Genomic DNA, 66,962 nt, shown 5'->3' with positions numbered 1-66,962 from the left:
CTCTGAATCATTCTTATGTTGAATTCTGTGTAGTTATGGTGTATACTTCAGTACATTGTGGCATTTGCTATGTTTCATTGGGAAGTTTTGCATTTCTACTTGTAGCAGAAATTGCAGTGTTGTATTATGTTTTAATGTGTTATCAGGATAATGCTGGTCTCAGAGCATTGAGTTACAAGGTGTTCCTTTTGCATTTTGTTTTTGTGTTTTAATGCGCTTCAAGTTCCCAGAAATTCTCTTCCTGATCCTTCAGCAAAATAAATTGGACAACAGAATGTTTGGAGAATCTTTTGCTCTCTACCCGCCTCTCAGTTCACAGGAGTTGTGATAGCAGTATGCAGGTAAAGCCAAAGTTCCACATACTTTAATGAGTTCCTAATACATTCTTAAGGTTATTATGAAAAATGTTTTAGGTCAAATGGACGTGGCTTTTGAGTAGATGGGAGATGATATTTATATTTTCCCAGACAAAAGGGAAATGTTTAGAATGGGTGTGTGCATATTTGTGTTGTGTGGGGGTGGAGAGGGCAGTGGTTAAGAGTGGTGCATTGCACAAACTGATGCAGTCATAATGCAGTATAACAGCAATGAAAATCAGTATTTACCTCCCAGATGTAAAAAAGTGTGCTACAGGTGTGAAATACTATCTCAAATGTGGTTTTTACTTGTACTTATTTCCTTTACAATCACTTTTGTTTGGCAAGCTTTCATGGATATCTTGGTACATCTTTAGGAAAAAAGTTTTAAAATCCTTTATTAGAAATCAAGTTGTTTTCTAATAGTTCATTAAATAGTCTAGATATTATCCCATATCAGATGTACGGTTTGCAAATTCCCCTCCTTTTCTGTAGATTATTGCTTCACCCTGTTCAAGTGCAATCTGTATTCTGACTTACACAATTACTGCCTAGAACTGCTTTGGTGTCATGCTTTAAATTTTGCTGTTATTTCCATTTTTGCATGTCTTGATCTATTTCTTTGATCTGTTGACTGTTTTGGAGCATGTTAATTTCCACAAATTTATGAACTTTTTGAAATTCTCCCTACTTCTATTTTTTACCAGTGTGGTTCGAAAAGATAGTTGGCAAGCTCTGTTAACTTGAGACTGTATTGGGACTTAGCATATGAACTGTGCTAGATGTTTCATATGACCTTGAGAATACGTATTCTGTTGGGTGGAATGTTCTGTACATACCTGTTATAGCCTACTCGTTCTAATGTATAGTTGAAGTCCAACTGATTTTTTTCTCTTCTGTTCATTGCTTAAAGCAAAGTAGTGAAGTTCACTACCATTTCCCTGTTGCAGCCTCTGTAGTCGTGTAGTTGTATATAGATGTTCTGGTGGCAGGTAAATACACAGTTCTACCCCTTTTATATAATGACTGTCTCATTGTAGGCTTTTTGTTGTTGTTGCTTTTTTAAGTCTGTCTTACCTGATGCTATTCTTGCTGGGTTGCTTTCCACTGCATGGATATCTTTTTCTTCATGTTCAAACCTGTGCGTATCCTTAAAGGTAACATGAGTCTCCCCTAGGCAGCATGTAATTAGCTGGGTCTTCATTTATTAATCTGTTCAGCCATTCCTTGTTAACTAAACAGTTCAATTCATTTACATTTAAGGAAACTGTTGACAACGACTGCAGTCATTCTGTTTTTCTCTGTTATGTTTGTTTTGCTGTCTTCTTCTGTAATGGTACAGTTTAGTTCCTTTTGTCCATGTACTATTGGTTTTTTGTAATTGCCATTAGATTTGCTTAAAATGTAACAAAAAGGGCCCAGCGTAGCAGCCTTTGCACATACCAGAATCTCATGTGGGTGCTGTTTCATGACCTGGCTGCTCCACTTCCCATCCAGCTCCCTGCTTGTGGCCTGGGAAAGCAGTCGAGGACAGTCCAAAGCCTTGGGACCCTGCACCCACGTGGGAGACCATGAAGAAGCTCCTGGCCACATCAGCTCAGCTCTGGCCATAGATACCACTTGGGGAGTGAACCAGCAGATCTCTCTGTATCTCCTCTCGTGGATCTGCCTTTCCAATGAAAATGAAAATAAATCTTAAAAAGAAAAAAAAAGTAACAAAATTTTAAATTACTTTAGCCTTCATCTGATAACTGTACTTGACTTTCATCTTTTGTTTTCAGGGGTTTTGCTTTATGATTTTTGAGAGGCAGAAAGAGACTAACAGATTTCCTGTACAGATTCACTCCCAAATGCCCAAAGCTGAAGCAGGAGCTGGGTATGCTCTCTGGGTCTTCCATGTGTGCAGCAGAAACTCAATTACTTGCGCCATCACTGCTGCCTGCCAGGATCTGTGTTGTTGGAAATCAAAGTGAGGCAGCCTGATGTGGGCTACATGCATCTTACCTGCTAGGCTGAACACGTGATAACCTTATAAATGTCTGAAGTTTTCAGCTGTTACTTTCTCAGAGTTCTCTTGACGCTGTCTCAAATTCTGCAGGATTTCTTCACTCTTGATTATCTTTCTTCTCTGACTATACAATCAGCCTTGCTTCTACAGGTTCTACACTGTGGATTCAACCAACTGTACAGGAACAATAACTGACACAAAAATGGCATCTGTACCGAATTACACTTTTCTTGTCATGTTTTCCTAAATATCAGAGTAACACCTTGGTACATGGTATCTACATTTAACTGTGTAGGTTAAATATCTAAATGACTTGAGTACCTACAGATTTCCATAAATGCAAAGAATCTTGGAACCGATTCTCATGGATTTTAAGGTATAACTATTTTATTTCCCCTCTTGTTTAAAAAATTATTTGAAAAGCAGAGTTACAGATTGAAAAGGAAAGAAGAATCTTCCATCTACTGGTTAACTTCTCAACTGGCAAACAGCTGGTGCTGGACCAGAATGAAGCAAGGAGCTTCTAGGTGCAGGGGCTCAGATACTTGAGCCTTCCCTGTTGCTTTTCCAGGCACATTAGCAGGGAGGTGGATCAGAAGTGGAGCAAGGAGCAAGCACGACTCAAATTGGCACCCGTACTGGATGTTGGCACTGCAAGCAGCAGTTCCAGGTAGGACTGTTTTCAAGTAACTGTCTTCCAATTTACATGCTTTACTTGATCATGTATACTGTTTGACAGCAGTATTGTTTTCACTTCACTATTGTCTAACCAGGAATTCCCTCATTTTTCACTGAATTATTTCTCTTTTCTTGAAGTTTGCTGTTTCCTTAAAATGATTATTCAGTGAAAGTTTCATGTAAATTGTATTCTTTTGATGTTTAATCTTTGCTTGATGTTTGCATATTTGGCGGAGCAATCACCTTTTCTAGAGTTCAGACTAGCTCTGTAGGAAAGAGCCTCCTCTGTGAGGGGGGCAAGAACACAGGGTGGGGGGAGGGTGCAGCGGTGAGGCGGCTAGTCGCTGGTCTTGAAGCAGCTCTGACATCAGTGTGCCTGATGACTGCACACTACTCACCAGGCAGTGCTCCCAGTGTATGCTGTGTCGGCTACAGTCTTCCTGATGTCTTCCACTAAAGCAGCTGTGGGCATCCTTGCAGCAGCTCTGCTGTCTAGTGAACAACCCATGTGCAGAAGCCACGAGCTGAGGCCTGAAACAGCACATCCCGAGGCCTTCAAGATCTAGGATCTAGGGTGTGGCAAACGTGTAGGGTACAGGCATCCCCATAATGAATTGATAATGGCATACAAGGTGTCAGCATTTGTGAGGTAGTCATTAGCTGAGGGTGAAAGCACAAGTGTGACCATGGCTACAGTGGCTCTGGAGAGGTCTCTCTGTGGTGGTTGAATTAGTGTCCAGAGTGCATGCTCCCTGGGGGAAGGATATTCACTTTGGTGTCCTGGGTGGTTGAATTACATGGGAGCTCTCAATGTTGGTGGGATACACTGGGGCTTGCAGTGTAAGCCAGCCTGCTATGATTCTATTGTCCAGGCATGGGTGAGTGCAGTGCACAGAAACCGGGTCTGGATTGGAAGGCTGCGAGCTCAGGAGTCAGGCGAATACACAGGGTTGGGAAAGATGGCCACTGTAGACCTGCAGCAGAGTAACACAGCTGCTTCAAACCACAGGTGGGTGTGCATCCATCTCTGCCTCTGACATCTCAGAGACTAAAGATGCAGTGTTCTTGGGGAGGTCACTGGCTAATGCTGACAGCTACTATATGCTGATTTTACCCACAATTCTTTGGGTGGATGTTGTGTGTTGCTGAAGATTCTCCAATGGGACTTTAAATAAATAGCCTTCGGGAGGGTGTAATTTCTGGACAGCTGTCTATATTTGTGGGTAAATAAAAGACAAGTCTGGTATCTCCTCTGTCATTTAGGTGATGTCACTTTTCCACATACTTCTGAGGGAAGATTAGCTAAACCTTGAGAGCACCTCCTTGACACATCAACATGATGTCTTACTTTGCCAGCTCTCCCACTGGTAAGTCAAAGTCAAAACATAGCTACATTTCTAGTTGGAGGTGGGGGGTGGGGAAGAAGTAATTGATGTGGTTTTATTCTAGGCCAAAGTACAGGAGGAGGACTTGGTTACAAACATTTGTGGGATGTACCCCCCCCAGAATTAAAAAAATTTGCTTTGTTAACTTTCTAAGCATTTGTTACATGCCAGACAGCATTTGCTGTGTCTCTTCCAAAACTCATGTTGAAATGTGCCAGTGTTACTGACCCTGAAGAGGTGTTTTGTCATCTGAATGCTGTGTTGTTGGGAGTAGGTTCCCCTGTTGCTTTCTTTGTCCTTCTGCCATGTAAGGGCATACTGAGAAGGCCTGCCCCAGAGGCTGTCCTTAAGACACCTGCATCGTGAGCCAGTTACTATTCTGTCCAGTGTGATTACCCAGTCTGTGGCATTCTGTTAAAACTTAGGATACTCCTAAGTACCTTCTAGGAACTAACAGTAGAGCAAGCGGATTTAAACCTGAACAGTCTGTCTGCAGGGCCTACCTCCAGAAGAGCATTTTTAATTATATGAAGGATTTAATTATGATAGCATCCATTTATCTTAATATATAACATTTCAGTTGCATCTAAAGACTTGAAAATACCATATTGTACATTTACCAATTTGTAGCTGATTTATCAAAGAAATATTTTTGTAAATATTATTCTCAACAGACTAAAGCAGCAGTTTGAAATGAAAATCCTTGTTAGTGGTTCTGAAATTTTCATGTGCATCAAAAACCTCCAGAATTCAAGAATTCACATTTTTCACAAGGTCCAGATAATGCTACTGATTGTCTGGACAATCACAGTTAAGTGCTAGCCGGACACTACAAAGCTATGGTGTCTTATCTCCCTTATTTTGAGCTTAACAGAATAAAGCAAAACATTCTTTGAAACTCTTATAAGGAGAACAGATTTTATTCTAAAAATAGATCTCAGTAACAATGAAATACCAAAAGCCAATCAATATAATAAAAAGGGGAGAAAAGGTAACAGTTGTTCACTCTGTTAACTTACTAACTCCTATTTTACAGTTTATCCAAATTAGATATACCTGGATTGTTTTACTTCAAGATAAACATTCTTAGGAAAGGCAAACAAAACTGAGCATTTGCGTAAGTAAACATTAGAGAAATTTAAGAAACATGGTCCAAGAAAATGTTTTACATCACCATTTTTGCAGACACGAAAATGTACCATTAAGTACTGGTTATTTTAAAGTTGTAAATGTTCCTACTTAGACATATACAGAGGAAAACAAATAGCTATTTCCAAAGCAGAGGAGACTTTGAAGGCAAATGACAGTATTTAAAACAGTGGTTTCTCTATTTTCAAAGTGCTAAAGAAACAAGTATTTAAAAACTTCAAGCCTGTACACAAAAATCTGAAGACCTAGAAGACCAAGAATACAGGTGACACACAGTTAAAGGCGCTCCCCTTATGAACGAAGTACATGGCAAGTGTATCCTGCACAGAGATGAAAGCAGTTGCAGGACCAGTTAGTAACATACCTCAACCATTAGCCCACATTTCCTCTACAGATCCACTCATATCTATTTCTGTGAGTTGTATTCATCAGATTGATTTACCAAAATTGAGTAGAAATATCAAAATCCTGGATGAGTCATTCTGTGCAAGCCAAAGGTAGATCATGAAAGCTATATGTCTGTTAAATGCATGTCCGTTAGGACATTTTATTTCTTCAAAAGACTTTCAGAAATAGGTGTGATTTAGTTTGGCCCTCTTAAGTAGAAATATTTCAGTATTTACTGTGACTAAATATCTCTATTCTTAAAGTTTGACCCTGAGATTGAGTGCTGGGATATAAACTGAAAACACTTCAAAAAATACATTGGCTAATAATTGGTGTCTGTACAATACTGTGTGATACATCATGTTACTGGAAAGAAAAAAAAGTAACTTCCTTTAAGCATTAGAGTATAAAAAGAGCAGTGTCATATTAAGGAAGCATGAAATTTCCTGTCTAAAAACTTTGTAATACAGATTGTAACAAAATACATTGCTTTTCCCAAATCTGAGTAAAATTGACAGTGTATGAAAATGCAGCATTATCACTTAGGTTGACTGGACCAAGCCTAGCCTCCCAACCCCCGATGCCATAAGCTTGGTGTTCATTCTGACTATACAACCTTTAAAGCATGCTGTTTTGGAAATCATACAAAGGACTGTTTAGAAGTTAGCTATTGAAACCAGCTCTACATTTCTTTAAACATATTTACTTAATATAACATTTAAATTAACAAGTGAATATGAAACAAAAGCTGTTTCCAGTGGTGACAATTTTCTCACAGTAGCAAACAATTTTCCCCTTTTAAACAAGATTTAAAAATAAAAGTGTTATGTTGAAATACTGAAATTTACCTAAATTATACCCCAAAAATGTATCCACTAACAACTGAAAGCTCAAAAGAAACTATATTAATAGAAATACAAGGCTGCCGGTGCTCTAGCATATCTCTAGTAGAGCTAAGCTCGGGTACTCTGGATTTTCTTTTTTTAACATTTTGCATATGTATTTTGTGTCTAAATTAAGCACTGTATAAAATGTCGATGCTTTCCTAAATTGTTTCTTTCGTGGCTGACTCGATCACGTGGCATTAGTACCTAGCAGACATCCTGCTTTGAAAGGCACCCAAATCCTGTGTCAGAACAGACACAATCTTATTTGCATGCCCAGATGCCATCCTGCCCTACAGTGATGCTGCCTGGCATTACTGATCCTGTGTGACTAATGCCACAGAAATGGGGTAAGAATTACTGTGTGCTTACTAAAGGCAAATATCATTGCGTAAGCTACAAGCATTCATGGAAAAAACTCAACCAAGACCTTTTTACCTTTAGTGATATGATGAATCTTCAATACGCATGGCCTGTTTATGCTATTTTCAATATATTATACTAACAAACTAAGACTGACAGTGCTGCATCAGTATTTCTTCTTTCCTTGGTCTTTGATTTCCTTAAATGATGGCATCATGTTCATCACTGTAATACAGCAAAAGTTACAATTATTTTCTATTTGTATCAGTCATCTTCCTATTTAAAACTTTACAAAGTTATTAATTTTTACACCTCTGTAAATTTTCTTAAGTACTAATGCAATGTGGTAGTTAACCTTAACAACTAACAAACTAAAACTATCAGAGTTTTTATCAAAAGAGCTGCTCTCCATGGAGCTGGCACATTGGCTCAACAGGCCTGCTCTCCACCTTGCAGAACCTACACAGGCATCCTACACGGGCACCAGTTCATGTCCCATCAGGCTCCCTGCTTATGGCCTAGGAAAATAACGGATGGGTAATTCGTTGGGCCCCTGCACCTGCAGGAGGCTCCTGACTCCAGTCTGGCCCAGGCCCAACTATTGTGGTCATCAAGGAAGTAAACCAGCAGATCAAAGACCATTGTTTTTCCCTAACTCTTTACTGAGGATGCTATTTTTAGTATTTCCAGCAGATAGGTCAGTAAAGTGTGATGAGACATGAAAAAGGTTGGCTACACTTTAGTCTCTAAAAAGAAAGGTTTGGCACTAGTAAAATGGCAAACATTGCAATTCGTCCATTTTCACTTCTAACAATAATCCTGTTTACAACTATCAATGAAGAGGAACATAATGAGGCTGTAACTTAACATCTATGAATTATTCATCCCAGAGAAGAATATTTGCTCCTGATATTTTGCCACAGATATCCAGATAGCCAATAAAACTTACATGGTTCTATATCGAATGCCTCTTCTTGAATAATACATTTTGCATCCAATGTAAAGAACAGATAAAACTCCCAGTGTTAACACAATACCACCAACAAAGCTGCCAGTGTCAAATTTTGATACTCTACTTGCTTCGGAATGAATCGTTACTGTCACTGGAACGAAAAAAAAAAAAACAGACTTTAATGCTTTTTTAAAGAAAACACTTTTTTATGAACAAAACTCTTTGAATTTATGGATAAGAAAACTGAATTAGGATTTAAGTGACATCTATAGGAAGTTTGTATAATTTTTTGCAGATGGACTAATATCCTGGAAGTGGCTTTTAACAACTATTTTCAGCATAGGACAAATTGGTCGATTTGAATACATACTTGTTGTTGATGTCGAAATGGTTGTCACTGTGCTGTTGTGGGTTGTCGTCACTGTAGATGTTGGCATCTGCAATGTGTTACGTGAAACACTTGCTTTGGTTGTAGACTTTAAGGTGGTGGACGTCATGTTTGAGACCCCTGGTGTGGGTGCCATTTTAGATGTTACAGGTTTCACGGTTGTGACTGTCACATTGCTGGAAGCTGAGGCAGCTGGTTTCACAGTGCTGCTAGAAGTTATGTTTGCATTGCTGAGAGGCACTGTGGTGTTCGCTGTAATGACATTGTTCATTAATGTTAAAAAACAAGCCGTGATGTAGGGAACAGACCTCGCCTTCCTGCAATACACACATACAGCAAGTTTTATCAAATGCAGCAAAATGAAAAGTTTATTAGCGTCTTGTACTGCACAATACCGAGTGGCAACAGAGTATCTCAAACCAGTGAAATACTCAATGAATGAAAGCAGTACTGGGTTTGAATGTCAGGATTTTTGTGAAGATACGACAAAGAGTAAGGTCAAAGTGCAAGTAAGTTACTATTTTAAGGGTAAAACCGACCTCCCATAAACGCATTAGGAAGTAAAATGCCATCACAGAATGTGACCTATCAGAAATTTCAGACTGGTAAATGTTACTCATAATTGCAGCATATTTCCGAAGCTACTTCTGAAACTCTAATCTAAAAGCACATTTTATATCTCAATCATGACGTGATAATTTAAAATTAAACAATGCCTTTGCTCATACCTCTGAAAGTGGGCTTTCTTCAATGGCATCAAACAATATGGATAGTGATCATGCCAATACTCCTTAAATAAATAAAACTTCAAATAATAATCACCTATTTTGTTTTTCATCCTGTAAAGATTTCCTTTCTTATTTTATGGCTTGGTGCAAACGTTTCTGTGGTAACACTGCTATTTATTTCTGGACTCATTTCTTAGCTCTCATTTTGAATTTGGGGCAGCTGGTTTCCTGGATTCTCCCCCGCTGACTCCTGTAACCACTGGGTCAGCCTGCTCCGTGTGCCGGTGAGAGCAGCGCCGGTGCTGCCAGGCTCCTCCAACACCACTGCCTTCACACACCAAAGTGACCACTTATCTATTACCAGCTACACATGGATTTCGGATTTATTCTTCAAAGATTCCAGGGCTGTTTTTTGTTTGTTTGCTTTTAATTTTTCTTTTACTACTCTAATTGTTCTAAATTCTCTCTCAGTTTTGGTCTGTACTCTAGTCTCTTCCACTGAGTATTATCTATTTTTTTTTTAAGATTTATTTTATTTTTATTACAAAGTCAGATATACTGAGAGGAGGAGAGACAGAGAGGAAGTGGAGCTGCTGGGATAAGAACCAGCGGCCATATGGGATCAAGGTGAGGACCTTAGCCACTAGGCCACGCTGCCGAGCCCAGTATTATCTATTTTTAAAGATGGATGAAGAGGGCCTGGTGTGGTAACCTAGTGGCTAAAGTCTGTGCCTTGCACATGCCAGAATCCCATATGGGCACCAGTTTGTGTCCTGGCTGCTCCACTTCCCATCCAGCTCCCTGCTTGTGGCCTGGAAAAGTAGTTGAGGACAGCCCAAAACCTTGGGACCCTGCATGTGCATCGGAGACCTGGAAGAAGCTCCTGGCTCTGGATCAGCTCAGCTCTGGCTGTTGCGGCCACTTGGGGAGTGAATCATTGGAAAGAAGATCTTCCTCTCTGTCTCTCCTCCTCTGTATATCTAACTTTCCAATAAAATAAAATTTAAAATGGATGAGGAAATGAAGACTTTCATACTACATAATGTAATTACCTGAATAGCTCAAGTATTATTATTATGCACTTCTGAGGGCTCAACAGGAATATAAATAATACTTTTAGTACTGTAATAATCATTTTGTTCTGAGCCAGCAAATGAATTCTATTATGAAAGTATCTGAGCAAAGATACAGCATTTAGCATCACATCTTTACAACAGAATGGTAAAACAATAAACACAGTGCTGCTTTTGGACTCAACCCAGAGAGCCCTCCTCCATCTCTCTGCCATAGTTACTCTTTAAGAGCCTGCACGAAGTCACATGGCAAAAACTAAAGCTGTTTCTCCAAATGTGTCGTCTAAGCATTCAGCTACTGACTGACATCTCCAGGGAGCCGTACAATGATCACCACCACAGACACATCAGCAGACAGAGCATCCCTGCAGCACTTGCCAAGTGGGAGCCCCGACTCTCCCACCTCTTCTGGCCTTCGACTGCATATGCTGTGCCTTCCCATGCTGTCCTCTGCCTGTGGGGCACAGGAGAGAGCCACCCCTTTCTTCAAGCTCAGGTGGCTCCCAGGAAACCACCTGAATTCATAGATGGAAAAGCACTTCTTAAGACTTTGGGAAGACACAGAGGCGAGGGCTTTATTCAAGTTAACTCAAACCTAAAAAGTAAATCCAAAATTGGTAAGCTGTCTCTTCCCAGAGCAGAGTTCTTTAGCAGACTACCTGCACTAACAGCAGGTGGTCTTCTCAGGAAACAAATCAGACCCCCACGATCTGACAGTGTCTTGCAAAGCAGAGAACCTGCACAGTCTAAAAGAACAAAGGGTGGGACAAAGAAGGAAACCAACAAAGTCAGGGTCCCCACTAGGGGCTTCTAAACCTAAAGGGCTATGGCTGAAATGTGCTCCACCCCACAACACCCCCAATTCATATGTTGAATACTTAAAAGCCCTGGATCCTCAAAATGGGCCCTTATTTGGAGACAAGATCTTCACAAAGTTCAAGTTTAAATAAGACCTGAGGGTGGTGCTTGTACATTATGCTGTCCTTATAAAAATTTAGACAATGATCTATGTGCACACGTACACACACGGAGACCACCACCTGAAGACCAGCCAAGATCATGCTGCTGCTTCCATAGGCCAAAGAGCATCAAAGACTGCCAGCAAATCATCAGAGCCAGCAGAGACAGTCTCAGTGAGCCCTGGACCTACTCCAGGCTCCTTGTACTGCAGGCATCCCTAAGGGACTGGTCTTGCTATCTGGCTTTTTTCATTTACCACAAGGTGTGTCTCAAAGGTTGGGGAGAGCCAGTTCCTTTTACAGGTGTCTACAACTAAGCACTGCAAGATGGACTAAGTCAGTCTGTATTTGTTAAACCAGTCACACAATTTGTTTTGATAAAACTTGAGATCACAGGGCCCCAGTTCCCATCCAGCTCCGTTTGTGGCCTGAGAAAGCAGTTGAGGACAGCCCAAAGCTTTGGGACCCTGTACCCGCGTGGGGAGACCTGGAAGAGCCTCCAGGCTCCTGGCTTCAGACCAGCTCAGCTCCAGGCGTTGCGGCCGCTTGGGGAGTGAATCATTGGAGAGAAGATCTTCATCTCTGTGTATCTGACTTTCTAATAAAAATAAATCCTTAAAAAAACCCTTGAGATTTAATAGATTTCCTTTAGAAATGCAGGAGCTTCTTGATCCTAACACCTGGTTTCCTCGGACGTAATTGCAGGGAAAATGAAGCAAAGTCTGTGATGACAGTGCCCATGCCTCCTTGCTTCCCAATAACTGCAGTGTCAGGGTAAAGAGGCTGGCACTGTAACTCAGTGGGTTAATCCCACCACTGGGAATGCCAGAACACCACAGCAATGATGGGCATTTCATATGAGAGAACAGACTTGTCACAGCTGCTCCGCTTCTAATCTAACTTTCTATTTATGTGCCTGGAAAGGCAATGGATAATGGCCCAAGTACTTGGGACCCTGAGACCCATGTGAAAGACTCAGAAGAAGAATTCCTGGTTGCAATCATCTGGGGAGACCCCAAAGATAACAGATCTCTCAGTTGCTCTCTCAATTTCATAAATCTAAGAAGGTAAAGAGCATGCATTAGCTATGACATGTTTTCTATGTGCTGTGAAAGTATTAAAATAGTCCAACTCTTCATTTCTGCTCCATGGTAAAACTACTCCTCACACCCAATTTTTCTGTGATAGACTCACAACTTCAATTTACTGAGCTCTACTTAATCAAGCATGGACATGCGTTGCAGTAACAGCAGATGGTGGCTCAAACTGTGCCTCAGTTCAACCACTAACTTGTTGGAGTACCTTAGATAAGTTTCTTAACTTGTCCAAGATTATCCTATTAGTAAGGAAGGTAGAAATCAGCCCACATGAGTGAAAGGCACCTAAGAAAAAAAGCACCAAGAAAAGGAATGTGGTCCCCTCTGGCAGCCCCAGAAGCACACCCTGGAAGCAGCCCAGCATTTTACACGGCAGAGTCCTGCCTGTACCCAGCCATACCCCACACTTCCACCTGTCCCCAAAGGAAAGCATCCCAGGAGAAGCCTCTACTAGTGCCAAGAGGGCTATCCAGCCTTCTAACACTGGGACTAAGGCTTAGAAAGGAATTTTGCCTATCTCACACCCAGCAAACCCTTGGTCAACTTGAATACAGACTGCACATTCAGCTCATTCTTGCGATGTCCAGCTGGCCTGTCAGGTGTATTCTCTCCACTAGACTTTGTGAGCCTGTTTAGCCCAGTCTGGACAGCTGCCATCCTTACTGACAGACGTCCTGACCCATTAAACCTTGCTACACTACTTAACCGCTACTCATGTCTGATTATTTCTTGTGCCAAGACAGAAACCTGTTTTTCAGTGATGTCCACTAATACATCTGCACACATGCATGTCACATGGGGCTGGGAGAACCAATATCATTATGGAACACTTGGCACACTGCCTACCACAGTGGAAGTACACGAGGATTTCAGTTTTGAGTTGCATTACAAAGTTCCCTGTAGGCAGTGAGGACTGGGCACTAAAATCTCTCCACTTCATGGTTACCGTAACTACCAGCTGGAGCACCCTGGAACGCTGCTGGAGGCATTCTCAGTTTACTGATGCAAACAGCCAGAAAGAAGGAAGTGATGAGCAGGCTTTACGCATTACTCCACCCAGTCACAAAGCCAAGCACACTCTGAAGCCCTCTGTTTTGTCCTGCTGCCAACCAAAGCTACTCAAAATCTGCACTGATTCCAACCAACTCTGTAGGCTGAAGTGACTTTCTTCATTCCCATCACCCCTCTCCCTGTGAGCCCCAAAATACCTACACACCATTTTCCACCTTTAACCCAAATATTTCTAAGTTATGGGTAATGATTTGTTTCCATGAGACTTTCCATAAGTACAGTTAAGCCAGAGTTAAAAATAAACAACATAGTTTTTCAAATCTGTTAGTTATGTTAAAATAGGACAGTCGTAGCTTTTCAATTCATTCCTATTATAGGTGTCAAAACTACTGAGCTACTTCAGACAGTGTTATTTTGAGCAGTCTAAGGGTAGTTTGTGGCATGAGTGAATGTAAGTACTCCTCCTTTGGAATCCTGGAAACCTTCAACTTGAAAATATACTTTATAACCTTACCCCATCAACTAAATAACACCGTACTGAGAAAATATTACACAGAAAAATCTTAGAACCAGAGTTAAGATTCACACTAAAATTCAATTATGTGAAGATCAACACTATAGAATAAAAAAATCTAATAAAAAAATGAAGAAAAACTAGGAAAGTCTGAATTCAAAATAAATCTGAAAGTGTGCTTTTAAAAATCTCATCAAACTGGAGAAAGAACCGTATCTACTGCAATTACAGGGAACAAAACAATTCAGGTATCTGAAATAAGTTCCAGTGTATCTGAAGTAAAATTTCCTTCCACATTTCAGTTACACTGTACTTCCCTCTTAATATAGTTTGTTGGCTGCAACAACAACTGAAGAGATGTTTTCCAGGGAAGCCATCACCTGGCCTGGACGAAGAACGAACTCACAAGGAGTCTCAGTGGCAGAACTGCTTGAGGATCCTGGGTCTAAACGGTGGACCTGTCCATGCAAGTGGAGCAGACAGAGCTGTCTGGACACAGTCCAGGCTTCGTTACACCTTTGCCACTTGCCACTGCTACAGTCTTGGCCATTCCACTCCATTAGTGCAGACTCAATCCAAACTCAGTGAGCCCAGCGAGGTCTAAAAAAAGGCAGGAGTCCCAGCCTCAAGGGCATTGTGTGACCCGCTCTGCTCTCCCAATCCCCTTCCAGCTCAGAAGTCTCCCAAGCCTCAGATCTTGCATTTCTCTGTCCCTAAATGCAACAGAATTCACTCCATCTGTTACTTCTCCCTCCCTTCCCAATCCCTAGTGATGCAGCTACTAGAACTATCCTCAGAGACTCTGTAGATGCAATCCTCACCTGCAGGAGTTTGAGACTGACAAAGGAGCCACAGTTTCAATAGGACAGGTCACCAGCCTGTTCGATTTCCACCTCCCTTCCAGGCATCTCCCATATTTTTGGGGGGAGGAAGCATTTATTCTTAAAATTTGTAATTTTTACTTTCATCTTACTTGAAAGGGAAAAGGAGAATGTAGGAGAAATCTTCCATTTACTGGTCTGCTCCCCAAATATCTGCAACAGCCAAGGCTGAGCCAAGCAGAAACCAGAGAACTTAACTTCATCAGCGTCCCAAGTGCAAGGCAGGAACCCAAATACTTGGGCCATCCCTGCTGCCTCCAGGGTATGCCTGAGCAGAAAGTTGGAATCTGAACCCTAAGTCCTAACTGGTATAACCACTGGACTCCACATCTGCCCTCTCCAATTTTTATGGAACCCGCAGTTTTCATTTTTCTAAATGTATGACTACTTAGATAATGTATCACGTGCTGTAACATGGCATTCATTGAGTCTTAGTCCCTGGCTCTTGGCACAGTGTTCCCGCAACTGTGGGATTTCCCTGAGTGACAGGAGCACCTTTTGTTGTTCACAATGAACTCCTCTGATCTTAACTGAAGCGAATGCTAATTAAGTGACTCAGGATAGGGCTCCTCAGTAGAGGCCAAGTGATTAGATGGCTGAACTTACCCTCAACCCACTGATCTCTGGAAAACGGAAGGGGCTCCACAGAAACCCCTGGCACTGGGCTGCTGAGCACATGTAAACCCTGGGAGGGTGGTGCTCCTGCAGAGGATACAGAGGTTCCCTGCAGGTCCCCAGCCTGTGCAGGGGCTTGTGCAGCTCTTCCATCTGGCTGGTCCTGAGTCATAAACTTTATAAGAAACCAGTCAGGCTGGTGGGTGGCATAGTAAGTTAAGCCTCTGCCTTGGTGCCAGCATCCCACAGAGGCACCTGTTTGAGCTCCTGCTAAGGGCCCTGGAAGGTACTGGAGGACGGTTCAAGTTTGCGGGCCCTGGCACCCATGTGGGACCCCAAAAGCATCTCCTGGCTTTGGACGGGTCCAGCTCTGGCCATTGCAGCCAGTAGAGGAGTGAACCAGTGTATGGAAGACCTCTTGTTCTTCTCTCCGTGGAAACTGCCCTTCAAAAGAATTTTTTCAGAAGTTGCTCAACAATTTAAAAAAAAAGCCAGTAAACTTAAAAAGTGTCCTTGAGTTGTGCAAGCCATTCTACCACAAATGACCTAACCCCAGGAGCAGTTTACAACTGATCAGTCCGATCAAAAAGGCTGAATTTGTCACTGGCACCTCAAGTGAGGGCAGTCTTACTGGGCTGAGTCTAACACGATGTAGCCAGGGTCAGATTTAGATCGCAAATCTCTTGCTGGGGTCAGAGAACAGATCAACATGGAAGAACCCCCATAACCAGTGTCAGAGATCTATGAATGTAGAGAAAGTGTTTCCAATGCAATTCGCAGAGCCTCATTTAAAACTTCCATCTTATTCTACTGCAGTGCCAAGTCCGACCATTCTAACACAGGATCCAAAAACTCTGTACGTCCTAGGGCTGGACATGCAAGTGCTGTCTAAACTCCCACGATGAGGCCCATCTGCTGCTGCACTCCCCCTGGCCCCAGCAGCATAATCTACCCACCTTTCACCCAGAATGTCCTGCACTGTTAAATTCCTGTTGCTTTGTTAGGTTACTTTTCCTGTCTGGACTGCTTCCCACCAATTCTCAGCCCGGTGAAATTCTACTCACAATAAAAGCAAGCTCCTTGCTTGTGGCCTGGGAAAGCAGTAGAGGACAGCCCAAAGCCTTGGGACCCTGCATCCACATAGGAGACCCAAAGGAGGCTCCTGGGACTTCGCATTGGCTCAGCTCTGGCTGTTGCGGCCACTTGCCATTTGGGAAGTGAATCAACAGACACAAGATCTTTATCTCCTTCTCTCTGTAGATGTGCCTTTCTAATAAAATACATCTTAAGAAAAGGTAAATGGTCTGAACAGGTCACTTAAGACAATGAGTATCAGACTGAATTAAGAATTACAGGCTGATGGTGTCAGCAAGGTGGTAACAGTCTGCAAATGCCAAATTCCACATGTGTGGCATGGCCCCCAACTTCTTGAGCTGTCACTTCTTACTGCCCAGGCTACACAATCACAAGAGGCTGGGATACAGAGCAGAGCTAGTACTCAATCCCAGGCACTCTCACACCAGATGAGGGCACTGCCAAGTGGCATCTGTCTTAACCACTCAGCCAAATGTCCCTCCCAGAAGACAGTCACAGCTTAAATGCACAGCTGAGAAATAAAAGCAAGATGCACTTTTTGTGGATAGGCTTAGAAAAACACATACCCCTGCCAGGAAGTCATGCAAATGTTTCCAGTTAGGAGCAATGTAAGACCCTTTGAAGGCTGTCTCTCTCTTGAAAGGCAGGCCTACTTTCTTGAGTACCCTTTAAGGCACACGCCTACCCACACCAACAGGAAGAACCGGGGAACACCTTGCTTTGTCAAACTGGGAGAAAGCATCATGAGATGGCTCTTCTAGCTAGGGAAGCTCAATGACAACCTCATACACTCAAGGCCATGGCTATTTTAGTTTTCTTATTCAACTTTTTTAAAATAAAGTACAGACTGACCTAAACTGCATTCATCATTTCAGTACTTGGCTCTTTCATTCCGTTTGTTCACTAAACACAGGGCACCCCCCTACATGGCAGGCACTTAAATACAAAAATGAACACATGCTCCTTGTCCTCAAGTGTACAGCCAACTAAAGAGAGGAAAAACAGAGCATCCCAAGGCAAGCTCTGACTAAACCTGAATTCAGTTAAATTCAGCAATGATTTAATTTTATAAATCTGAAATTTAAATCACGTAACATACAATAAGCACACTTACTGGTTGCTTTATAAGCCATAATGTTAAGTACCGCAAGAGACAAAGACAAAACTAAAAACCTTTCACTACATTACAAATTAGATACATAGCATTTCTACTACTCAAACATAACATTATAGTTTACACAAGGTAGAACAGCTGCAGTTAGAAAAGAAGCAAATTACTAAAGTTTGAAAGGAGTTCAGAGACCGGAGGAAGTGACTTTCCAGCAGGTCAGGGTGGGAAGAGACGTGGATGCCAAGATGAAGGCAGGCTAGAGTTTTGAAAATGGCTGAGACATCCAACTTGCCTGAAGTGTGCTGTGTACATGAATTTAACAACTATTTACTGGAAGCTTACTAGACTCTGAAGACACAATGGAGAACAAGGCTCTCAAGTTCAAGGGCCCACAGTTCTGAAGGGGATGGGGAGAGTTACTGAGAGGCAGGATAGCAGTGTAGCAGGTAATTCTCTCTAAAAAGCCCTAGAGCAGGCCTGGTGTGGTAGCCTAATGGATAAAGTCCTCGCCTTGCACACATTGGGATCCCAAATGGACACCAATTCATGTTCCAGTTCTAATCCCGGCTGCTCCGCTTCCCTTCCAGCTCCCTGCTTGTGGCCTGGGAAGGCAGTCAATGACAACCCAGAGCCTTGGGACCCCACACCCGCGTGTGAGACCTGGGAGAGACTCCTGGCTCCTGATCAAGTCAGCTCCAGTTCAGTCCACTTGGGGAGTGAATCATCAGATAGAAGATCTTCCTGTCTCTCCTCTGTTTATGTAACTTTCCACTAAAGATAAATAAATCTTTAAAATAAAATAAAATATGGTCCTAGAGCCCTAGCCTTAAGCAGGGCTCTGTGTCCAAAGACTACAGAGGTCAGACCTACCTACAAACTGCTTGCCACCTGTGTGGCTAAATCAGTCTTATATCCACCCACTCTTATGCATGCTGCATGTTTTTTTCTGTGCCACAAAGACAAATTTGAGCATAACGCAAACGATATGGCCCCCAAAGGCCGAAACTATTTACTACCTGGCAATTCACAAAGTGGGTGGAGACCTAAGACAGGTTCTTGATCTGTTTAACAAGTGTTAGTAGCTTATAAAGGCCCTGAGAGAGCTACAAACAAAACTACATACCACCGGTATTTTTTCTAGCACAAGAATGTGTGGCTTCATACCATTCAAGGCTTACTGCAGGGACTTTAGTTTGGAAAACACTCTCCCTGGCCATAAATGTTTGATTCTCAGCATCCACAGCACTTGTAGCTTGCAGCAATGCGTAACTCCCTGATATTACTCCAAGTGTTATTAGTCTGTTTTCTGTTACTGCAACAAAATACCGGTGGCAGGGCCTCCCATAAACAAAAAGGTTTTGTGTGATTTAATGGTTGTGTTCCACAGCCAAGGGACCACATCAGGTGATGGCCTTCTGTTTGGAAGAGTACCAAGTTGGCTTAGGGCATCAGGTGGCAAAAGATAAGAGAGTGAGTGTGTGTTTGTCTCAGTCTGTCCATCCTCTTACAAACCCCTCTTACAGAGCTACCAGTACTGAATCATGCGGCTCCACCCTCACGGCCTTAGCAATCCTGAGCACCCCTCAAGGGCCTCACTCCACACCCCAACAACCCAGGTTTCTGCCCTACCAAAACCTCCCAAGAGACTCAACTCCAACATGAGTTTTGCAGAAGACCATCATACTCAAGGAAACCAAACCAGCTGGGGGATTTACCCTAAGGCAGTGGCTCTCAACTCTGGCTATTTGTCTGCCAAACAGGAAGATCTAACAAAATAGCTGTTAGATGCCACCCTCTGATAACCTTATTTATTACTGGCCTGAGGGCAGAGTGGGTGACTCTCATGGCCTGTAACACTTAAGTCCTTCATGAGCCATCTTCTAAATCAGGAAGCAGTGTCCAAAGTGACTACCTTACTGCAAAAGCATATGGCATAGCAGCATTTTGGTCAATGACAGAGCACAGATTCACATAAGATTATAATGCAGCTGAATGGTTCCCATCTCCAGTGACATCACAGCCCTCATAAAGTCACAGCACGATGCATCACCCTGCTAGCTATGGTAAAGAAGAAACACTGGGATTCCACAGCGGTGAGTGACAGTGCATTCGATGTGCACACATGGGACAGAAGAGATGACTGACGGCACGATGGAACAAGACCCACAAGACCCACAGACCCCACCATGTCATTCAGGAAGGCACCCAAGGAAAAACTGATAAATGGTCTGTTTCTGGAATTTCCCACTTCAGACAGTGACTGAATCCAGTGAGGTAACCCTAGGATAAGAGGTGACTACTGTGCCTTTTGACCACTCCACATTAAAACAAAGTGAGGGCATCTACCTAACGGAAGTGCTTATGTCCCTAAGTACCCTAACACAAAGGTACAAAATCATGAATAAACAGAAAGGGGTGGGGTGGCAGAAAACAGAAATAAGGCAAGAGACCTATGTCTGTTTTATTCGATTGCAAACTGGTCTCTGATCCTCAGAAGTCCACACGCAACTGTGGCTCTTGCATTGCAACTGAGAAACATGTGCACGCACACCCACATACCTCAAACAGCTTAGCCATCATCTCCTTCCTAATGAGTCACAGGTAAAAACATCCACATAACTAGAATCATTCTGCATGGTCCCGACAGCATTCCCACAGCTGGCACGGGCAGTTAGCAGCAGCCAAGGAGCAGTAATGGTGTTCACCATCTGACAATTCCTGGGGGAAAACCTTCATTTAAAGAACCAGGTCTATAAGAAATGCACATACACTGTGCATAGAACTGAGACTCTAGGCAGCATAAAGCGCTGCCCTTTAAAAAGTGGGACAAAGGGGCTGGCACCATGGCATCACAAGCTAAGCCTATGCCTGCAGCACTGGCATCCCATATGGGAGCGGTTCCAGTTCCAACTGCTCCACTTTCCATCCAGCTCTCTGCTTTTGGCCTGGGAAAGCAGCAGAGACCCCTGTGCCCACATGGCAGACCCAGAAGCAGCTCCTGGCTCCAGATTGATCCAGCTCCAGCCACTGTGGCCATTTTGGGAGTGAACTAGCAGCTGGAAGATCTGTGCCTCCTTCTCTAGTTCTGCTTTTCGGGAAAGAAAAAAAAAAAAAAGAAAAACTTAAAAAATGAGACACACTGTGGCACAACCCTCACCCATATTGAGAAAATACAAAGGCAACCAAGAGGGAATGTGTGCCTCTACTTGTAGTTAGTTGTGGAGTTGGAACATCCTGCCTGGGAGAACTCTTGGGTATAAGCCTAAAAAGTGGGAGTTCAACATGGGCTCGGTCTAAGAGCAACTGAAGCTCCAGAGCACAGCAGTTTTCCATTGCTGTGAGATCCATCACCAGAAGACGAGATTCAAAACAGTCACGTCCCAGCTCATGGCTGCGTGGGCAGATGAAACTGAGACACACAGAGGTTGTATAACTTGCTCAGGGTCACAGGCTAATAAGGGGAGGAGTCAAGATTTGAACCTGGGTAGTTTGGCTCTGTGGTCCTTTCCCTGAATCCCTCTCAGGCTGCCAGTCACAAAGGGTATGGCTGGGAAGAGGGACCGACTGTCACTGCTTTGTGTTAACCTTTACCATGCTGCTGGCTAAAAGCAAAAGAATTCGGAGCTGGCATTGAGATGCAGTGGGTTAAGTCACTGGCACCCCATATGTAGGGGCAAGTACAGCTGAAACATTTGGAAAGCAGGTTATTACAGCTCCACTTAACCTCCAAAGGCTGTGCAGGTGGCGCTGTGCCCTTGGCTGCACAGATTGATGGTGTCAACATGGAGAATAAGCATGTGTAATGTGCAGCTGCCACATAAGAATGAGCAAGTCATTAGCAAGCTCAATGCACCACAACAAAGAGGTTCAGTCAGCAAAACGCCGCCTGCTCAAGTCAGCACAAAAGAAATGCCTCGAGATGACAAGTGTAGTTTCATGGCCACTAGGAAATTATCTTAATTCGTGTGTAAAGGGACTAGAATGCCTCATGTATTAAATACTGAACACTTTTCTTCTTAGAAGACAAAATGCAAGTGTTGCAATTACTGAAAGCACGCCCTTGTGCAAGCTGAGAAACAGGCCCAGAGTGAACAGAGCAATCATCCCTAAGAGCAGGAAGAGATTACGGAGCACCTGCTGTGTGCCCATCAGCCTGCTCTCTACCTTTCTAATTTTGTAATTTCATGTGCGCGGGCTGGTGCTGTGGTGAGGTGCGTAAAGATGCTGCCTGCAGGGCCAGTCCATGTCCTGGCTGCCCCACCTCTAATCCACCTCTCTGCTTACCACCTGGGAAAGCAGCAGAGGGTGGCTCAAGTCCTTGGGCTCGTGCCTGCACATGGGACCAGGAAGAAGCTCCTGGCTTCACTCCGGCCCAGCTCTGGCAGTGGCACCAGTTTGAGAGGTGAGCCAATGGATCAAAGATCTCCACCACTCCCTCTCTAACTCTTCGTTTCAAATAAAAACACATAAAGCTTAAAAACAAGAATTTCAAGTGATCTCTGTAATGACACTAAGAGGTGAGAACGACCCAGAAGGTTAGGCAACACCCAGAAGATTAAGCACACGCCCCCAAACTGCCACAGGAGGTGAAGCAGCAGACACCTCGGGAACATTCAAGCACAGTGCCCATCACTAGTTCACTTGATGCTTCCCGGTGGAAATCCACCTAACTCCCAGGACCCTCCAGTTACTTATTAACTGTAGGTATTGATCAGGTGCTCATTTCACCACTGTCTGTTGTCTTAGACTCATCATCAGTAAACAAAGCATACAAACACAAACACAAATGTTAAAGGTAAAATAAATGCTGCTCAGAGTTAAGATCTAAAAATCAAGAATCTCTCCTGTTGTCATTATGCAATATTGAAAATATATGGGGAGGGCAGCGGGCAGGAAAAAAATATATACGGAAAGGTGCAAAGAATACAAACATCTGTGTTCTCATCATCCTGATCAAGAAAGCTTGGTCAATTAACAAACATCCAAGGGCCCGTCAGTGGTTAAATCCTCATCTTGTGCCAGTATTCCATGTGAGCACCGGTTCGTGTCCTGGCTGCTCCACTTCCCTTCCAGCTCCCTGACTTATGGCCTAGGAAAGCAGCTGAGGACAGCCCAAAGCCTTGCGACCCTGCACCCATGTGGGGGACCCAGAGGAGGTTCCTGGCTTCCGGCTCCAACCAGCTGTTGGGGTCACTTTGGGAGTGAATCAGCAAACATAAGATCTTTCTGTTAATCTGACTTTCCAATGAAAATAAACAAATCTTACAAAAAAGGCATGGGTCTTCCCCAGTGCATTGCTTAGGTGAGCCATGATCCTGAGTTGACGGTTTAGCATCCCATAAGTTTTCTTTCATAATTCACACTACATTCGAGCAACACAGTAATGTTCTCTACACACTTGACATTTTATGATTGGCATCATGCAAAACGTGCTGTTACTTTTTTTTCACTCACCATTGCATTCATGAATCTCATGCTGACATCTAGTGCTTTGATTTCTACTGAAAATCCTTTATTCTTAGAGCTAGATTTTCATGTGTTGCTGCCATGTCAGCCTACACGCAATGGCTCTGAAAAATTTAAGCAGAACACAACCAAAAGGCAGCAAAGTGTGTTTCTACATATTCAAGGTCTTCTGTTCTAAAAGATCAGTCTTCCTTGGGCCTCCAGAATCCAACACCCCTCACTACTAGAAATACAACTATAAATCCCAGCTCAATTTGCAGAAGGTGAATTGCATTTGCTCACCGTAGCACTGTTGAGAAAAGTAAAAATATCTGCCAGTGTGACCTGGTCAAGGAAATGATGGTATGTTCACGCTGGGGAACCCAGGGCAGACATAAAAACAAAGGAGATGGAGCCACATGTACCTTGGTGGCTTTAAAATAAGCCAACCTTCACAAGGCAAAGGCTGATCCCTCTTCCCCGTGGGTCAGACAGACAATCCCGCAGACTTGAGGGCATGGGTCTGCTGAGGCCAGGTCCGAAGAGGAAGAGCTCCCCCAGTGCTCTGCTTGGGACCACCACCCCTCGGGGAAGCCTGCCACCAGACTGGAAGAACACTGCAGCAGTGGAACGCAGACCCTCCTGTGGGGGGAAGTGCCTCCTGCCAAGAGCCAGTCACACAAGCTGTTAGCCATCCTCACAACGGCTTCTCCATCCTCCAAGCTTTCAGGGGCGAGCTTCTAGCTGATGATTCAACTCCTGACCTACAGGAAGCACGAGAGGATAAGCAGAGTTTTAAACCACTAAGTTCTCATGTTCTGCTGTCTAGCAATGGCTTTAACTAAAAAAATAATCAGTAATTCATAGTTTAATGAAAAAAGCTGTAGTCTATTACGTATGTGGCTCTTTTGTACATTCAAGCCAATAGCGATTATTTCCAGAGTTATGGGGCAAAAAAGAGGAGGAGGAACAGCATACGCTTTGGTTTTTATGTGTTTCACTCCTGGAGAGATTAGCTGCATCTATTAGTAACTTCTACAATTTTAAAGGCCTAAGAAGATTGCAAAAATAAGAAAAAAAACTTTAAACCATGGAAATTGACCCCCCTCCCCAAAATTTTTTCATCTCATAAAAGCAAGCAACAAAGTAACTTTAATTTTAGACACACTGCTAACAAGTCCTATTATGCGGTTTCCTAGTTGACTGCTGATGAAAAGCTGCAAATTAAGGGAGGAATGGGCCATTAAAGGCGGCACAATGCCAACACAAAGACACGACAGAGAGAGAAAGGGGCAAAGCTCAAAAAAGCCAACGGGATGGAACAAAGACCCCAGCACGTGCAGATGCTTCAAACTGCTATAAACAACATTCACAGGCCAGTGGCTCGCTTATCACACGCTACACATGCACACTTCCTCCTACATTTAAGCTTGAGGTAAATCGAAGCTTCTACTGCCATTTCACAGATCTGGGAATAACCTCAGACAGTCAGCAGAGCCAGGGCACAGCAGACCCTGGGTACCATAGTCTAGGAGGTCAAACTCGGTTTCCACAGCTATCGCTGCTCATGTGACACTGAAGAGGCAAGAGGGCCAGAGACTGGACAAGCAGGCCCTGGCCACGACAGGCATGATGAACCTCCCCCCAGCCCTCTCCATGCTGCGGATCGAGTGCTCACCAGGCTCCCAAGTCTTTTATCAGGAGTTTCTCAAAAACACTAGAGGTGGCAGAAAAATCTCAGTGGAAGGATAAGCTGGAAATGAGGGCTACCCTAATTTCCATCAATCTTTAATCTCAAGATGGTAGGATAGACTGTACCGGTTTAATTATCTATCAATCAGTTCTCAACAGGCAGCTGGGTGTATCAGAAAGAACAGAGGCTTTCAAATCTACCTGTCCTGTACAGAAACCGTGACATGATCATTTTCTGGATAATTCTTCCCCATCTCTACAACAGGAAAGACAACACCAATACTAATTCAGGTTATTGTGTGGATGGCAGAAACAGGTAAAATACCTCGGTACCATGTTTGGCAACGGCAGTGTGTTCACTGCCTTACTGTCACCATCAGCGTCACTTCCCATCACAGCAAACATGCACGTCCAGACAAGCACAGACCCAGCTCCCTGCTCCCACCTTGGATCACGGTGTGTGCTCCAGCTGGGTCTGATCTTCCCCTCTCCCCATGAATGGCACAACCACTCCCAATGCTCGCAAGCATTACCTCCTCTAAGATCATCCTACCCGAAGGCAAGCCCTCCCTCAGCCGCCGTGCACTTCCGTTCTCTTTACCTTTATTACTGCACTCAGCATGCTGGCCTTTTATTCAGGATTTATTATTACCTTTCCAACTCCCCCTCAGCACCCTAACAGCGGTATGTGCGTCTCTAGCTCCATCCCTGACACACTGCCCTAGGACATTTCATACCTAAGAAGTGCAAAGGATATTAACAAGCAGAACTGTCACATAATGCCACAGGAAGCAGAGCTGGTGGAGTAGCTTCGCTTTCTACTCTAATTACAAAATCCCACCATATCCGACTGTTCCCAACATTAGGAATGGGCAACGCAAACATGATCAGGTATTCCAGGTGCTGCACCTGTCCGACCTCATTTATTCCCCCTAACTCTCCACAGGAGGACTAGAAGGAGACCAAGGCCTAGAGCGTCAAGGGCCGTATCAACATTGCTTTCCTTCACACAAGGCAATGAAAACTTGGTCAGATTAGCAGACAAGAATTTTATTTTTCATGTAACTGAAAGACAGAAACAGTGAGAGAGAGAAGTTCTCACTGGTTTTACTCATCAAAATGCCTCCTCCAAGAGTGAGGCCACAGCCCAGAGCCTAGAACTGAGTTCAGGAGTGCAGGAACCGGCCTGCTGCCTCCCAGATGCGTTAGCAGAAAGCTGGATCAAACCAGCACTCCGCTTTGGGATGTGGATGTCTCAAGTGACAGCTGACCCTGCGATGCTACAATACGCAGCCCTCCAACGACTATCCAAAGAGCTAACAGCCAAAGAAAACTACTAACCATTGCAATGCATCTCATGCTTCAGAAAGCATATTCCGACGATTCACCTCAACAAATCTTTTCAAAATTCCGATGGCTTGCAAATAGTTGTGTGTGCTTTATTTTCCATTCTCTGCCTTTTCACATTTTAAGATATGAATGTTTACTGCCTCAAGATCAAAGTGGTTTATACTATAATCTTTCGCTGATATGCTGAAGCAGCGTTGATTACCGCCGGCCAGTGTAAGACAAGTAAAATGTCTCCCCGGCTGCAGCCGCGAGGCTGCCACAGGAACTTACTTCGCCCAGGTCCACTGCTTTGCAGCTAACCGGCAGATTCACAAAATGTGTGTAATATTCCTAAAATAAGTGAGAGGTTTAAGAAACGAAAACCCTGAGTGGAAAATATTATCTGAGATCATTACTTTACAATAACCCCTACTCTAAAATACACCAAGATTTATTTGAAAGGCAGCATTACAGAGAGGGAGAAAGAGAACTCCTACCCACTGCTTCAACACGTGGGGCTGGGCCAAGCCGAAGCCAGGAGCCTGGAACTCCATCCCGATCTCCCACAGACTTGAGCCATCCTCTGCTACTTTCCCAGGCCATGAGCAGGGAGCAAGATCGCAAGTGGAGCACTCAGGGTCTGAACTGGTACTCACCTGGAATGCCAGCATTGCAGGCAGGGGCTTAATATACTGGACTGTAACACCAAACCCAATAATTCCTACCTGGGTAAATTTTAGCTCTCTCAATGAAGTTACAAAAATTGTCTGACTTTACAATAATGGAAAAATCCAGAAAGTTTACAATCAACTGAACTAGAGAGATTTCTAGTGTGTCTTCAAGGTTGATGCTTAGTACTGCAAGTAAATATACTTCTTAGTAGAATACAAATATAAAAACTGAATGAGGGAGGCAGGGGGGATTTAATCTCAGGCAGTTGCATATGGGGAACATTGGCACCCCAAGCAGCAGCATAACGCACTATGCCACAATGTCCACCCTTAATATGTTTACTCTTCACAGAATCATTCTTTAAAAAAAAAAAAAACCACGCATTTATTTCAATTTATTTGATAGGCAGAGACACAAAGAGCATGATCTCCTGTCTGCTGGTTCACTCCTGGCTGCTCTTGATAGTGTAGCCTGAAGCTGGGGCAGGGAAAGCAGGTGATAGGGACCTAACTGTGAGCAGGACCTACTGCCTCCACGGGTATCCAACAACAGGAAGCTGGGACTGAGGCTGCGGCTCACACAGGCACTCCAGGATGAGATGCGGGGGACCCGGCAGCACCTTCACCACTATGCCAAATCCTTGTCCCCAAACTCATTCTTCAGTGTTTACTCCAGGTATTTTCATTTTATTTCTTGTGAGAAATTAAATGATCACCTGAACAGTTACTTTAATAAAGCTAACTGAAGGGCCCGGCACAGTGGCCTAGCGGCTAAAGTCCTCGCCTTGAAAGCCCCAGGATCCCATATGGGCGCCGGTTCTAATCCCGGCAGCTCCAATTCCCATCCAGCTCCCTGCTTGTGGCCTGGGAAAGCAGTCGAGGATAGCCCAATGCATTGGGACCCTGCACCTGTATGGGAGAACCTGGAAGAGGTTCCAGGTTCCCAGCTTCGGATCGGCACGCATCGGCCCGTTGCGGCTCACTTGGGGAGTGAATCATTGGACGGAAGATCTTCCTCTCTGTCTCTCCTCCTCTGTGTATATCTGGCTGTAATAAAATGAATAAATCTTTCAAAAAAAAATAAAGCTAACTGAAAAAGATACTCTGACAGATCCTTGGGAAGCAACGCTTCACCAATCCAGCGTGGTGCCCTTGTGCCATAGCTCACAAATGAGTGACCTTCAAGAAGTTCATGGCCCTGCACGGCAGTCTGGCAGCTGGGGTCCTTGCCTTGGGTGTGCTGGGATTCCATGTGGGCGCCAGTTCGTGTCCTAGCTGCTCCACTTCCCTTCCAGCTTCCTGCTTGTGACCTGGCAAAGCAGTCGAGGACAGCCCAAAGCCTTGGATCCCTGTACCTGCACAGGGGACCCTGGGGAGGTCCCTGGGTCCTGGCTTCAGATCAGCTTAGCTCTGGCCATTGCGGCCACTTAAGGAGTAAATCAGCAGAGACAGGATATTCCTCTCTGTCTCTCCTTCTCTCTGTATATCTGACTTTCCAATAAAAATTGTTGGATCTTTAAAAAAAAATTGAATTCTTACAAGAAAAAAGTTGTTCATTGAAAACACATCCTATGAAAAAACTAAGCCTGGATTTCAAAGCCTTCTTGAGCCAAAATACATTCATCTCTTAATTCCACTTTTCCATGAACTTTGTGGAGTCCCTGGCTACTCACAGGACACAACTGCTAGCAGCAGATGTTTCTGCAGGGAAAGCCACGTAGGCGCTACCAGTCATGCACGGTGCCAGGCCACCCCGGCTGCCATGGACCTTGGCTGTGCAGCCACTGCAGCACGCACCCACAACCTCCCTCACCCTACGCTGCTTGGGGAAGTCATGGACAGGCACGCGATTTAAACCAGGCCAATCAGAAGCACCCAGGAACTTGAACAGGGAGTAAAGGACAGCAGGATGGAGAAGAGCCGTGACAGCCTCCTGAGAGGGGCCTGCGTGGCGCCAGCTGCCCTAGGGCTGACTGCTCCGCGTGCCGCCTCAGGCCCCAGGAGTGCCCCTGGAAGGATAATTCCTGTCTCCCCGAGTGACAGTTGGTTTTTGTTGCCTGCCACCAAATAATTTTAAGAAAAGCAAACAAACTCATGGTAATGTCTACTTTCTTTCTGTTTTCTCTGTTATAATGTTTATGGCTGTTCATCAGTTTTAGGTGATTTTTTTTTTCTGCTCTTTCAATAAAGTGTTGTTTTCAGCTTGGGTCAGCAGGAAAGTTACGTGAAACTATTTACTGAACGGCAAACTTTGGTACACAAGCTATGAGTTTCTAAAATTAAACTTTCGCATTTCTCTAGGAATCTTCAACTTCTGCCCCGAGAAAATGCTGCCTTCAAAAGAAAAAACAGAAAAACATGAATGCTTGCTTCTGGGTAAAGCAACGTGACCACACTTAGGCCGAGCCGACGAGACTATTTTTGGTTCAGAAGTAAACTGTTAAAATTACAGCATCCTACCAAGCTAATGTTTCTGGTCTTATTCATAGCACTTCTTACTGTAAAGCACTATGGATCTCAGCTGCAGCCAGACACTGAAGTTTACTGCAATATCTTCTTTCAGGATGCTTTCAATGTCCCAATATGGAAATCACTGGGTTTACTGCAGATTCCCGGAAACTAAGATTTTTTTTTTAAGTAGGTAAAAAGCAACAACAATAACAACAAAAACCCAAACACCTAATTTATCTGGGAGGCAGAGAGGAACAAAGTGGTCTTACATCCCACGGCTCCCTCCCCAGTCAGCCTGGTAGCCTGAGACCAGCCTGGTAAAAGCCAGGAACCAGGAGCTCACTGTAGGTATTCCACGTGGGAGGCAGGAATCCAGCCGCATGAGCATCACCACCCCAGAAGCTGCAGTCGGACTCCAACCCAGCACTCTGACTTGGGAGGCAAATGACTAGGCCAGCACCCTAACCAGGAGCCCAGAACAGCTGCCCCGGGGGCTCCCTTTGCTCTTCTCTGCTTAGCAGGCATGTCTCCTGTCACCCACACAATAGCCATCCAGGGCCAAGTCAGCAATTCTCAGCCCTGGTTACACAGCCGGCTCACTTAGCAATCCTTAACGCTTCCCTCTCTACACCCCTGGATCAAGGTGATCTAAAAGGATCCCAAATCGGCATTTTAAAAATTACAGGCAGTACTTGTGAGGTTCCCAATTAATGATGCTCTAAAACTGCCTTCAGTCTTAAAATTTTACGATTTATAAATTGACATGTGATAATACACTGCGGATATGTGGTGCCACAGGCCAGCCTGTCTCAGTGACACCCGTGTCCTACAGAATGCACAGTTCTACTTCTGATTCAGCTTCCTGTTAATGGACCTCAGAAACTGGGGGATCATGGCCCTAGTTACTGGGGTCCTGCCACCCACATGGGGAACCTGGACAGAGTACCTAGCTTCTGGTTTCAGCCCAGCCGCTGTGGTTATCTGGAGAGTGAACCAGAAGACAGAAACTGGAAATACATCTCTCAACCTAACACCCTCACGCCAACACTCTTTCAGATACATAAATAAACTTTTTAAAATTGTTTTTTGTTTTTTCATCACAAAGTCAGATATACACAGAGGAGGAGAGACAGAGAGGAAGATCTTCCGTCCAATGATTCACTCCCCAAGTGACCACAACGGCTGGTGCTGTGCCGATCCAAAACCAGGAACCAGGAACTTCCAGGTCTCCCACACAGGTGCAGGGTCCCAAGGCTTTGGGCCATCCTTTACTGCTTTACCAGGCTACAAGCAGGGAGCTGGATGGGAAGTGGAGCTGCGGGGCTCCTGGCGCATTCAAGGCGAGGACTTTAGCCGCTAGGCCATGGCGCCGGGCCCGATTCATTTTTTTTTTTAATAGGAAAGTCAGATGTATAGAAAGAAGGAGAGACAGAGAGAAAAATATTCTGTCCAATGGTTTACTCCCCAAGTGGCCACAAAGGCCGGAGCTTAGCCGGTCTGAAGCCAGGAGCTTCTTCCAGGCCTCCCACTCGGGCGCAGGGTCCCAAGGCCTTGGGCTGTGCTCCCCTGCTTTCCCAGGCCACAAGCAGGCCCTACAACCGCACTGGATTCCCTAAGGGAATTCAGCCACCTCCCTCCTCGCCACTCCCACATCAGGCCTCATGGTACACCGTTTCTAGGTTATTTTCCCACCATTCCTTCATGCTCATCCCCCAGTTTTGAAGAGCAGGAGCCAGAGAACAGCGCTGCGGCGTGGGAAGCCTGCGGAGTGGCAGTGTGCATGAGCCAAGGCCCATCCTGGGCTCCTCCCGTTGGACATTCCCTTCCCCACCAATCCAGTGAGCACCAGGACTTCTTCAAAGCAGTCATCTCTGACCATGAAGTGCGGGTGGCTTACTCTGACACATCGCACAGCCACGCCTGGTGGCCAGTGTGCAGACATGCTCACCGGCTTCCTGCTCCTACAGCAGTCACTTACCCAGCATGGTTTCCACAGAACTGTGGGTGACCTAAGCATCTGACAGTCGTGGCATCACAGATAAGAAACCTCACAGCCCTTGAAGCTTAAGGGACAGTTCATGGGCATTCCCCAAAGAATGGGAAGACCAAGCAGACATCGTTATTCAGGCAAAGGTAGCTGGGAGAGGAGTAGCCAAAAGCAGGTGATGCAAAGGCCTGGACCCCACAGCGGGGAGCAACACTGCCTTAGTTGTTAAGTTTGGGGCTGCTGCCTTCCTGCGCTCACATTTATTCCAATCGGCTGGCACGGATATGAAACACTTGCCCAACTCCAATCAACAGCAAAGCAACTACTTTGCTCTTTCCCCTGACATACAACACCCCACATCTGCTATGGTGGGGAAACCACCGACACTAGTGAATCCAATTCATTGTGGGGTGACAAAGTAGTTACCGTGAGTCGCCGCTTTTCAAGTTGCTTTCATGTCACACAGCTGTAACCATATTGAAATGTTTGACAGGAGAGGCTCAGTTCCCATTTTTAGAAACTGTGTTTTTGTGGTTAAATATCTGTTACCCGCCGCTCCACACCCCGTCCCTCCAAACAAAAAACAAGTTTGGTAGAAGGACTCTGTCCTTTAAAGAAAAAAATCCCTATAAACCTGTATGTACTTAAGTTTGCACTGTGAAATGGCTAAGCCAAGCTAATTAATACACAGATCAATTCTTGTACTTTTTTGTGTGTGGCAAGAAGTCAACTTCTACTCTTAGCAATTTTCCAATGTAAAATCTATTAACCATAGACACTAGAACACACAGCAGGTGTCTGTGGGAGTACTCTCTGGAATTAAAATACTTCAGTGCACTTTCTAAAATCTCCACAAAAACTTTATGCCACTTTTATAAAACAAATAAAAAAAGACAATGCACAACAACCTCAATTATTAAAAAAAAAAACAAAACAGGGCCCCGCGCAGTGGCCTAGCAGCTAAAGTCCTCGCCTTGAAAGCCCCGGGATCCCATATGGGCGCCGGTTCTAATCCCGCAGCTCCACTTCCCATCCAGCTCCCTGCTTGTGGCCTGGGAAAGCAGTCGAGGACGGCCCAAGGCTTTGGGACCCTGCACCCGCGTGGGAGACCCGGAAGAGGTTCCTGGTTCCCGGCTTCAGATTGGCACAGCACCGGCCATTGCGGTCACTGAGGGAGTGAATCATCGGACAGAAGATCTTCCTCTCTGTCTCTCCTCCTCTCTATAAATCTGACCTTGTAATAAAGTAAAATAAAATTTGAAAAAAAAAAAAAACCACCATGGTTAAAGGGCTTGTATTCTCTGAGGAAGATGTACCAATAAGCAAATGACCAGTAAGCATGTGAAAGAATGTTCAACACCATTAGTCACCAAAGAAATGCAAATTGAGACCACCAAATATTACTTTGTACACCAGGATAGCTAGATATCCAAGTCGTATAATGAGTTTTGGGGGGATGTGGAGAAATGAGAACCCTCATGCACTGGTGGGGTGTGAGTGCTTGGGGGGCAGTCTTGCAGGTCATTACACACAGACACCCCATCGGACCAGCAGCTTCTCTCTGCGGTGAGCCCAAAAGAAATATAAGTACATGTCGACACAAAACGCCAGGTATGAATAGTTACAGCAGCATTATTCATAATACCAAAAGGTGGAAGCAATCCACGGGCCCACAGACAGGCAAACACATAAACCAAATGTGGCATGTCCACACAGAACACTCACTGTGCATCAAAGGCACCTGCTGAAATGAGGAAAAACACAGCAAATACCAGGTTACGTGGAAGACGCCAGGTCAAAGGGTCACAATCAAGTACAGAATAGCTAAGTGTACAGGGATGGAAAATACCTTCATGGTTGGTTAGCTCTGAGGGATGTGGGGCACAAGGCAATAGGGGTGACAACTGCAAGGCACGCATTTCTTGAGGCAATAAAAGTGTTCTTAAAATTGACTGTGGTAGGGCTGATACACTGTTACAGCAAGTTAAGCCTCCACCAGCGATGCCAGCATCCCCTGCTGGTGTTGGCTCAAGTTCCAGCTGCCCCACTCCCAATGCAGCTCCCTGCTTATGGCCTGATGCTGTGGGCTGTGGAGCTGATTTACATTGCTTTTGCTGAGCACTCAGGAATCAGGCCTAAGGCAGTATCACCTGGCCTTTGCAGACTCATTGATGTCCTATTGTCCTGTTAATGGGCTTGGGGGGAAGAGGAGATAATATGTAACAAAGAGGCTTAGGAGCAGGCCGCTCCCAGCACTTCTACCACCACCATGGTCTCCATGTGTCAGTGCTTTTCACTTGGACATTCGCCGTGCCTACTATGCCGGCTCATCGGAAGAATTCTAATCTGTCCAGGCATTTTCGTTATTGTGAGACAGGCTTTTTACACAATGTGAACTTGGAGGTTAATGTCAATGTCTTACAAAAGGGCCTTCTATTATTCCTACTGTTTTGGGTGTCCCCATTGACCTTATGCTAATCAAGGGACCTGTGTTTAGGGTTTCGTCCTCTCCTTAACCTTTAGGTTCTCCTTTTCTTTGTGATACAAGATTAGGTTGTAGGATAAGGATTGTAGCAGGAATTTCTATTGTTTTTGGATAAAGCAGATGGCATGGTTGTTCTTAGAAACACCCATTTGATCATGACGTAAAAAGTCTGAGCCAGAGTTTAACTGATTCTGTATAAATAAAGCAGACGGCTTTATTGCCGTGTCCACTATCATCATGGAATCCTAGTGGTCCGTCTCTTTCTTTCTGCACCTCGTCCACGCACCCTTCCCGAGTTCCGAAACCCAGGCTGGAGCTGGACTCCGGCAGCCTGAGAAGGCAGCTGAGGCTGGCCTAACTTCTCAGGTCTCTTTTTCACCCATGGCGGTGACCCCAGGAAGCTCCAGGCTTCCAGCTGCAGATTGGCCAGTCTTTTAAGGCCATTTGGGGAGTGAACCAGCAGACAAACACCTCTATGCATCTCTCCTCCCCTCTCGGTAGCTCTGGTTTTCCAATAAAAATAAATCTTTAAAAAAGACTTACTGGGGGCCCAGCACAGTAGCCTAGCACTCAAGATCCTCACCTTGTACGCACTGGGATCCCATATGAGCACCGGTTCTAATCCTGGCAGCCTTGCTTCCCAACCAGTTCCCTCCTTGTGGCCTGGGAAAGCAGTAAATGCCTTGGGACCCTGTACCCATGTGGGAGACCGGAAGAAGCTCCTGGCTTCGGATGGGCTCAGTCACTTGGGAGTGAATCATCGAACAGAAAAATCTTCCTGTCTCTCCTCCTCTTTGTATATCTGACTTTCCAATAATAAGTAAGTAAATAAATAAATAAAATCTTAACAACAACAGGAACCTGTTGTCACAGGCCAGGCCAGAGGTGATGCCCATGACCTCAAACCCACTTTTACAGTACATTTTAAATAAAGATTATCTGTGCAGAGAACACAGACGCACAGCATGATGGGAAGCCAGGCTGCTCACGTACAGGAGCAACGAATCGGCACCTCAGACGGGATCTCCTGGTAAGCACTGTGCACGCCTAGCTGTCTCCCTCCACATGACGGGCTAAGGCATCGCGTTTTGGCTGAAAGGAAGTCGCCAGAGTCAAGAGTGAGCCTGGAAGCTCTCTGTGCAAAACGAGCATCCAACAAGTACAGACAGTGGAAAAGTACCAACTTTTCAAGCCTGGTGGGGCAAGCTCTCCTACCCAAACCAGAAAGCCAACTCCAACTGCTGCCGGCCCGACCCCTCACAGGCCTTACTGAAGATGGCGGAACCAGGCTGACAGCTGACTCTGCCCCAGGTCAACGCTTTGCTTTTTGACCAATTCTTTCTCTTTTTTTTAAGGTTTATTTATTTTTATTTGAAAGGTTGAGTTACAGAGAGAAAGATCTTCCCTCCACTGGTTTACTCCCCAAATAAGAACAACCAGAGCTGAGTTCCAGGTCTCCCACAAAGGCACAGAAGCCCAAGCACTTGGTGCCCATATCGGATGATGGCACTGCAGGTAGAGAATTAGCCTACACCACCACTGTACTGGCCCCATGGTCGATCTCATATGCCATCTTTTGACACAGTGTAAAAGTGTTCCTCTGAACTGTCTTCTCTTAGTCCCTTCACCGAGATCTCTTCCTCCTGCTACCACAAGCCTCCACAGTTCCCTGCATTTTCCCAGAAAGCACACTGCAGAGGGATCACCCGCTCACTTCTCCCACCTTCAACACTAAAGACCAACTATTCCCTTTTGTAGCTCACACCTTGGTGAGGGAGGGCAGCACTTCCTAACTCAGCCGAAAGCACCTCAGGCTCATACAAAGAACAGAAGGAAGGAGGGCAGTTATAGAGCATGGTCAACAAGACTCAGAAGTGCTTCCATATTCAGAATGTCTCAAAATACAGTTCTTGCATCTTACAGGTGATCACCTAACTGCAGCGGAGCCCCACCTGCAGGTGCAGGACACGACACACCACTACTCTACAGTGACTGCACCGGGGCCTGCGATGCTCTCCCCCTGGGGCACTGCAGGGCCGGCTCCTCCCTGTCAGGTGTGACTCAGCTCAGACCAAAGAGGCTTCCCCTGACCAACCCATCTGAACCTTTTCTCTAGTCCTTCACCATTTGGAATATATGTGCTGTATTCTGCGCTGAGAGACACAGAGAGAAACTCCTCCATTTGCTGACTGGCCTCCCCCTGCCAAAAAAATGCTTGCGGCTGCTGGGATTAGGGAGGGCGGGGTTGAAGCCAGAGGCTAGGAACTCAACCCAGGTCTTGCATGGTGTGGAGCTGTTGCCTTGGCCTCCCAGGGTCTCCAACACCACAAAACTGCAGTTAAGAGCTGGAAGCTGAACCCAGGTATTCCAATGCAGGACACACAGGCATCTGAACCAATACCTTCACCACCAGACCACATGTCCTCCCCTTTATTTATTTTTACTGGAAAAACAGATTTATAGAAAAGGAGACAGAAACAATTTGCATTTATTGATTCACTCCCCAAATGACCACAATGGCCAGAGCTGAGCCAATCTGAAGTCAGGAGCATTTTCTGGGTCTCCCATGTGGGTGCAGGGTCCCAAGGCATTGGGCTGTACCTCTACTGCTTTCCCAGGCCACAAGCAGGGAGCTGAATGGGAAGTGGGGCTACTGAGATTAGAACCAGCGCCCATATGGGATCCTGGAGCGTTCAAGGCGAAGACTTTAGCTGCTAGGCCACGCCGCCGGGCCCATCACATAAGACTTGTAAGTGTGTGTTCTCATGAAGTTTATACACATGGATAAATGCAGGTAATAGAGGTAACTGACTAGAGAATATGTTAAGTCATGATTTTAAAAATAGGGGTGGGGCCCAGCATCATAGCTAAGTGTCTAAATCCTTACCTTCCAACCATGTGATCCCATATGGGTGCCGATTTGTGTCCACTTCCCGTCCAGCTCCCTGCTTGTAGCCTGGGAAAGCAGTCGAGGACGGCCCAAAGCCTTGGGACCCTGCACCCGTGTGGGAGACCCAGAGGAAGTTCCTGGTTCCTGGCTTCGGATTGGCGCAGCACTGGCCATTGAGGCTCACTTGGGGAGTGAATCATCAGACAGATCTTCCTCTCTATATCTCCCCCTCTGTGTATATCTGACTTTGTAATAAAAATAAATAAATCTTTAAAAAAAAAGAACAAGTCTTACGTGACATACCATGCCTTGTGCCTAAATTAGCAGCTTGCAGAGTGGACAGTCCAGACACCCGAGCAACGAGTAAGCGTGATTAATCTACCCCACATTTGTTCACACAAACTCTACTGACATTATCGCAATTTTTGAGCATTTACCTCTAGAACATGAGTAGATTATAATTAGCAGCATCCAAGAACCAAAAGAGTTCTGTAAGACAGTTCTTTTATCACGACCAGGGGAGTTGTTCCCTGCATCGCGTCTCTAAAATCCAGTGTCAGTGTTTCTGTCTGTCGTCTACCTAACACCATTTACGGCTACAGCAACCTGGCAGACCGACGGGCTCCTGCCTGAGAACAGCTTACAACCTCATGGTAAAGTTTCATCTAACATTCCCTTCAAATATTTTATCCAAAACAAACAGAAAGCAGGTATGGAATTTGGAATTATGTACCTTGCAAATTTTTTTCCCACTTCAGTTAAGACACATTTCAATTGGAAATAACAAATTAAAAATTATTTGTGGGGCCCGGCGTGGTAGTCTGGGGCTTAAAGTCCTCACCTTGAATGCCCCGGGATCCCATATGGGTGCTGGTTCTAATCCCAGCAGCCCCGCTTCCCATCCAGCTCCCTGCTTGTGGCCTGGGAAAGCAGTCAAGGACAGCCCAAAGCCTAGGGACCCTGCACCTGCACGGGAGACCCGGAAGAGGCTTCTGGTTTTGGATCAGTGCAGTTCCGGCCATTGTGGTCACTTGGGGGGTAAATCAATAGAAGATCTTCCTGTCTCTCTGTCCTCCTCCTGTATCTCTTTGTAATAAAAATAATAAATCTTTAATAAATGAATAAATATTTGTGTAAGTCACTCCCAAATTAACACTATCCTAAGCCCCCGCTGAGTCCAGCTGTTCCATGTTACTACAGTTCCTGCCATGCCATGGATAAAAGCTATTCTTCTAGAATTCACCAAAACCAGGTCCAGGGCAGAGCACCAAGCCAAAGTTAATCACATATGGACGAAACAAAGTTAGAGAATAACCGCTCCCCAGCTGGCTTGGTACAAATTCAGGGAATGAACCAGCAGATGGAAGCTCTCTCTGCCTTCCAAATATACTAATCAAGCCTTTTCTAAAAGATAGAATTGTTATATGTTAATTCAATGGTATACCTGGAGACCAACATTAATCCAGTTCTTTGATTTCAGTATCTTTATTGCCATATTATAAAGACAAATGGCTAGATGGGAGCATAGATTTGTGTATTTCTTTCAGGTATGCACAGATGCTCTTCAATTTACAATTGGATCATATCCCAATAACTCCTTATTAAATTTAAAACTATCCTATAGTGAAAATGCACTTCAGACGGACACTGTGAGACAGTGGGTTAAACCAAAACCTGGAATACCCACATACCACAGTGTGTGGGTCACTCGTTCAAGTCCTGGCTCCTCCACTTCCAGTCTAGTTTCTTGCTAACGAATCTGAGACTAAGTCTTTGGGTCCCTGCCCCGATGTGGAAAACGTGGATGGAGTTCCAGGATTCTGGCTTTGGCATGGCCCAACCCTGGCTGCTGCTGGCATTTGGGCAGTGAACCACCAATCAAGGTATGTGTATGTCTGTTTCTCCCTCCCTCTGTTGCTCTGCTAACCAAATACATAATTGAACAAATCTTAAAAGAAAATGCACTTTACACATCTCGCCCACAGAACACTACCGCTGAGCAGCATGGGACACTACCAAGTCCTGCTGGTCTCCCCCAGGGCCCATGCCTGATCGGCAGCTGTAGCCATAACCCCTGCCCACACGGCAAGAAAGGACTGTGTCTCATGTCGGTAGCTTGTAGACAGAGCAAGTAAAAATCTGGTGTCTAGTTTCTACTGACCGAGAAGCGCTTTGATACCAATGTGAAGCTGGAAAACTTGACATCAGTGCCCACCTGTACAGCAGGGCGTCGGTAAGTTCAGTCAGCTATTGTAAAGCAGGTATCAGGTTCCACAATGCAGCTCAAGCCACAAAAATATATTTTGCATACCTACTACAGATCAGGCATAAAATTAGGTATTAGAATGAATGAGTCCTATATTCCTCTCTTAGGAATCTTGTTGGAGACCAAAAACATAAAACAAAAGGAAAAAAAGAGACAGGAAGTTGGCACAGTGATCAAGATAACACTGGGATGCCTGGCTCCCATGCTGGGTTTAACTTCCTGCTCTACTTCTAATTCCAGCTTCCAGCTAATGCAGACCCTAAGAGGCAACAAGTGACAGCTCAGGCAGTGGTGTCCCTGCCAGCCCAGGTCCCGACTTGAGCTGGGGCCCACCTGTGCCTGCTGCGTCCATCTGGGAAGCAAAGCAGCAGGTGCCACCAAAGGCAGCCAGGCAGTTCTCCAAGTACACCAGGTAGTTCCTACAGCTATGGGATATGCAGCTCCACACACCTGGCCGAAACAGGAGCTGACTATTGGGATCAGTGCCAGATAAACTGCACTGGTCAACAGTATGTTCAAAATCAGGCTTCCACAATTAGAAGGCTCTATAACACAAGAAATAAAACTTATCATGTCCTATACAAATCCAGTGTTTCCTCAGAATTTCTAAGGCTTAGAAGATGTAAAGAAAAAAATGCGTTTTGAGATGATCTGCATACTGAGCTTGAAAAATCGCTCGTAATAGCCATATGATCTGCTTTTTCTAAAAAGCAGACCGTGGTTTTGTTGTTTCCCTGTGAACCATCTGCCCACGCGCATTGCCCCGCATGTGCTGCACTGGCTGGTAAACAGTCCCGGGACACGGCAGCTCTACAGCAGCTGGGCAGAGTCTTGGCCCGGACACCTCTCTTAAAGGTCAGGCCACACAGCGGCTTTAGAAAGTGCGGGCAGAGAGCGTTTGCTTCAGAAGTCAAGAAATGGGCTTCAAGTCCTGAACATGGCACTTAGTGTCACGGGATCTAGCCACGTGTCATCTTAAACACTCTGAATTTCTTTTTTTTTTTTTTTTAAGGTTTACTTATTTTTATCAGAAAGGCAGACTTCCACAGAGCAGAACAGAACAAGATCTTCCATTTGCTGGTTCACTCCCCAGATGGCTGCAATGGCCAGAGCTGAACTGATCCAGCCAGGAGCTTCCTCCAGGCCCCTCATGTGAGTGCAAGATACCAAGGCATTGGGCCATTCTCTACTGCTTTTCTAGGCCACAAGCAGGGAGCTAATAGGAAGTGGAGCAGCTAAGACACAAACCAGCACCGATATGGAATCCCACCACTTGCAAGGGGAGTATTAGACAATTGAGCCATCACATTGGACCCTTAACCAATCTGGATTTAAAATTTCCTGTGTGCAAAACAAAGATGACCCCAATACCTCACCACTGTTAGGCTGGAAAGCCTAAAAAGTGCTTGTAGAAACTGCAGATACACAGTCAATGGTGGCTATTGGTACTACTACTGTTATCTGTGCTGCTTCTGCTTGGCTTATCCAAAGTCAAAAGGCAACACAGAACTGGGTTCCATAAAAGCCATTAGGAAATGATATATAACAATCCCTTGGGCCCAGCGGCGTGGCCTAGCGGCTAAAGTCCTCGCCTTGAAAGCCCCGGGATCCCATATGGGCGCCGGTTCTAATCCCGGCAGCTCCACTTCCCATCCAGCTCCCTGCTTGTAGCCTGGGAAAGCAGTCGAGGACAGCCCAAAGCTTTGGGACCCTGCACCCGCGTGGGAGACCTGGAAGAGGTTCCTGGTTCCCAGGTTCGGATCGGCACGCACCGGCCCGTTGCAGCTCACTTGGGGAGTGAAACATTGGATGGAAGAACTTCCTCTCTGTCTCCTCCTCTCTGTATATCCGGCTTTCCAATAACAATAAAATCTTTAAAAAAAACAAAACAAAACAAAACAATCTATTACGCCGTGTTTTTTAAAAGTCCAGCCACTACCACCCAATGATACCTGCTGTTACAAAATTTGGGGGGTAATCAAGCCAACCTTTTTTTTTAAAGATTTATTTATTTGTATTGCAAAATCAGATACATATAGAGAGGAGGAGAGAGAGAGAAAGATCTTTTTTCTGATTTACTCCCTAAGTGACCACAACGGCCAGAGCTGAGCTGATCCAAGTCAGGAACTCAGAGACTCTTCCAGGTATCCCACACCGGTGCAGGATCCTAAGGCTTTGGGTCATGCTCGGCTGCTTTCCCAGGCATGAAGCTGGATGGGAAGCAGGGCTGCTGGGATTAGAACTGGCACCCATATGGGATCCCAGTGTATTCAAGATGAGGACTTTAGCTGCTAGGCAATCTCGCTAGGCCAATGTTTCTAGTGAAACTTTTTATAGGACCACTAAGCCTAGCTGGCATCAAATTGTATCTTGATTACACTGCACCCAAATGCCAGTAGGAAGTGCAGAGCTAATGAAGGAAAAAAAAAAAAAAAAAAACCAACAACCACCACCAAAAAAATATAAAGAAAAAACAGAGGTCCACTTGCACTGGGGCAGGGGCGGGCTGGGGGTACTGGGGGTGGGGTGAGGCACAACAACACCCACCAGAATTAAGGACGCACAAAACTGTACCCAGTGCCACCGAATTGCACCCTGAAATGTGGCTAAAACAATAAACCTCGGGTGAGACTTACCACAGAATTATAAAAGACAACAACGAAACTCAAAAGCTTCAGGAATCGGGACTTGGCCCACTAGGTATCCTTAGCAACGGGAACATTGTAACACATTAGATACTTGATAACTATTCACAAAATTATAGCAGAAAAAATGGGTAGAACATCATTTGTTCTAGCTTTTACCTCAATAAACTGAGGAAGAGAGTAGGGGCTGGCATTGTGGCGTGGTGGGTTAGGCTGCTGCCTGTGGCACCAGCATCCCATACAGATGTCAACTTGAGTCCTAGCAGCTCTACTCCCTAACTAGCTCCCAGCTAATGTGCCTGGGAAAGCAGAGGAAGATCGCCCACCTGCCTGGGGTCCTGACACCCCACTGGGAGATCCTGATCAAAGTCCTGGTTACTGGCTTCAGTCCGGCCCAGCCCTGACTTGCCATGGCCACCATATGGGGAAGGAAGCAGGGGACAGAAGATCGTTAGCCTTTCCTAACTCTTTCAAATAACTCCATCCTTTTTTTTTTTAAGATCTATTTTAGTTTGAAAGGCAGACTTACAGAATGAGAAGGAAAAAACAAATAAAGATCTTCCACTCACTGGCTGACTCCCCAAATAGCTATAACATCCAGAGCTGAGCCAGTTCGAATCCTGGAGCTTCTCAAAGGTCTCCCATGTGGGTACAGGAACCCAAGGACTTGAGGCATCCTTCACTGCCTTCCCAGGTCATAACCATGGAGCTGGATTGGAAATGCAGCAGCCAGGATTTGAACCAGCATTCAGTTGGATGTTGGTACTGAAGACAGAGGCTCAGCCTACTATGCTGACACCAGCCCTCAAATGTTTTAAAAAACAAAAAACAAAAAAAAAAAAAAAAAGGCAATGGAAAAAAGGATCTGAGTGCTGCTTCAGAGAAACACGCCTGGAGGATTTATTGCTGCCATTAATGATGTTAATCAAATATATTTCTGCATCTTTGCATGCCAATGAGTTCAGAGTGCCAAAAAGGAATCTGACTCCAAGGCAAACAGAGGGCCTCCCCAGCCATCGACAGATCGTCCTTTCAACTCAGCCCCTGCAAATGGCTCCTGCCAAGGACAGCAGGAAGGGCCGTTCTACCACCAACAAAGTGGTGGCCTAAAAGTACACCACTGACAAGCACATCATGGCATGTACCTCCAGAAGCAAGCTCCTCAGGCACTCAGAGTTGCAGAAGTTTGTCATGAATGAGACAGGAACTCCAGCTGCGTGCACTGATACATCTGGCTCAACAAAGCCAAAGGAATAAGGAATGTCCCACATCACATCAGTGGGAGATTGTCCAAAAAATGTAATGAGGGCGAGGATTCAACAAATCAACTCTTACTCTTTGGTTACCTATATACCTGTCACCACTTTCAAAAATATACAGTTACTCAAAGTAGAATGTTGTAAACCTGGGGTCTGGCATGGTAGCCCAGTGGCCAAAGTCCTCACCTTATATGCACCAGGATCCCACTGGGCACTGGTTCTTGTCCCAGATGCTCCACTTCTCATCCAGCTCCCTGCTTGTGGCCTGGGAAAGCAGTAAAAGACAGCCCAAAACCTTGGGACCCTGCACCCGTGTGAGAGCCAGAAGAGGCTCCTGATGTCAGATTGGTTCAGCTTGGGCCACTGCAACCACTTGAGGAGTGAACCAATGGACAGAAGATGTTTCTGTCAGTCTCTCCTCCCTGTAAATCTGTCTTTCCAATAAAAATAAATAAACCTTAAAAAAAACTTTAATAAGATTAAAAAAAAAAGCCAGCAGCAGGATGAGGTCTGATGGCCGACCTGTACAACAGGCCAGAGAGCCAGACACGCAGGCTGAGGCTGCCCAAGCCGGCACGCTAGCATGTGTTCCCTCTGCATTCCTGCAGGCCAGCTCACATCTCAGTGTGCTCCCAAACTCATGGTGTGAAATTCGAATACACTGATTTTAGAATTTACTCACTGAAGTCTACTGGACTGAAAAGACTCAATGTAATCCTCCTACCAACGCCTTGCCGGACAGCCCTTCAGGGCATGAAATGGGTTCATGGGTGCCTAAGTCACACAAAAACACATCCAATGGAAGGCACACCCCCAGAGTGGGCCCAGTGAGCACGTGGTTATGTATCAGCACACACGTCCTGCCTGGCTGCCATTACTTTGTGAATCCTAGACAAATGAAACCCCATTTCTCGAATCTCTTAAAACTCACCTGTTGAATTAGCAGTGGAGTTCTGCAGAGCTACCAGGACCTCTGGATCTTGATTTCCTATTTAGAAAAAAAAAAAAATCTTGTTATGAAAGAGCATTTAATATTTAATAGGAACATTGGCAGTATGTTCCTTTCTGCCCGAGAAGGGAGGTGTGAGGGAGGGTAGCTTATTCCACAGGAAGTTCTACTTTTGCTACTGTTGCTATGAAACACACCTTGAAGCTGTCAGCAGATCTGGAACTGTATTATCGGATTTTTCAAGACAGAAAACATCTCGCTTATGTAACAAACATTAACATAGTCCTTACTATGTGCCAGCCACTGAGTGTGCCTGCTCTGCCAAAATTCATCACACACGAAGACAGAGGAACAGTGACAGATGAAGTGGGCTTGCCGCTACTGACAACTCCTCTCATTCCCATAGGGCCCCTTTCTTCTTCCTCTCTTTTTCTTACTTACTGGACAGGCAGAGAAAGACAGAAGTGGGAAGAGGAAGACAGGGAGGGGGACAGAGATCTCCCCTAGGGGTTACTTTACTCCCAAATGCCACAGCAGCCGAGGCTGGAGCTGAAGGACACAATGGAGGTCTCTCCTGTGAGCAGCAGAACCCAGTCACCTCTGGCATCTGCTTGAACAGGAAGCCGAATCCAGGCACTCTGACGCAGGACACGGGGTCCTGACCTCTAGGCTGAACACCCCTGCCCTGGAGGGGTACCCCTCTACTCAGGTTTGCTATAGGCCCAGCACCAACATCTCTAATCTCCTAACAGACACACATGCAGACAGGGCTTTCAATTTTAGTTAAGATTTCTCCAAATGATTCCTTTCACTGTTTAACACCTTAATATCTGGGGGAAATAAAGACAATTCTGTGGCCTAGGTAAGGAGCTTTTTGGAGTGGTTTATTCACCTTGAATCTTTGTACAATGGAAGATTAAGAAAGTGATTACATACTGTTCACAAAGATGGACTCTCCCCCACTAATAAAATCCCTCCCACTACAAAGAAAAGCAGTAACAGCTTTGAAGGAGCTATTTTTACTGCTTAAATTTCTTCCTCTTGATAAGACTATGCAGCAGTCCTCAGCAGCAGGTGTCAGGAACACTGTGAAGTTGCTTGCTCCACCCCAGGCCCTAACAAGACTCTGTGAGAAGTGACTGGCACAGCAGAAGACTGATAAGACCCCTGCCATTTCAGACTCAGCATGCCATTTCCTGTTCTCCAATTAGCTGTAACCTCACAACATTGTCCCCACCAGTCCACCATAACCTCAGGGCACCCTACCCTTGGCCCTATCCACAAATCCTCTGCAGATCCTCCCCCTAAGTACCCGCCTACCACCACATCTACCAATCCCCCGGGGCCTAGCCACTGCCCTATCGACCAATCCATCACAGCCCACGAGATCAGCCCCCAGCCATAAAGGCACACTCCCACAAGCGTGGCATTCTCCTTGCTCTTCCCCTCTCTCCTTCCCTTGGAGCCCCCTTCTGCCAATATGGCAGGAGACCCCTCATTTATCTCTCTCTGCCTCTGCTCCCACCCCCATGTCCATCTTCCCTGCTGGAATAAACTTCCTGTGTGGCTTACTGCATCTGGAGTTTTGGCACACTAAGAGCTTATACCTGAAAAGACCTAACAAGCTCACCTAACCCTCCCAGCAATTCTCACATGCGAGCAGCACTGCTAGGAGTGGATATGAGGCCTTCCGAAGGCCACCCAACTGCTAAGTGGCCAGGTCTAGATGTGGGCCACATTGTTTGGCTCAACCTGCATGTGTCAGTGTTAAAACGTTAAGTACTGTTGTTCCACTGTAAACCCTCTACTCACCCATCTTCCTTCTTGTTGGATCATCAACTATTCAAGCCCCTAACCAGAGGCCCTCCTTTGACTGTTCCTCCTCACCCAGATCAAGTGGTCAGCCTCACTCTGTAAAGAGGTACTGCCTCCATTATCATTCACCATCATCTCTTGCCTGGAAGACTGTGAGAGCTTCCTGTTTTCATTGTGAAATGATACCTTGGTAACCTACAGGAACCCCTGCACACAGGTACCACTGTGGAAAACTTCTTCCCCTAGGACTGCTTAAGGCTGCCCTCTGTGTTCTACCCCCAAGGTCAAGGGCTCACAGCCCTCTCCCCATCACTGTTCCTCCCCCACTGGCTGACTGCAACTTGCTCAGTAAGATATTTATGAAACTGTGCAGCAGGCTGTTGAGAATATTTTGAGGGCAGAATTTTCACAATGATTTTTTTCCTCTTCTCACAACATTCTAGGCAACAGCAGTATTACGGAATAAAAGCATTCTTGAGAGCCAGTCCGGTATCATGTGCCACTTCGTGGTAGTTAACCGAGTTTCGATTCTGAATTGAAATCACACATGTGCTCATTGTTTTGAGTAAGCCGAGTGTTAAAATAGAGCAAAAAAACCTGTGATAGGAGGACAAAAGGAAAAGGACGCCCAGTTTCTCTAATTGGCAATGCACTACAGAAACAGCAGAAACAGACTGACTTCACAAACAAAGCAACATTCTCCCACAAACACTGAGATAACACAAGCACGAAGACATGTAATGGACCTCAAAATGAGGTGTGTAAACCCAGTTTTCCGCACACACAATTCGTCAAACAACAAAAGCACAAAACAAATAAAAGCGCTACTTCTTTCAGCCAGATCATTCTGGCCAGGAGCAGGTGTTGTGCCTGAACCGGCTGGTTATGCAAAGTGTCCCTTTCTCTCTCGCTGTTTTAACTCAGCCAAGTTAAAACACACAGCACGAAGATAGAGGCCAGGAAAATCGGGGCTACCTTAAAATAACTCGTTTGAATTTACTGACCATCATCCGGGGCCTCGGCTTTTCTAACAGTTGACAAGACAGTAGACAGAGCTAGTTCCAGGGACCCTGGCCGCATCCAAAAGGTTCTTTTAAAGTCTCCAAAGGGTCAAAGGCCCGAAAAGGGAACAAAAGCCCTCTACACAAGTAAAGTCAACATTACTCTGTTGAGATCTTACTCCCCAAGGCCCTGCAGCTGTGGTGCCCGGCTGCGCAGCTGCTGTGAGGGTTTCTGGCCGGCGAGGGCCGGGGAGCCTCACCTGCGCCCGAGCAGCAGGCGCCTCCCCCACCACTTTCCACCCAGCCCGGTTCGCCCCCAAATCTAACTTCCAGCAGAAGACTGCACACCCCGGGCATTTCGTTACACAATTGGGCGATAAAATGCCGGGGAGACGCCCGCCAGGTTCCCCAAGCAACCAGCAGACGTGTTTCCGCAGGAGTCGACGAAAACTCCTTTCAACCCACCTTAGCGTTCGTTGTTCACGAGTGGAGCCTGGGTTCACCCCTACCTACGAGACCCCCAACTTCAGGAAAGCATGGGAAAACTACCCTGAGCTCCGCGCCCGTGGCCAGCGCTTCGGGTAGCTCAACAGGTTACAGGCACCCCCTCCTCCACGGCTGCCGCGCGCGCCACTTTGCGGAAACTGAGGGCGCAGGGTCGGACGCAGACCCGCCCCAGCCTCAGTTTCCCCCACCCCCACCCTTTCACTAATTAGTCGACCCGAAGTGCGTCGCCCAAACACAGGTAGAACTTTCCGCACCGGACCCCCAACTTGGAAACGCGCTTCCTCTCCGGCCTGGAGCTGGAGACCCCAGGAACCACTTACCCACCGCGGCAGCGCTGCTCCCAACAGCAGCCCCCAGCAGCACCTGCAGCGCCCCCAGCAGGAGCACGGCCCAGGCACCTCGTGGACCCGGTCCCATTGTTCCGAGGGCAGGACGCGGCGGCCTCGTGGGTCTCCGCCGACCGAGGTGGCGGCAGCGGCAGCGCCGGCGGCGAGCAGCCCCTGTGCGCTCACGGAGCCCACTCGGCGTCCCGCAGCGCCACGCAAGCCTCCCTTCCCGCCGCCTGCCTCCCGAGTGACCAAATAGGGAGCGGGAGCCGGGCCTGGAGAGGGCGTCGCGCACGGAGCCGGGGCGGGGCCTGGCCCGGGGCGGGCTCGGAGGTGGCCGGCGCGCGCTCGGAGGCGGCCGGCGCGGGGACTTTTCCTCCAGGCCTGTGGCGCTGAGCCGCTTCTGGGCAGCCCGGGCTCCGCGAGCCGTGGCCTGTCTGCAAGGAAGCGGCGGTTTCGTTGTCGCCTGTGCACGCCCGGGCCGCTGGCTGCCTCTAGTCATCCGAGCACGCTGCGCTTCGCTGAGCCCGGAAGGAAGTCTTTGAAGATAGTTCTCATCTAAGGGGCGGGTACGTTCAGCACGGAGGCGCAGGGGGACGTGCAGGTGGGGTGGAACCCTAGGCAAGTCAGGGAGAGAAAGTGGAGCCGTTGTATTCCCTGCGACGACGCTTGGGTGGCTAGACCCAGCTTGGAGAATGGAGGGGGAAGAGCTGCCCGACATAGTCACGCAAGTTCAGACCTAAAAGCTGCACGATCTCCCTAACCCAATTGTAAACCGTCTGCCCCACAGGCTTCCTGGATGTCTGCATAAAGGCCAGATTCGGGGAAAGAGTGATGGGGGCGTGCACGGAAACCTAACCTGGCCTCTTCTCTCCTGAGGAGTCCCAGTCCGGATGCAGCTTTTTGTTTTAAGTCGACGTTGGTCATCCCTCTTAAGTCCTTCCCGCTAGTGCCAGTCTTGATTTGCACTAAGCCTTGTGGTCCCGCTGGATCTCGGCAGGATGCTGTGGCTGATGGCTGTGGAGCTGTCTATGTGGAGTCCTGCTTTGAGTAGGAACTCTGAGCTGAGATGGAGGATTGAAGGATCCAGGACACTTCAAACCAGGTGACTCCCCACCTGCAGTGCTCTAAATGTTGCAGATGGGTGGCACCTGACCCAGATTGTGTGACATACGTAGCACCTTGCAGTTAAGATCCCGAAACTTGCTTAGGAATGCTCGTACTCTCTGGTCCCCTGAGCAGTCCTAGCCCATGGCAATCTGTTCTCAGTGTACAAAACCTTCCATCTGTGGGTTGTAAGAGTCGGGGACCCTAGGAGCTGATTAGGTCAACAGGACTCTCCCAGTGAAAGAAGCCTGAGGAGATTTGTTCTCCCCTTACACTACATGAAGATGCAGTGCCCTCCAGCAGATCCCTCACCGGACGCCTCCTCTGTCAGTGGCTTGGCCTTGCAGTTTACAGAAATCTCAGGAACCTTCACAAATAAACTGCTGTTGTTTATAAATGACTCTTTGTACAATGCTTTGCTATAACAGCGGGAGCCAACACAGGATGGAAGACAAGATGTCTACCTGACAGTTTTCCCCGCCCTCGGATCTCTGCTGACTAATTCCACACCACACTGTCAGTGCACGTGTCCAGCTTTGCTTTTGATAGTAACAGCTCAGTCCTGTGGGTGGCTCACTTCCAGTCTGAGGAGTGGGAGGGTACAAGGAACCATGAACTTTCTGCCCCCCTTAGAAACCTCTCGAGGAGGTCTAGACACCCACACCCCCATCCTGGGAAGAGAGGTAGCTCGGCTTTTGTCTCACACTCAGCCTCCACCGTCACTGCACTGACATTTCAGTTTGGTGACCTGAGTGGTTCACGGCGCAGCCCGGAGGATGGGCATCAGGCACAGTGCACAGGGGCTGCTGAAGATTCCTGTGTCCCTGCCCAGAGTTGATTCCCGGCTCTGCTTCCGATTCACCTGCCTGATACTGTGCCCCTTAGGAGGCACCAGGTGATGGCCCAAGGACTTATCCCTGCCACCAACGTGGATGGCCTGGATTTGGTCCAGCCTTCTGGCTTTGACCTAGCCAACCAAAGCTGTAGGAAATAAACATTAATGTGTATATGTGTGTGTGTGTTTAAAGAACAACACGGGCAGCCTTGGCACAATGGATCTTTCCTCCTTTCTAGCCACATGCCTGCATCTCTGTAATAGCACCCAGTCACCCAAACTTCTCCAAGCATTCCAGAGCCTTCCCTGCCCACGTCTTCTGTTTTTCCCTTGCCCACCACTCCTATTTTTTTAAAAGACTTACATATTTTGGGCCCGGCACACTGGCCTAGCAGCTAAAGTCCTTGCCTTGAATGCGCAGGGATCCCATATGAGCACCGGTTCTAATCCCGGCAGCTCCACTTCCCATCCAGCTCCCTGCTTGTGGCCTGGGAAAACAGTCGAAAATGGCCCAAAGCCTTGGGACCCCGTACCCACATGGGAGACCTGGAGAAAGTTCCTGGCTCCTGGCTTCTAATTGACTCAACTCTGGCTGTTGTGGTCACTTGGGGAGTGAACCATTGGACAGAAATCTTCCTCTCTGTCTCTTCTCTGTATATCTGACTTAGCAATAAAAATAAATAAACCTCACCTCCCTAGAGTGCTTCAAGTATGTGCAGTTAGTACACATCCCAGAGCCACTGCTTCTGCTGCTCCCTCAGGTCTTCTCCACATCTTAGAAAGACCTTCCTGGAAGACCCATTCACAGCCTTGCTTGTTTCTGGAGCTTCCACCACTAACCATCATTATGTCTGCTGTTTGTCTCTCCTAAAACAATGTCCATGAGAGCAGAACTTTGTCTGAATGTGTGTTTTCAGCCTAGCTCCTGTCACATTGCTTCAGTTCAGTGGACACATCACCTTTGAAGCAGTTTTCCTTCGCATAGAACTCAAAGTTTGGCCTTGTTTTGCAGTTGGGCTCTAGGATATGACTTGGGCTCCACCAATCAGATCATTCACATGGAGCTTAACTTCAGCTCTGAGCGACCAGAGGAAAGAGGCTCCAGGTGGACCTTTCCATATCACTGGAATGCCTAGCAGCAGAGGCGGACACCTTTGTTGGCAGCGAAAGTAGCTTCTGTGGGGTTACAAAGCCGAGTTTCAGACTCAGAAGGGGCGTTGCTGCAGTGCTGCACTGGAGCCAGGTTCCTCGTTGGGCTAGTTCTGTGGTTTCTTTCACATTCCTGGAGGCTTAGCCTCAGTTCTGAGTCTCTGCACCTTTTGGCGATTCTCCAAGTCACCCAACTATCACCACTAAATGTCCTTGTTTTTTGTTACTTCACCAAAAGCCAGCAGCTTTTCTTTTCTTTTTCTTTTTTTAAGATTTCATGATTATTGGAAAGCTGGATATACAGAGAGAAGGAGACACAGAGAGGAAGATCTTCCATCCGATGATTCACTCCCCAAGTGAGCCGCAACGGGCCGGTGCTGCGCCGATCTGAAGCCAGGAACCAGGAACCTCTTCCGGGTCTCCCATGCGGATGCAGGGTCCCAAAGCTTTGGGCCATCCTCCACTGCTTTCTCAGGCCACAAGCAGGGAGCTGGATGGGAAGTGGAGCTGCCGGGATTAGAACCGGCGCCCATATGGGATCCCGGGGCGTTCAAGGCGAGGACTTTAGCCACTAGGCCACGCCGCCGGGCCCAAGCCAGCAGCTTTTCTTTGTCACAGCTAATGACCCTGACTCTGTATGAGTGTGTGTCTTTCTCTCCCCATAGACTGCACTCTCCGTTAGAAGAGGAACTATCTGTTTTTTTGAGTGCTTACTATGTAACGGGACAGTGTTCTCGTAGAGCTTAGGGTCCTGTGGCAAGACTGGCACACGCGATAGTAGGGTGTGACCAAGGCTGTCATGTGAAAACGGGAGGCAGAATCTATGCATTTACATCTGAGGGGCTAACACACTTTGAGACAGGTTCTGTGCCTTTATCTTGGAGCCTGAGTGTTTAATACAATTTCCAGCATGTAGGAGGTATTTAATTTTACATGCAGACAAATAAAGCTGAAAAACTGCACCTTTCTCCTGTGATGCTGTTTTCATCCATCCTATAGTTTGTTTTAAGATTTATTTATTTATTTACTTAATTTTTATTGGGAAGGTAGATATATACACAGAGAAGGACATGCATAGAAAAATCTGTCTGCTGTTCACTTCCCAAGTACCCACAAAGGCCACAGCTGAACTGATCCGAAGCCAGGAACCAGGAGCCTCTTCTGGGTCTCCTACGCAGGTGCAGAGTCCCAAGGATTTGGGCCGTCCTTGACTGCTTTCCCAGGACACAAGCAGGGAGCTAGATGGGAAGCGGGGCTGCTGAGATTAGAATTGGTGCCCACATAGGATTCCAGCATATGCAAGGCAAGGATTTTAGCTGCTAGGCAACCATGCTGGGCCCCCACAATTATATTTTAAAAGGTAACTTTACCAGGGATCAGAGACCCTAACTGTCTACTATCCCATCTTTTACTTACTATCCCTTACACATTGGGATCCCATATTGGAGCTCCTGGTTTGAGTTTTGGCTACTCAGCTTCTCATGTGGCCTTGTGGGGGGGCATCGGGTGCTTGGATTCCTGCCACCCACAAGGGACACCTGGCTGGAGTTACAGGCTTGAAGCTTGGGCACAGCCCAGCCTCAGCTGTGGCAGGCATCTGGGGAGTGAAGCAGTAGACTGAAGATCTCTTTCTCCCTGCCGTTCAAACAAATAAAATAAACACTTAAAATGTGAAAGGAACCAGCAGATAAAGGAAGGCCCCTCTGGCTTGATGCCCATAGATAACTGCCTCTGGGAAATGCCAATTTGCATGAGGAAAGAATCAAAATCTGCCTGGCTTTGAGACTGATAGAGCTGCAAACACGGAGGAGGCTGGGCAGTGGAAAGACTTAACAAAAGAGTGTAAATTGGCCTCTGTCCATTTCCCAGTTTGTGCCAATTTCCTGTCAGTTTCCATTTGAGCAGAATGACAACATGTTATCAGATGTGTGGGGAACACCATGCTCAAAGCTGATTGGTAAAGTTTCTGCCCCTTTCTCCTGCCTCTGCTATGTCCCCTAGGTGCTGTTTGCAGCCTCCCTGCTCCTGTATTCAGTTCTGCCCTCTCTGGGTTTTTCCTTCTTGCAGCTTCCTTCAGGGTAAAAAACCGCTGGCAGAGTTGAAATATCCTGTGTTAGGTATCTGCTTTGTGTTAGATCCTGTGTAGAATTCTAGATCAAAAGAGCCAAGATAAAAACAAAATAGGCAGGGGCCAGCGTAGTGGTTCAACAGGCTAATCCTCTACCTGCAAGAGCCAACATCCCATGTAGGTGCCAGTTCTTGTCTAAGCCATTCCACTTCTCACCCAGCTCCCTATTTTTGGCCTGGGAAAGCAGAGGAAGATGGCGCAGAGCCTTAATTCCATGCATCCTTGTGGACGACCCAGGGCAGGCTCTTGGCTGCTGGCCTCAGATCCGTTGCGGTCATGTGGAAAGTGAGCCAGCACATGGAAGATATTTTCTGTCTCTCCTCTATAAATCTGCCTTTCAAAGTAAAAATAACCTTTATATAAAAGGTGTTATGGGGTGCAGCCTGTGATAGCCAGAACCCATTGACAGTGGGCAAATGAAATTTGGCTGTGTCCCCCAACCTCTGTCCTGAAGGTGGATCCTACAACAATGGAATAGTAATTGCATCCTCAACCACTTCCCCCACATCCTAAATGAGCCAGGATATTGGAAGTCCAATTAGTCTAGGTGTTTTTAGCTACAAGCCCAGTTCCTGTTTAACTGCTGATCCTAAGGAGCACTCATCAACTCTTTAGCCCACAACACTTAGGTATTCGTTCCTGCCCACCTGTGACTCACCTATCAACTGAGAGGGGACGGTATTACATTGTTGTGTAACCACTCCCCTCACAAGCCCCTTTAAAAAGGCCCATGAAGCAGGGGCTCTCACTCTCTTTCTGGCCAGGTACTTCCATTAGTCTGGCACCCCGACTCTTGGCTGACCCAGGACAGGTAATCCCCTGAGCATGGTCCCTGTGTGCCCCTTAGATGGGACAATGGTTATAACAATGTTGTTTCTGGTCTGTGTACTATCTGGAGTTCCAGGAGGGGTGAGGCCAAACAGTAGTGGAATGTGGGCAGAGAAGCCAGGGAAAGGTGAATGTCTGCAGCTTTGTAAGTGTGTCCAGGTTCTTTGTGAGTGTGTCCAGGTTCTTTGTGAGTGTGTCCAGGTTCTTTGTAAGTGTGTCCAGGTTCTTTGTAAGTGTGTCCAGGTTCTTTGTAAGTGTGTCCAGGTTCTTTGTTGCATGTCTCTTAGAATAACTTACATTGTTGGGGAAGCTGGGACATAGGTCTTTAGCTTAATGGATGGACTTAAGGATGATGACCATTTGTTTCTTTTGGGATTATGATTGGTTGGATTATGATTAGGTGGATTGCGGTATGGATTTGTAATTTGCTATTGTGCTCTGTTGTCTTCAAGCTTGATTAATAAAGACTCCTTAATAAACCTTAGACATGTCTGGTGTGATCTCGCTCGCACCCTGCAACAAAAAGGCAAAACAAAACACACAATCAAACTGTGTAAGGAATTAGGGTGAGAGTTAGGGTCTCTGGTGAAGTTACCTTTAAGATGTTAACTGTGTTTCTAAAAATGGCGTTTTCCCCATTTCCATAGGGAAGAGCAAACAAAGGGACAAATCAACATATAAATCCGAGAGCAAGGAGACTGGCCCACTTTGGTCACTGTCAAAGGAAATGCCACCTTGGTTTTCAGTTTATTTTCAGGATGGGTCAAGGAAGCTACTGACTGCTCTCACCTTTTGCGGCAAGCCAGTAGAAATTACTGTCCACTTTTTTTTTCTTTCTGTGCTTGGGGTGATTCATGTGACCCCCTCCTGGAGGTGGTGCATAAAAGACCCCATCCCCACGATTTCCTTGGGTTTTCCTACCGTGGATCCCCCTCCTGTCACTAAGGAGAGCGCTCCTTCTTTCCTAAAAAAATCATTACCCTAAATCAACATCCTACAACAAAACTAAACAAAACATAAGCTGAGAACAATGAATCCAATGCAACTGATTTTCCTTTTGAAACAAGGAGGTCAGGTCCTGGCGCAATGGCTCAGTGGATAAATCCTTACCCGGCAAGTGCAGAGATCTCATTTGGGCGCTGGTTCATATCCTGGTGGCTCCACTTCCCACCCAGCTACCTGCTAGTGGTCTGGAAACACGGTGGTGGATGGCCCAAAGCCTTGGGACCCTGCACTCGTGTAGGAAACCTGGAAGAGGCTCCTGGTTCCTGGCTTTGGATCTGCTCAGCTCTGGCCATTGCAGCCACTTGGAAAGTGAACCGGTGGACGAAAGATCTATGCCCCTCCCTCTCTGTAAATCTGAATTTCAGGTTTATTTTGAAGATATATTTTTAGTTTGGGCAGGGGCTGGGGGAAATCCCAGAGCCTATAAAACTCATAAAATGATATAAAACTAAAACGGCATAAAAAGAATAAAGATACATTTTTATTAGAAAGTTAGATATGCAGAGATAAGGAGAGACAGAGAGGAAAATCTTCCATCCAATGATTCACTCCCAAAGCAGCCACAAACGCCAGAGCTGCACCGATCTGACGCCATCCTCGACTGCTTTCCCAGGCCACAAGCAGGGAGCTGGATGGGAAGTGGAGCTGCCGGGATTAGAACCGGCACCCATATCTGATCCCGGCGTGTTCAAAGCGAGGATTTTAGCCACTAGGCTACCGCATTAGGCCCTGTAAATCTGACTTTCCAATACAAATAAATCTTTAGGGAAAAAATCAAAAACAAGAAACAATGAGGTCAGAGAAGCAAGAGCTGTGGGTGGACAGCCGCTCTGGAGGATAGCTTCTCCTAGAGACTGGGGAGCTGCTTCCGGGGCGCTGCCGCAGCTGCTGTGTGGGATGAGCTCTGACAGGAAGAAGGGTTCAGAGTTGAGTGGGGGGTGAGGAAGTCCCAAGGGCCTTTCCATTGTTAAGCCCCAAGTTATGTATCAGTTCCTGCTTTGGCTCTTTTGTTTCTTCTCTCTAGGTGGCTGGCTCCAGAGATTTTTGTGAATTTTTCTGTCCTCTTGAAAGGCTGTGTCACTTCCCTACTCTGTTGGTTTCAAGCACCTGGCCTTGGGAATTGGTTGCAAATCCCAATGGGGTTTCCTCCTTGCTGTCCTCAGCACACTTTGGTAGCAAGGGTTTCCTTGCTACTATGGACAGAGGAATTGACAAAGGTAAACTGTTCAGGTGGGAGTGAAAGAAAAAAAATGAAATAAAGGTGTGAGTCCTTTTTTTTTAGGTTTCTTTATTTTTATTGGAAAGGCAGATCAGATTTAATACCCAAGTGGCCAAAACCAAGAGCCAATAATTTCTTCTGGGACTCATATGCAGGTGCAGGGTTCCAAGGCTTTGGGCCATCCTCTACTGCTTTTCCAGGCCACAAGCAGAGAGCTGGATGGGAAGTAGAAGAGCTGGGATACGAACCAGTGTCCATATGGGATCTCGGTGCTTGCAAGGTAAGAATTTAGCCTCTTTTTTAAAAAAAAAAAAAAAATTATTTATTTTTATTACAAAGTCAGATTTACAGAAAAAGGAGAGACAGAGAAGGATTTCTATCCAATGATTTACTCCCCAAGTATCCACAACAACTGGAGCTGCGCTGATCTGAAGCCAGGAACCAGCAGCCTCTTCCGGGTCTCTCACACGAATACAGGGTCACAAGCCTTTGGGCCATTCTCAACTGCTTTCCCAGGCTGCAAGCAAGGAGCTGAATGGAAAGTGGGGCCAATGGGATTAGAATTGGTGCCCACATAGGATTCCAGTATATGCAAGATGAGGACTATAGCTGCTAGACTATGGTGCTCGGGCCAGGATTTAGTTTCTTAGCACTTGTATCTTCACTGTATTGCCTAAACAGTGACCAAAGGGTGAGGAATAAAGACATACAGGGGCCATGCTCAGGGGCTGCCTGTCCTTGGAGTCTGTCCACAGGAAGCCTGAGAACAAGCAGGTACTGGGAAGGCCCAGGCCACAAAACAGGGAGCTGGATGAGAAGTGGAACAGCTGGGACACAAACCGGTGCTTGTTTGGGATCCCAGAGTGTGCAAGGGGAGGATTTAGCCATTGAACCATCATGCCAGATCCAGTGTGTAAAAATCTTAATCCCTGCTCAATCTTTCAAGGAGAAAAAAAGAGTGGTGTTTAGCATTCATTCACTCATCAGCACCTTGAGTAGTTGAAAACACACACAAATGCATACACAAGAATCAGCTAGAGGGGCCCGGCACGAGAGTGTAACGGTTAAAGTCCTCGTCTTGAACTCACTGAGATCCCATATGGGCACCAGTTCTAATCCCGGTGGCCCCACTTCCAGTCCAGCTCCCTGCTTGTGGCCTGGGAAAGCAGTTGAGGATGGCCCAAAACCTTGTGACCCTGCACTTGCGTGGGAGACCTGGAGGAAGCTCCTGGTTCCTGGCTTTGGATTGGCTCAGCACCAGCCATTGTGGCCCCATTGGATGGAAGATCTTTCTCTCTGTATATTTGCCTTTCCAATAAAAATTTAAAAAGGAATCAGCTAGAAGCCCAGATTGTGCTGAGAATGTGATGGGTTGGAGAACGAGTGGGTGGCTAGTTGAGAGTAAGGTGTTGGGTGGGTTCTCTGAAGCCGGCAGCAGGTCAACTGAGTCCTTCATTAAAGCAGCCACGTGAAAACCAGGGGGAAGTACAACTCAGTCAAGTTGAAATTAGAGGAACAGAGATGAAGTCAGTGTGGCTAAGGCTTGGTAAGTAAGGGCAGAGGTATGTGAAATGAGATCTGGGGCTTTTCAGGTTAGTTTAGATGATAGTTTATTTATAGATGGAAAGCTAATTAGGAATTGGCAAATTGGGGCTAATGTGGTACAGCAGGTTAAGCCACGGCTTCCGATGGAGCCATTGCACTTTGTGGGTTTTTTTTTTTTTTTTACGATTTATTTTATTTCTATTGCAAAGTCAAATATACAGAGGAGGAGAGATGGAGAGGAATATCTTCCATCCGATGATTAACTCCCCGAGTGGCTGCAATGGCCACAGCTGTGCTGATCCGAAGCCAGGAGCCAGGAGCCTGGAGCCTCTTCTGGGTCTCCCACATGGGTGCAAAGTCCCAAGGCTTTGGGCCGTCCTTGACTACTTTCCCAGGACACAAGCAGGGAGCTAGATGGGAAGTGGGGCTGCTGAGATTAGAGCTGGCACCCATATGGGATCCCTATGTGTTCAAGGCGAGGACTTTAGCTGCTAGGCCACCACACTGGGACCTTTGATGATTTTTTATGTAGCCCACTCCGAATCAACAATATGTGAGAATTCCATCATGCAATAAGAATAAAAGAAAGATCATTCCATCCTAACCATTGACAATCTTCTCTGTCCTTCTCCCCTCAGCTCTGTTTCCATTTCTTCTTTCCCTGAGAGAAGCTGATGGTACTCACTCCACCCCTGCTGCTCCCAATACAGAAATTGGCGAAAGCAGAGCAAAGAGCTGAGCTGAAGAACTGAATCAACACCAAGTTGACATGTATGCCTGTGACTGACTGACGGAAAGGAAGAAGGAACGCAGCTGCAAGAAAGAGGAAAGAAGGCAAAACCAAGACTCTTGAAGGATCGTGTTTAGAATTTTCGGTGGAGATTTTGAGGTTGACGGTGGACTTAGAACACGCTGAAGCAAGAGAAATGGGCGGGGAAAAAGGAACAGAAAACAGGAATGAGGAGGTTTTAAGAAGCACTATTAACAGTTATAACCTAATTCCGTTTAGTAATCTTCCATCAATGGAAGTAAAAATTCAAACAACTTGTAAATTACCTTTGATTATGGAACCAAATTTCTCAGAGGGGGAGCTGCTAAGACTGGGTCCAACAAGCTATGGTTTGCCTTAGTCTTAAAAAGACTTTGCGGTGTTAACCTTGGTGCTGATGGGAAACCAGAAAAAATCATCCCCATGTTGTTGACTGAGCACTTACCGTATTGGCAGCATTGTATGTGGGCATGGAAGAAAAAAGCAAAACAGCATGTGTGGCCATACTCTTGAAGGGAACAGGGGTAGCAACAAACCATCAAAAGAGATGTCGTAGACTTGAGGCTGTAAGTTGGTAAGAAGTACTACTAAATGTTTGTGAGTGCTTGCTTGGAATATAGTACTCATTCCTGTTTTTCCTTGTTTCATGATTAAACTAACTCCCAAATCATAATCATTTTCTTAAGCCAGAATTCCAACTATATAGACCACATAAAATCATCACTCCTTGAAAAAAAATGCTAATGGCTGCATAAAATGGTCCTCCAAGGTCAGTGAAAGGGCAGGTGTTGTGGCCCAGTGAGTTAAGCTGTCACTTTGGATGCCTGTGTACGGTGTGAGAGGGACTGATTGGAGCACCAGCTTCTCTGCTTGTGATCTTGCTCCATGCTAAGGTGCCAGGCAAACAGCGCGATGGCTGCAGTACTTGTATCACCTGCTATCCATGCAGGAGATTCAGACTGAGCTCCTGGCTCCTGGTTTCAATGCGTCCCAGCCCCCAAATATTACATCTTCTTGGGGAAGTGAACCAATGGAAGAATGGTCTTGGCCATTTTGTCTTTTAAATCGATAAGTCAATAAATAAATCTGTTTTAAAAAAGGTTAATAGGGGCCAGCACAATGATGCAGCAGGCTAATCCTCTAACCTGCGGGGCAAGCACCCCATTTGAGTGTTGGTTTGTGTCATGGCTGCTCCACTTCGTGTCCATCTCACTGCTTATGGTCTGGGAAAGCAGTGGAGGGTGGCCCAAGTCCTTGGCACCTTGCACCCGCACGGAAGATCCAGAAGAAGCTCCCGGCTCCCAGCCTCAGATTAGCCCGTTTTTGGCTATTGCAGTCATTTGAGGAGTAAACTAGAAGATGGAAGGCCTCTCTCTCTATCTCTTTCTTTCTGTGAAATCTACCTTTCAAATAAAAATGAATAAAAATTTCTGGGCTCTGTGCAGTGGCCTGGCTGCTAAAATCCTCACCTTGAATGAGCCAGCATCCCATATGGGCACCGGTTCTAATCATGGCAGTCCCACTTCCCATCAAGCTCCTTGCTTGTGGCCTGGGAAAGCAATCGAAAAAGCAAGCTTTGGGACCCTGCACCCATGTGGGAGACCCGGAAGAGGCTCCAGGCTCCTGGCTTTGGATCAGCGCAGATCTGGCTGTTGTGGCCGCTTGGGGATGGAAGATATTCCTCTCCATCTCTCCTCCTCTCTGTATATCTGACTTTCCAATAAAAACAATCTTTTTTTTCAAAACAGTTATATAATAAATTGTTTGGTTCATTGGCCTCTGAAAATTTTTCCTTTTTTAAGTTTGCAATTTTTCTAAAATTAGTGTTAGTATATTTCAAGGGATTTTGAAGAAGATTTTATTTAGAATTATAAGTCTAGTGGCCAAAAATATTCCTATAGGTGTCCTATAATTAGACAGTAAGCTAGATATATAGGACTTAATTTTATCTTAGAGCTTAGGCTCCAAAAAGGAGCAAACACAAGAAAACAAAATTTTCTTCATGGTGGAGTACAAAATGCAGAACTTACTGGAATCCCTGTATGGTAAGGGAACTTTACTGGGGTGCAGTCTGTGTAAACGCTGCTCTCACCGTGTGATCCTATGAATCAAACCGTGGTGCAGCCAAGGTACCTGGCTTCAGATGCAAGCTCGCTGCTGACTTTCTAACTAGTTCTGCAAATTTTTTTGAAGTTTCCATTTATTTTATTTTTTTAAAAGCAGATAGAGAAGGTGTGAGAGAGGGGTAGAGAGAGAGAGAGAGAGAGAGACAAACAGACAAAGAGGGAGGGAGGGAGGGAGGGAGAACCTTCTATCCGCTGGTTTTTTCACCTATTGCTGGCAGCACAGACCAAACATGAGATCCAGGAACTCAGTCTCAATCTCCCAATATGAAAATGATAATTCAATGTTACCACATAGTGTTTCAGATTTCTGCAACTAACACAAATGTATGTTAGTAATTTTAGATGTTGATATGCCTTTCAAATAAAAAGTAATAAATCTTTTATACAGATATACAGAGAGGAGTCAGATATACAGAGAGGAGAGACAGAGAAGATCTTCCATCCAGTGATTCACTCCCCAAGTGACAGCAACAGCCAGAGCTGAGCTGATCCAAAGCAAGGAGCCAGGAACTTCTTCCAGGTCTCCCACACGGGTGCAGGGTTCCAAGGCTTTGGGCCATTTTCGACTCTTTTCCCAGGCCACAAGCAGGGAGCTGGATGGGAAGTGGGGCCAGCGGGATGAGAACCGGCATCCATATGCGATCTTAGCACTTTGAAGGCAAGGACTTTAACTGTTAGGTTATCACACCAGGCTCAGTTTTTATTTTTTTAGAAGTGAAGAACATTATATTAGCATTGAAAAAACACTTAAACAGTATCTCCAGAAGTGCATAGAGTAAAAAGGGAAAGTCCTTCCTGTTTCACTTCCCCTGGGGTGAGCACAGTTAGCAACTAGGTGTTTTTATTTAAGACCTTTGTTTTCATTTGTGTGTTTTAGTTTTCATAAATAGTGATACAGAAATTTTGAACATATATTTATGTGAACTTAGAAACATAAAGCATGTGCTTTATCCTCAAAAGGAAATGACCACACACTTACTGCTTTGCAACTGCTTCTTTTAATATTATTTTATTGTTTTTATTGGAAAGGCAGAAATACAGACAGGAGATACAGAGGTAAAGACCTGTTTGCTGGTTCACTTTCCAAGAGGCTGCAACAGCCAGAGCTGAGCTGATCTGAAGCCAGGAGCCAGGAGCTTCTTCTGGGTCTCCCACGCAGGTGAAGGATCCCAAGGCTTTGGTCGCCTTCAACTGCTTTCCCAGGCCACAAGCCGGGCTACAAACCAGTGCCCATGCAGTATCCTGGCACTTGCAGAGGATTTAACCACTTGTTTCTAATTTTGACGGTGTATCTTGCTCACTTTTTCCACATAGATACATGTCATTGCAATGTCTATGCAGCATTCAGCATGCGTGTGTAATTTATTGAACTGCCTCTTTTTTGTCAGATATTTGATTTACCTCTGTTTTCTGCTAGTTTAAAATTAATGGCAGTATGGACCCCTTCAAGCCATTGTCTTAGTAATGTAAAAAAAAAAGTGGTTCTGAGGACATGGAATTATTTAATCAAGGAATACATGTTTCAAAAAATGTGAACAGGGCCTGGAGTAGTGCCTAGCGGCAAAAGTCCTTGCTTTGAATGCACTGAGATCCCATTTATGTAGCCAGTTCTAATCCCAGCAACCCAGTCCCCCTCCAGCTCCCTGCCTGTGGCCTGGGAAAGCTGTCAAGGACGGCCCAAAGCCTTGGGACCCTGCACTCACGTGGGAGACCCAGAAAAGGCTCCTGGTTTCGGATCGGCTCAGCTCTGGTCGTAGCTGCCGCTTGAGGAGTGAACCATCAGATGGAAGATCTTCCTCTCTGTCTCTCCTCTTCTCTGTGTATCTGACTTTCCAATAAAAACAAATCCTTTAAAAAATGTGTATGGTATTAGAAAGTACCCTTTAAAATTTACATCCCCACTCTTGCTGACACTGGACTTAATGTTTGTGGTTTTCAGCAGAGTAGTAGGCAAATGATGGTGTCTAATTTTGGTTAATTTGCATTTCGTTTCTTACTAACTGAGATGTCAAAACTCTGCTGTGTTTACTAGCCATCCTTATTTCCTTTCCTCTTCTGGGAATTGTCTTTTTTTTTTTTTTTCTAAAAAAGATTACTTACCTATTTGAATGGCAGAGTTAAAGAGAAGGAGAGAGAGCATTGGAGAGAAGCCACTCCACCTCCTGGTTCATTCCCCAAATGGCCACAACAGCAAGAGCTGGGCCAGGGAGAAACCAGGAACCTGGAATTTCATCTGGATGTCCTACGTGGGTGCAGGGAACCAAGCACTAGGGTTATGTTTGGTTGCTTTCTCAGGAGCAAAAGCAAGGAGCTGGATCAGAAGTAAAATATCCAGGGCTGGAACCAATGCTTATATTGAACACCTGCCTCACCATCTGTGGCTTAACATGCTGTGCCAAAATGTTGGTTCCAGGAAAGCCCTCTTTTTTTTTTAAGATTTATTTTTTATTTTTATTACAAAGTCAGATATACAGAGAGGAGGAGAGACAGAGAGGAAGATCTTCCATCTGATGATTCACTGCCCAAGTGACCTCAACTGCCGGTTCTGTGCCGATGCAAAGCCGGGAACCTGGAACCTCTTCCGGGTCTCCCACGCCGGTGCAGTGTCCCAAAGCTTTGGGCCGTCCTCGACTGCTTTCCCAGGCCACAGGCAGTGAGCTGGATGGGAAGTGGAGCTGCCGGGATTAGAACCGGCGCCCATATGGGATCCTGGGGCTTTCAAGGCGAGGACTTTAGCTGCTAGGCCATGCCGCCGGGCCCCTGGAAAGCCCTCTTAATATGCTTAGTTGCTTAACTCATATTGATCTGAGGACATGAAAATATCTGTTTCTATACATACTTGGGAAATGTTTCAAAACCTCCATGTTGGGGCAGGCTCAGCCTGGGCCATTGTAGCCATTTGGAGAGTGAACCAGTGGATGGAAGATCTGTTTTTATCTCTCCCTCTAATTCTTACTTGCAAACAAATAAAATATATCTTGAAGAAAAAAAAAAAAAAAACAGGGCCTGGTACAATGCTCAGTGGCTAAATCCTTTCCGTGCACACACCAGGATCTCATATGGGTTCCATTTCATATCCCAGATGCTCTACTTCCCATCCAGCTCCCTGCTTGTGGCCTGGGAAAGCAGTCGAGAACGGCCCAAAGCCTAGGGACCCTGTGTCCATGTGCGAGACTTGGAAGAAACTCCTGGATCCTGGCTTCAGATCAGCTCATCTCTGGCTGTTGTGGCCACTTGCGGAGTGAACCAGTGGAGGGAAGATCTTTCTGTCTCTCTTTTTGTTTCTAAATCTGACTTTTGACTATTGTAAATAAATCTTAAAAGAAAGAAAAAAAACCAAAGCCTCCCCGCCTGCATGGAGTGTGTGTCCTTGTTGTTTTCTACAGTGTTCAGCTTCCTCTTCTTGCAGCTTTTAGAACCATTTCAACAGCCAGATCAGTAACACCTGCTTGTTGGGCAGAGCAAGCAGGTAGGTAGCATGTAATTTACAAGGAAAAACAGAGGTCACTTCCTGTCTTCTAGAAGATCACAGTATAATTATGTAGACAGGAGTAATAGATAGGAAACCTACATGTGAACAGATTTAGCAAAAATGTAAGGACACTCACTGGCCTCTAAGCAGGGATTTCCAATCTGAATTCCACTATGACTTGTACCTAAATAACTAGAAAATTCAGTTAAGATGTTACGTGCTGGGGCCAGCATTCACCGCTTACAACACCCACATTCCATATCAGAGTGCCAGTTCGAGTCCTGACCATGGTACTTTCTTTCTAGCTTCATGCTAACATACCTGGGAAAGCAGCAGAAATGGTCCAAGCGTTGGGCCCCTGCCATCATGTGGGAGACTTGGATGGAATTCCAGGCTCCTGGCTGCTGCCTTGCCCAGTCTCAGCTATTGTGCTGATTTTGAGAAGCAACCAATAGATGGAAGAACTCACTCTCTTACTCTCTGTCCCTCTTTCTCTTTTTTTAAAGATTTTATTTATTTTTATTGCAAAGTCAGACATGCATAGTGGAGGACAGACAGAGAAAGATCTTCTCTCCACTGATTTACTCCTCAAGTGGCAAATATGGCCAGAGCTGAGCCAATCTGAAGCCAGGAGCCAGGAGCTTCTTCCAGGTCTCCCACACGGGTACAGGATCCCAAGGCTTTGAGTCGTCCATGACTGCTTTCCCAGGCCACAGGCAGGGAGCTGGATGGGAAGCAGGGATGCCAGGATTAGAACTGGCAACCATATTGGATCCAGGCATGTTCAAGACAAGGACTTTAGCCACTAGGCTACCAGGCTGGGCCCCACTCTGTATTTCAAATAAGAATTGAATAAATGTAAAAAGGTTACATTGTAACATAACATTGTAATAGGAGTTAATGGAGAATAGACAAGTTAAGGGTATAGAAATTGTATGGTAAAATGAGGCAACTCCCTGAAGCGTGACCAAGAAATGAAGATTAGGATAAGCAGGGCTTTTTTGGGGGGTTGAAGAAAACAATATGGAAAGACAGGATAAAAAATCCAGAGTGTAGTTCCCATTAGATTAGACATCACATTTGGCATGTTCGGCTCTTAGTGTGAATCATTCCCAGTGCACCTTCCTTATTCTGAGCTCTGTATTTCTGTAAAGTCAATCTTTTTTTTTTTTGAGACTCTATTTATTTATTTATTTTTATTGCAAAGTCAGATATACAGAAAGGAGAGACAGTGAGGAAGATCTTCCATCTAACAATTCATTCCCGAAGTGACCGCAACTGCCGATGCTGTGCCGATTAAAACCAGGAGCCCGGAGCCTCTTCCGGGTCTTCCACATAGGTGCAGGGTCCCAAGGCTTTGGGCTGTCCTCAACTGCTTTCCCAGGCCACAAGCAGGCAGATAGATGGGAAGTGGAGCTGCCGGGATTAGAACTTGCGCCCATATGGGATCCTGGCACGTTCAAGGTGAGGACTTTAGCCGCTAGGCCACGCCTCCGGGCCCTGTAAAGTCAATCTTAAGGTTGTGTCTTCATTTTCTACCAGCAATATTTCATTAGTGGCTTATGGTGAACCTGAGATTCACTTGCATTTTCTTGTGTTTCTACACAGACTTTTTGTGTGACCAGAGATGGAATATGCTGCATTTGAATCACACTGTCCTGATCTTTAGTCACAATGACATCCATGGACTTGTTGATTCCTTCATCATCTGTTCCAACATTCCAGAGATAGGTGTTTCTTTCTTTCTTTTTTTTTAAGATTTATTTATTTTATTGGAAAGGTGGATATACAGAGAGGAGGAAAGACAGAGAGGACGATCTTCTGTCCGATGATTTACTCCCCAAGTGGCCACAACAACCGCTGCTGTGCCGATCTGAAGCCAGGAGCCAGGAACTTCTTTCCAGGTCTCCCACGCAGGTGCAGGATCCCAAGGCTTTGGGCCATCTTCAACTGTTTGCCCAGTCCACAAGCAGGGAGCTGGATGGGACATGGAGCTGCTGGGATTAAAACCGGCGCCATATCGTATCCTGGCACGTTCAACACGAGGACCTTAACCATTACGCTATTGCGCCGGGCCTGGTGTTTCTTTCTGCTAGGTATTTGGACTGTGACAGGTGGGCAGGAGACCAAGATGAACTATGCATTAGTCTGACTTTCAGTAATATAATGAAATACCTAAAGCAACCAACTTGATAAAGAAATTTTCTTTGCACACAGTTTGGAGATTTAAAATCCTAGTGTCATAAAACAGTCTTTGGCCAAGGTTCCAAGACAGCTGGCAAGGAACAGGTGGGAGGATTAAAGAAGCAGAGAGCATGGTTAGGCCCAAACTCAGCCTTCTGTTTGTTTTTGGTTAATTTATTAGAAAGACAGAGATAGAGACAGAAACAGACGGACGAGAAAGACGTAGAGACACAGAGAACTTCCATCTGCTGATTTGTTCTCCAAGCGCCCACAAGAAGCAGGGCTGGGGCTGCAGCCAGGAACCTGGAACTCCATCTAGTTTTCCACTTGGGAAACAGGGGTCAAACACTTGAAGGATAACCTACTATCTCCCAAAATGCATTGGTAGGAAACTGGATCAGAAACAGTATGGCCTAGACTTGACACTCTGTTATAGCATGCAGGTGTTCTCAGCAGTAACTTCACATGTATGCCACAGCACTCACCTCTAGCCTTTATGTCTGCTGTCTTGTGAGGATTTGAGAGGTCACAAGAGAACCTCTTGGGGGAAGGGGAGGGTGGAAGGGGAAATCCCTGAGCCTGAGGGACTCTATCATGGAGGAAAAAAATAGCAAGAACGACCACAGATTGGCATCATAAAGATATATCTCCAGTTTTCAGGGACCTGAAGACCCCCTACTAGTACTCATTTCCCAAGAGGGCTGTTCTGGAAACCAAGTCTTCACCATGTGAGTGTTTGGGGGAACATTCAGCAGCCAAGTCCTAGCAAACACATGGAGTGTCCCTCTTTGTGGAAGCAAAGCGTATCACTGGTTGGGATAGGTGAGATCCTAAGGCATTAGCTGGCTAGAAGGCAGGAGTGCCCCAGTGTCCGACACCGTGTGTCTGGATCTGGATGTGCTGCATGGGCCTCCTGATTCTTTCTTTTTAAAGATTTATTTGCTTTTATTGCTAAGTCAGATATACAGAGAGGAGGAGAGACAGAGAGAAAGATCTTCCGTCCGATGATTCACTCCCCAAGTGACCTCAATGGCTGGTGCTGCACCAATCCGAAGCCAGGAGCCAGGAACCTTTTCCAGGTCTCCCATGTGGGTGCAGGGTCCCAAGGCTTTGGGCCGTCCTCGACTGCTTTCCCAGGCCACAAGCAGGGAGCTGAATGGGAAGTGGGGCTACCGAGATTAGAACCTGCGCCCATATGGGATCCCGTTGCGTTCAAGGCGAGAACTTTAGCCACTAGGCCACT

At 46.0% G+C, this 66,962-nt stretch overlaps 1 protein-coding gene across 1 annotated transcript; it reads right to left on the bottom strand.

Annotated features, from left to right (window-relative positions):
* Window positions 1–7,111: 7,111 nt before the first annotated feature.
* TMEM123 (transmembrane protein 123) lies at window positions 7,112–47,918 on the bottom strand. The gene is made up of 5 exons (XM_004585199.3): window positions 47,347–47,918; window positions 43,686–43,742; window positions 8,533–8,802; window positions 8,160–8,313; window positions 7,112–7,435 (listed from the first exon to the last, which is right to left on the bottom strand). Exons 1-5 carry the CDS (start codon window positions 47,852–47,854, stop codon window positions 7,411–7,413), a joined length of 1,014 nt encoding a protein of 337 aa, XP_004585256.3. The 5' UTR covers window positions 47,855–47,918; the 3' UTR covers window positions 7,112–7,410.
* Window positions 47,919–66,962: the final 19,044 nt, after the last annotated feature.

Source organism: Ochotona princeps, chromosome 4 (genome assembly GCF_030435755.1).
Source record: "Ochotona princeps isolate mOchPri1 chromosome 4, mOchPri1.hap1, whole genome shotgun sequence".
Taxonomy (NCBI): Eukaryota; Metazoa; Chordata; class Mammalia; order Lagomorpha; family Ochotonidae; genus Ochotona; species Ochotona princeps.
The sequence above is the reverse complement of the archived record's forward strand: the minus strand, read 5'-3'. Positions and strand labels throughout refer to the sequence as shown.

Bases quoted from the DNA above. Each gene is read 5' to 3' on its own strand.
- TMEM123 (XM_004585199.3), bottom strand. From the start codon at position 47,854: ATGACTAGAGGCAGCCAGCGGCCCGGGCGTGCACAGGCGACAACGAAA. The intron at 43,743-47,346 runs GTAAGTGGTTCC...TTTTCTAAATAG, and splicing joins GAGCAGCGCTGCCGCGGTGG to GAAATCAAGATCCAGAGGTC. The intron at 7,436-8,159 runs GTAAGTTTTATT...GCTGTATTACAG, and splicing joins GGCATTCGATATAGAACCAT to TGATGAACATGATGCCATCA.